This window comes from Mesocricetus auratus, unplaced genomic scaffold (genome assembly GCF_017639785.1).
Source record: "Mesocricetus auratus isolate SY011 unplaced genomic scaffold, BCM_Maur_2.0 Super-Scaffold_4256, whole genome shotgun sequence".
NCBI classification, from domain to species: Eukaryota; Metazoa; Chordata; class Mammalia; order Rodentia; family Cricetidae; genus Mesocricetus; species Mesocricetus auratus.
Genome location: NW_024429182.1, coordinates 478,582 through 539,529, shown reverse-complemented (window position 1 = coordinate 539,529; position 60,948 = coordinate 478,582). Strand labels below are relative to the sequence as shown.

Here is a 60,948-nt window from a genome sequence, read left to right as displayed (position 1 = left end):
AGCCAACTGGGACACAGTCCAGCAGAGGGCATCTCTCCATGGTTTCGGATATGAGCTCTTCATTTAATGGCTGGTACTGGGACTGTGGGCTTGGTATGTGTCAGGTACAGCAGGCTGAAAGAAGATCATAATTAGCTTATAGGCACATTACCAATTGGGGCTGGGTAATTCTTAGTCATGGAGAAATGCCCTGTGCACTGTGGGTTATTTAATACCATCCCTGGCCTCTTTACACTGGATGCCAGAAACATCTCCCCACACTATTTAGTCATTAAAACTACTAACAGCTCCAGACATTGCTAAATGTGTATAAAATCATCCCCACCCTCCACTGAGAACCAATGGATTAGACAAAGCTATCCATGACTTAATCCTACATCATCTGTTCTACCTGTGGCCATCAATATGTGGGAGAAAACCTCAGGACTTGGGCTGTGGAATTTGACTTTGTGGTCAAGGATGAATTTACTGCTGAAACAGTATTCTAGTTCTCTTCTGCTATCACAGAGGGAAAATGCCCCCAGAGGGATAGAAGACAGGACTCCAGCGCGTTAGAAAGAAGTCAGGTAAAAGCCATCTATCTGTCTGGCTTCTTTTCATTTCCCTGTGTACCTGAAAGTTGGGAAATGAGAAGGACCATGGACCACAAGTTCTGAAACACAGAGCTCAAGGCCAGTATGGCACTTAAGGCTACCTGCTTTTGAGTGAGTCCCATTTTTCTCTTCTAGGTTGGACATTGTGTTTCCCTTCCAAGTTTTGCCCGTTCAGTGAAAATCCTAGAAATGATCAAAGAATAAATTAGGATTCACCAACTTCACAGGGCTGAATTCCCGATTGGGAAACAGATTTAGATAAGAGAGTCAGTTGACTGTCAGCTCCCAGCCAGGCTGAGAAGAGGCAACCAGTAAATCTCACCGTAGTACAGGAAGTGGGCAGTTACTGCCCTCATCTGACACAGGGAAATATTGACCAGCACTATCACCAGACCCTTCTAGACTAGGTAATTTGTGAGCATAAGACTGTGGCTACTGCTTCCTTGGGGGCACACTAAGACAAGAAGTATTGAGTCTTACTAACCGAGCTATCCCCTAGCCTCAGGTTCATTCTAATATTGGCTAGAATATAAATAAAAGAGGACCTATTTCAAGGCCTGTGTCTGCACAGGGCTGCATCTAAAGAAACCCGAGTACAAATTCCTTAAAATGTCCTTGGAAAGAAACTGCTACACACCTCAAGAGGAAGCCACAATAGAGCCGTACCCCTTGTTTGCTGTGACGCTGTGACAGAATGTCTTACAGAAACAAGGGAGGAAGGATTTTATTTTGGCTCACAGCTTGAGTGGGAATAGCCGATCCTGGTGAGAAAGGTGTGCAGAATAACCAGCTCCTGGGATGAGGGTGGGCACCTGCGGGCAGAAAGCCTTGGGCTGGAGGCAGAGTGGGTCTAGAAGCCTCAAGCCCCACTGATACATCCTTATGTCTGCCAGCTAGGCCCCATGTCATAAAGGTTCCACCACCTCTCAAAACAACATCATTATCCTCCCCCTCTCCCATCTCACCCCCAGAGCCTCTGTCTCCTGTGCTCTTTGGTTGTGCGGGAGCCAACAGTGTAGCCAAATCCCAGCCAACTGCTGTGGCTGCTAAAAACAGATGTGGCGGCTTGAATAAAAAAAAAAAAAAAAAAAGACTACTGTCAGAGGCTTAAACATCAAAGTTCTTGGGATTTGCTTTCTAGGGCTCCCCTAGCCTTGCCCCTGTGCCTTCCAGTCTCCCCTCTGCTGTGTAAAGCGTGGTCACAAGCAGGTCTCCGAGTGGCCAGTAATCTTCCAGCCTGAGAAAGGAAGCAAGACAAGAAAGTCTCACTCATGTCCATTTAGGCTATTTCTCCCAGTTTTTGCTAGGGCTTGGGAGGCAAGTGGATGAAGAGGCATTTTTTATTACATTTATTTGTTTGTGTAAATGTATGCACCCGCATATGACACGGTACTCATGTGGAGGTCAGAGGATAACCTAGGAGAATCAGTTCTCTCCTTCCATCATGTAAGTTCTGGGGATCAAACTCAGATGGTTCCTTTACCACCTGAGCCACTTTGCCAATCCCTGAAAAGACTGTTGATCCTGTGGTAATAGCAACAAAACCTGGACAAAATAAAAACCAAACACTTTTTTCTTTTCTGGTTTTTCAAGACAGGATTTCTCTGCGACTTTGGAGGCTCTCCTGGAACTAGCTCTTGTAGACCAGGCTGGTCTCTAACTCAAAGAGATCCGCCTGCCTTTACCACCTGAGTGCTGGGATTAAAGGGGTGCACCACCACCACCACCGCCCGACTAAAACCAGACACTTCTATGGGTCATGAAAACCGTAAAGGGTGTAAGGAAGCCCTGATTAAATGAATTCTGGAAGGAAACAAGCCCTCTACAGGAGAGCAGAGGACCAGGGTCAGCTTCTGTATCTGAAAAAAAAATTATAGGGAACTGGTCTAGGAATGAGGGATGTGGTTCAGGGAGAGAGCCTCCAGGGATGAGGCGGAATAAACGTAGACGTAGACTGTGTATCCATCAGCATCCATCAGAGATACACAGTTAATTCCCAGGGTTCAGGACCCAGGGATATTTCTCATGACTTTGGCGTAACATAGTCTGGCGATCCAGTTGAATTGTCAACTCTGATCATTGCCTGTGTGACTGGTGAGGCTGGGAGTCACTAGAGAGCAGTTGGGGACGAAAACAAACAAGAACAAGGGTGAACTGAGAGACACAGGGACAACGGGAAAGCACAGTGAAGGATTATAAGTATGGCTCAGTTGACAGAGTGCCTGGCTGGCATGCAGGAAGCCCTGAGTTCAACCCTCAAAACTACATAAACCTGTCATGATGACACAATCCTATAATCCCAGTATGCCACGTCCGCTAAGCAGCCTGTGTCCGAGAATGTGCGGAGGGTGTCGGGGATTGACGACACAGAGACTCGTTCAACGGTGTAAAGAAAACTTTAAGCAGGCCCCAAAAAGGCTCAAGAAATCTTCCCAAGAAAGGCCTCCCTCCAGAAAGGCTTCTGCTCTCTCTCTACCCCTAGCTGGTTCTGCTCTGACACCTGAAACTGGTCTGGGCGTGTCAGAAGAGGCGGTTAGTCTTTGGACTAGGTCGAGGTCAGGGCAGTTCCCGTGGGCCAGCCCTTTTCAGGAACTTGTTGCCCCAGGCATTGTATTATTTTTAGTAAACATGTTTTTAGTAAACATTGTCTTACAGCTGCCTACTCCCAGGCTGATGGGGAAGTGGGTCTCTGCTCAAGGTCTGGTGTCCCCACACCAGTAGGCAAGAGGAGGAAGAGGCAAGGAGATCAGAGATTCAAGATCACCTTCAGGTACCTAGTGAGTTAGGGGCCAATCGGAACCCTATGAGACCCTGTCTGAAAATGATAGGAGGAGGAGGAAAAGGAGGGAGAAGATGAGAAGCCCCACACTCATTACAAAGTGTTGGGGGGGGTGACACACCAGAACTCACATATGCCAGTCTTTCTAAACTTGTTGGTGATCTACAGAAAAAGCTGTCACCCTGGGCCCACGTAGGACAAGAAGGAGGGAAACAGAACATGATGTTGGCCTGTAGCTTGGAAAAGATAAAAGGAACGGCAGAGGAGCCAGGGGAACTCTGGAGGCAGGATCAGTGGCTGCCCACACCGGTTAGTATTTCTGGCACATCGCTGACCTTCAGAATGTAAAACAAGCTACCTGCAACTCTGCTTCTATTGTTTTCAAGGTTTATGAACAATGTCTCATGTGGCCTAAACTGGCCCAGAAGCGTGAGAAAGAGAATTCTGGGAAACGGAGCTCCAGTTCAGCCAGACAATAGAAATACGGAGCTACCAGCGATGGTGTGGGCTGGAAGGATGCACGAGATCTGGAAGAACCCAAAAGGGTAAAAAAGAAACTACTCGGACCAACTATTCTCATGATGCCAAGTTAGGAAGTGAGAACGTAAGGGCAAGTGTGCATACTAATTACCCACCTCTACTCAACTTCAAGGAGGATGGACTGGGAAATGCAAAGTAAACTTCAGTCCAATCTCTCCAACTCTAACGCTGACGACAAGATGGAGGAGGCACACGCTTGGGATGTGATTATCACTGACAAATTGCATCCAAGGGAGACTGCAGCGCAGCCACACTATAGGGAGGATCTCAGTGATCAGCTGCAGGACGGAGGAGTGTGTGCTCTGAAAAGTGAACAAAACAAACATCACGCATCAGTTTCCATAATTAAATGCAGTGGAGCAGGCAAAGACATTAACAAAAAGTGAAGAAAGTCAGCAGCAATCAAAAGAAGCACATCTCAGGTAACCTAACCATTAGACATTAATGGGTAAGAAATTTAAATCAGCATTAAATATATGCTAAGTATTGCTATAGGTCAAGACTGATAATGATGGCTGGACACCTAAATATAGACTTGAAGAATTAAATAGAAATTCTAGAACTGAAAGTAGTAACAATATGAATCATCCCCATCCATCTAACAGGTTTTCAATTTTGTAATGGTAGAAAATCATATCCATATGGTACTCCTGTACTCATTAAATTACATAAACTAATCAATACTATATTATAAGATAAGCCTCATGTTGGATGGGGTTTTTGTTTGGTTTTTTTTTTTGGTGTTTGGTTTTTTTAAATGTATTTTTAAGGGATGAGTGCTCTGTCTGCATGTATGCCTGCACACCAGAAGATGGCACTAGATCCCATTATAGATGGTTATGAGCTGCCACGTGGTTGCTGGGAATTGAACTTGGGACCTCTAAAAGAGCAGTGCTCTTAACTGCTGAGCCATCTCTCCAGTCCCATATTGGATGGTTTTACCCAACCATAGGAAAATGGAAGTATTCTGAACACATTTAAAGTAGGTGAGGTAAAGCTGTGATATTCAGTAAGGTGATTAAAGGCATTTTTTCCTTATGACCTTAACTTATGATAGTTGATCAGGATATAACCCCATCCTAAGCAGAGGAACATCTGGATATGGTTGGGTGCATAATAGTAACTATAGCAGTAGCACAAAAGGTAGGAGAAAAAGCTTTTGTTCATGAATTTAATACTATGACAAAGTATAGATACATAGTTGATCCTTGGAGAATACAAAACAAAAGTATTAAGAGATGTAACTGAAAGCCACATAAAACATATTATCCAAAAGAAGACACAAAAGCATAAACCACAGAAAACCGACTCGATGGGGCTAGGGAAATAGCTCAGTTGGTACAGTGCTTGCCCAGCACATGTAAAGTCATGGGTTCAATCCCCAGACATAAACCAGATGCGATGGTGCACACCTCTACTCTCAGTATGTGGAAGGTGGAGGCAGGAGGACGGTTAAGTTCAAGTTCATGCTCAGTTACATAGTGAGTTCAAGGCTATCCTGGGCTACATAAGACTCTGACCCAAAAGAAAAAAAAGTTAGCTAGTTAATAACTTGCATTCATCAAAATTAAAACTTTCCATCCCCTTGGGAAACATTCCTAGGCAAGTCACGGACTAGAAGAAAATATATAGAGAATACACAGCTAATAAAAGATTTGTACCTAGGCTAGGTATAGTACTGCACACCTTTAATACCCTAGGACTTGGAAGGCAGAAGCAGGCAGAACTCTGTAAGTTCAAGACCAGCTTGATCTACAATGAGCTACAGTTCAGCCAAGGCAAAACAACAACAAAAATGTTTTGTTTTAAAGACTTGTATCTAGAATATAAAAAGAATTTGTAACTCAAGCACAAGATAACAAATTTTAAAGGAAAAATAAAAGATTTGAACAGATATTTTGTGTTGGGAGAAATATGTTCAACATTGTTATCATGGGAAAAGCCATGCTCTGGATCCACAGAATCTACATTGAAATAGGTAAAATTAAAAATTATTGGGTCTGGAGAGATAGCATAGTAATAAAGATCATCCGTTGCTCTTACAGAGGACCCAGGTTCAGTTCCCAGGATCCATATGATGACTCACAACCAACCATAGCTCCAGTTTCAGGGGACCCAATGCCCTCTTCAGAGCTCCTCAGACACCAAGTACGTATGTGATGCACAAAGCATACATGCAGACAAAATACTCATACACACAAATACAATTTAATTAAAAAAATAAGTTAAAATGATTGATAAGCCGGGTGGTGGTGGCGCACGCCTTTAATCCCAGCACTCGGGAGGCAGAGGCAGGCAGATCTCTGTGAGTTCGAGGCCAGCCTGGTCTCTACAGAGTGAGTTCCAGGACAGCCTCCAAAACAATACAGAGAAACCCTGTCTCAAAAAACAAACAAACAAAAAAAAACAAACAAAAATGATTGATAACACTGTTTTGGTGATAAAGTGGAATAATTAGGACTCTCATTCATTAATGGAAGGGACATAAAATGGTATAATCATTTTTGGAAATATGAAAGTTTCTTGTAAAGTTAAGCATGCAACCTAGTAATATAGGTTCTATACTTTTTATACAAATGAAGTTTTTATATAAATAAAGTGAAAGTACATAGATGTTCCCAGACACTTTATTCATAATAACCCCAAACTGAAACACTTGGTGTTGATGTACTATTAACCATCTCACAAACAGATACACAAATTGTGGGTGTGAGCCGGGCGTTGGTGGCGCACGCCTTTAATCCCAGCACTTGGGAGGCAGAGGCAGGCGGATCTCTGTGAGTTCAAGACCAGCCTGGACTACCAAGCGAGTTCCAGGACAGCCTCCAAAGCCACAGAGAAACCCTGTCTCGAAAAACCAAAAACAAACAAACAAACAAACAAAAAAAACCAAATTGTGGGTGTGTTCCTACAAAGAAATTTTATTCAGTTTTTTAAAAAAGCAAAAGACGGGGCCAGTGAGGTGGCTATCACATAAACCTGACCACCTCAGTTTGATTCCACGCAGAGGTGGACAAAGAGAATCGACTCCACAAAATTGACCACTAGCCTCTGTAAGTACACCATGGCATGTGCACACGCACCCAGGTGTCTACATACTCATACACACTATAAATTATTGATAACGTGTGTGTGTGTGCGTGTGTGTGCGTGTGTGCGCGCGCGTGTGTGTGTGTGTGTCTATGTGTAAGCATGGAGGGACTAGAGGTTGACATCAGGCATTTTTCCTCTATTGCTTTCTACCTTACTTTTTTGAGACAGAGTCTCAGGTCACTGATTTGGCTAGACTGCCCCAGGGATCAGCTTGTCTCCAGAGCCCTCAGCACTGAGGTTGCAGATGAATACCACCGTGCCCAGTTTTTATGAGGATGCTGCAGACCCAACTCAAATCCGAATGTTTGCACAATAAGAACTTTACTAAATGAGCCATCTCTCCAGCCCCCTGATACAACCCTTCTGTGGATAAAACCCAAAATCACAATGCTGAATGAAAACTAATTATACAGGCAGTATAACTCTATTCTTTTGAAACCATACAAGACTAATTGTAAAGGCAGATTTGTGGCAGGATAGGCACAGAAATAGAGAGGAAGGACGAGGATTGCCTGCAAAGGACATATGAAGGAATTCTTGAGAAAATGGATGTGCTTGTGTCTTGCTTGTGGTAGAGTTCATACACATGCATGTGAAAATTCTTTGTACTCTACCTAAGAAGTGGATAGAGTTTTTTTTAAATATCAGCAATCCACTTTTACAGTGTGCAAATCAGACACGTAAGAATATGAATAGGCAATAAGCATACAAAAGGGTTTCATGTGATTAGTCAACAGGCAACTGGGAAATGCAAATGAAAACTGTAATATATACCAGCAAAATGCCCACTAGAAAGGCTAAAATTAAAAATATGTATAATAGTAAACATTACTGAGGATATGGAGCAACTTCACCCTCCTATGCTGCTGGAAGGAACTGTAAAGTAAAATGACTTTGAGAGACTCTTTGGCAATTTCTTATCAAGTATACCCTTACCCACCAACCCAACAATTCCATTCCTTAGAGAAATAAAAAACACTCTACAAGAAGATTTATTCAACAATCACCACAGCAGCCTTATTCCTAGTATTCCTAAACCAGAAACACCAATTGCCTGTCAACAGGAGAATAGATAAAATATGATATATCACTGCAAGGAGCCATCACTTGGCAATAAAAAGGAATAAACAATAGTTTCAAGCAACAACATGAACGAATCTCACAGTGTGTTGAATGAAAGATACTAAAGGCATATATAGATGTGCTATAAAATTCCATTTCTATCTATTTTAAGAACAGGCTCTAGAAGCTAAGGCACATGGTTTATAAGTTTGAGATCAGCCTGGGCTGCACAGATGATCCTATCTCAAAAGCAGGGTCAGCAAAACTAACAGGTGCTAATGGTTGGTTCAGGCTTAGGAAGATTTAGAGGGTAACCTGGCATAGGGCAAGGGAAAGGATGCATCAGAAAGGAAGATGTAAGGAATGTTCCTGGATGCTAAAAAAATCCCTTGTCTCAAGTAGAGTGTGTACATTTGTCAAATTCCCTTGGATCATACAACTAAACTCTGTATGTAAATTATGTGCTTGACCCTACATCTATAGCATTCAACCAATTTGGATCAAAAATACTATATGAGAAAACTGGAGGTAGAGATCTATGGTAGGGCACCTGCCTAGTGTGCATAAATCCCTTGATTTAACCCCCGGAACCACATCAAACAAAAGTACAAAATATTTTTCATCTCTTGAACATGCACAGACATTTTTCTTGTTATTATTCCATAAATAATACAGCACAAAAACGATTTCTCTAACATCTTCATTGCACAAGGTAGGATGAGTAATTGGGAAATGAGTTCAAGTCTGCAGGGAGTATTTGTATTGTTTATATGTGATTGTGACAATATGTATCCTTTATACGTGATTGTGACACCAGTAGATTTCAGACTCTTGAATTTCTATGAATTTTTCCATCTGTGGGGAGGGGGAGCCTTAAAACCATGTCATACATAGTTGTTTTTAATAATAAAAGAAAAGAAAACAAAGGAGGTTAGATCGGACACTTGAGCTTGGATCTCAAGCCAGAATTCAGTCATGTGACCACAGTGGGTACAAGAGAGACCAAAAAAACACTTCATTCTAAACAACGTTGTACCTTTTTAAAATTTGGAAGTATTTTTACTGTAGAAACAGTAGAGACTTGATGCAGAAGGACAATTAAAACTGTCTGCCATGCAGGATGTTGGTGGCACACACCTTTAATCCCAGCACTAGGGAGACAGAGGCAGGCAGATCTCTGTGAGTTCGAGGCCAGCCTGGTCTACAGAGTGAGTGCCAGGATAGGCTCCAAAGCTACACAGAGAAACCTTGTCTCAAACAAATAAATAAACAAACAAACGAAAGTCTGTCATTGCCTGCTTCTGAAGGAGTTAGGCTCAGGAAACACTTAAACTCTTAGTATCCAATAGCTCTTTCTAGTTTTCCCTGCCGGTGCTACTTGCTGTAGTTTTTAGGGCTGGGTTTTCCTTACTGCAATGAGGGAAGGCCACTATTTCAGCAGTGACCATAACATTGAGAACCTGCCAAGAACATACAAATAGAAAGGGGCGTAAGGAAAGGAGGGTAGCCGGGCTAGGGGAGAAAATGAAACAGCTCTTAAAGTGAGAATGAGGGTGAAAACCTGCATAGAACACATGTGTGACACCTGCCAACTTCCCGCTGGAAGGAACCACAAGCCTTTGTGTACAAGGATCCACTTGACTTCCCTTTAGGTGTACAAGGGACTTCCTTGCATCTAGCCAGTAGCAACAGATACAACAACTGCACTGTTCTCTTAAAACCCTGGGTCCCTGTAAAGATGGTCCTGGAGATGCCTGAGATTCACCTCACTAGATAATCTCACATCAACCCTTCTACCAGGCTATAATCTTCTTGCAGAGGATCTTATTCCCTTGGCAGGAAGCAAAGAGGCCCTTCTTTTCCCATAAGAGCTGGACATAAATTTCATGGCTGTCACTAATTCCACACCTTGCATTTGTTTCCTCCCTCTCCATCACAAGCAGTCAGACAATAAACATTTATGGAGTTTCTGCTTTGCTTGGCTCTGAGGTCGAAGCTGGGAAAGCAGAGAAATCTAGGACTACAGCTTGGGCTAAGAGTACACACACACACACACAGAGTGTCTTCCACCTCCTGCCTTCATCCCCTTGGCACTGATGTCAGACAGCACCATACCCAAGAACCCCAAAATTTGAGATTCTGGGGATGAACCTGTCTACCTCTCCAATCTGTCCCTCTCCAACTCCCCCACTCTGGCCCTGCTGCCAGCCTGCTCTCGCTCCAGCCAGACACAACCTCTTTCCCAATATAGACAGATGAGAGATGAGCAGGGTCTGCTTGATGAAATTGGTCCATGGGCTGCCTCCAAGATCTGGCTGCAAGGAGAATGGACTGGAAATTGCACAGCCATTATCTTGGCTGACAACCCCCTCCCCATCTTCTCACTATAATGAATTGCATGGAGAGCTCAGCTGTCATGAAAGCTTTTGAATTCCAGCTCTCCTATCCTCCCGGACATCCTTAGAGGTTATCTCAGCAAGGCAGGTGGAAGAGGAAAGAGAAAAGCTTAACCCTATAAGAATAATTATGATGTATTATTAGCAATTGATGGCAATCCAGTGCAGAATTTTCAATATAGATGCTACTGCCTGCAATTTTTCTCTGTCATATTACACACACACAAAGGCTACATTTAATGACTCCAAAGTTCAGAACAGTTTTTCAAAACTAAATTTACTTCCTTAGAAGCAGCATTTTAATACAGGGAGTTTAAATGAAATAGAGATACAGTTTGAATACTGAAGATACTTTCCAGAGTAGGGGAAAATGTTATGATTAGTATGTTTTTATGAAAAGACCACTGGTTGACATGGTTATTGAGTTATATGGTCATACTATGGGTACTATATAGAAATCAGAGGGGCCCTCAAAATGCCAGAACATCTTCCCATTTGGATCTAATCACTAGCTTGCAGGAAGGATGTTCATCATATTGTCCTCAGCCCCTGGCACCATGCTGGGTACAAGCAGAGGTCTGATAAATGGTTTCTGACTGGAAGGAGTGGACGCATGGGTCATTGGACGTCTCAATGGGTGTAGTGACTTATTTTAAAGTGTTGAGATACCAATCCTGTTACAAAGAGGCTGCAAAGGTTGGTATGCAAGTGCAAAATAGTAATGAGTATTTGTCTGCAGTATGTTTTGTATGGCTAAAAACTACCAGTATCTGTGTATATAAATTTTTTTGCATGTGTGCAAATTCAAATGTATGTGTGTGTGATGCCTGTGAAGCCAGAGTAAAACCTTATGTTCTCCTCAGAAATGCTATCCAACTCCTTTGAGAGAGGGTCTCTCATTGGGACCTAGGAATTACAGATTAGGCTAACCTGACAGGCCAGCAACCCTCAGAGATTCTCCTGTCTCCACTTCCTCAGCACTGGGAGTATGTACACCACCACACTTGGGTTCTTATACAAGTTTCAGGAAATCAGATTTTGAGTCCTCGTGCTTAGGTCACAAGTACTTTACCAACTGAGCTGACCCCCAGATCCCTGAAGAGATCATGTCTAATTCTTCCTCTGGAGGATGGGGACAATTTCTTTCCAAATGAGAGAGAGGTGGGAATTCTTCTGGACTACTCTATACATACGGATGCACCGAGCTATGTAGAGTCCATGTAGATGTCACAGTACATGGACTCACCCTTTTGGAAAGCACTGTGGATATATTTATCCAAATCCAGAGAAGTGTCTCCAGTCTCTGCTGGATGATGCCACCCCCTGGAAAGGAAACTAGAGCAGGAACTCCAGGGAAACAAACAGCTTCCTTGTTAAGATATCCCTTACCAAACCTCAAAGCTGTAAATACCCTTCATCACGTACAATATTGACCATGCTGGCGAAACTTTAAAAAGTTTTGAAGCCATTACACAATTCACTGTAGAGCAGCAGTTCTCAACCTGTGGGTTGTGACCCTTTAGGGAATTGAATGACCCTTTCACAGGGGTCACATACCAGATATCCTGCCTGTCAGATATTTACATTAGGATTCATAATAGTAGCAAAATTACAGTTATGAAGTAGCAACAAAAATATTTTTTTATGGCTGAGTGAGTACAACATGAGGAACTATGTCAAAGTGTCTTAGGAAGGTTGAGAACCATTGCTGTAGTGTTTGCAGAAACAGAGAAAAAGACAATGTTGGCATGGGGTCCCCCTGACAACATGAGGACTAAAAGGAAACCTGTAGAAATGAAAAACAGGAAAGTAAAAGTTCAAGGAACTTTAAAAAATGTTCATGCTACAGCTGACCCAAATTCCTGGGAGCTCATAGATTCTAGAGCTGTATGGGACTGAACTAGGCTCTCTGCACATGGATGACAGTTGTATAACTTGATCTGTTTGAGAGGTCCCTAGCAGTGGGACCAGGACCTGTCCTAGGTGCATGAGCTGGCTTTTTGAAGCCCATTCCCTATGATGGAATGCTTTTCTCAGCCTCCATACAGGGGGGAGGGGTTTGGTCCTGCCCCAACTTAATGTGCCAGGCTTTGTTGAGTCTCTATGAGAGGCCTAACCCTTTCTGATGAGTGAATGTGGGGTGGATTGGGGATAGGTGGGGGAGGGGGAGTGGAAGGAGGGGAGAGAAGGGGAACTGTGTTGGTATGTAAAATGGAAAAAAAATTTTAATGTTCATGCTAGAGCCAGGTGGTGGTGGTATACGCCTTTGGTCCCAGCACTAGGGAGGCAGAGGCAGGCAGATCTCTCTGTGGGTTGGAGACCAGCCTAGTCTACAAGAGCTAGTTCCAGGACAGGGTCCAAAACTACATAGGGAAACCCTTTCTCAAGAGAGAGAGAAAAAAAAAGGTTAATTCTAGTGCCATGCTACTTTTACAGGGTAAGATGGCTTGCCTACCAAGTGTCTTCTAGCAGAGCACAGGAAAGCACATGGGAAACCTCATCTTTACTCAAAAAAGGAAAGTGTCCTCAGTACATCAGTGTTTAACATGCTGAAGTTAATACTGAAGTAAAAGTGTCTAAAACAAATGAAGAAATCATTGGAGAGACCAATCGCTTAGTGGGAAACTCTGAGCCTCTTCCAGCCTCACAACAGGTGGGATATTTCATATCATATAAATGGTTTTAAGTCTTTGTATGTATGGGGATCGATATATTCACACAGTATGCAAATAAGCACATCTGTGCATACACAGGAGCCAGAGTAGGGTGAAAAGAGCCCAGCTTTATCACTCTCCCTCGAAACAGGATCTCTCACTGAACCTGGAGTCAGGCTGGTGACCAGCAAACTTCAGTGATACTAGACTTTTATCTCCACAAACACACCTGTGTTACATACTGGGCTTACAGGAATGCATGCAGTCATGCCTGGCTTTTAATGCAGATGCTTAATATCTTAACTCAGGTGAGCCATCTCTCCAGCCCAATCATAAACTCTTTAAAGAGTTGTGATGAGGCAAACAGGTAACCTGTGCTGCTGATTGGAAGCAGAGGAATCCTGACAAATGTGTTCTAGCAAAGACAAGGAAGGGAAGCAGAAATGTCGAAAACTTGTACCCAGTTTCAGACGCTTACTAGGGCATTTACAGTTGGATTACAGCAACAAATTCTGGTGCTTCCCATGTAGTCCTTAAATGAGGAGCTGACTTCGGACTTCTTCTGCTATTAATGCCCTTGCTGGTGGTCTTTCTTTCCCCTATACATGTTTAGATTTTATTTAAAACAGAATCTCATTAAGTTGTTCAGGCTGGCCTCAACTGCCTTATCCTCCTGCCTTAGCCTCTTGAGTAGCTGGAATTATAGGCACACACACCACCAGGCCCAGCCTGCCCGTGAATTTCACAGACAGAGAAACACCCTAAATTGAGGACTGTGGATTCATAAGGGGCTCAATACCGTCCTTTTCAGTTAACCAGGATTCTGGACGTTGAAGTTGAGAGGGTAAACATGATGATGTCTCAGGGCATTAACATCTGGCTGAGGCAAGACATGTTTAGCCTGGCCTTCTGAGAGATCTACCCCTAAATCTACAGAAAAGCTCAATATCTAAATGATACCTCTGGGCTTTATTCTTGCTATCTACACAGGATTTGCCAGAACTGATAGGTACCTCAGGAGTAGACAACAAGGGCCTAAGTGGGTTGAAGGCCTCTCTTAGGAATGTTCTAGAGCATGTTAGCCGAAGGTCCCTCGAAAGATTGTAGTACGTTTAGGTTCATTGGTTCTAGAAAGCTTGGGGGAGCAGATGGAAGCAGAATGTCATAACAGCACAGGCATACTAACAAGGCAGTGAGCTGCGGGTAACTATAAGGCTAATAAGTTCCCTGTTATGCAGACAAAAGATGTGGGACAGCAGACAAGAGAAGGTCAGAAAGTTATTTGTGTTCTCATGAGAGCTGCAGGGTTCACTGCTGGAACTGTGCACAGTGCTCAGTAGCTCTCACTTTTGGGGGGGCGTGGTTTCCAGGCAGGGATTCTCTGTTCTCACTTTTAAAGGCCCCTGTGCTGTTCAGACAAGATGAATATGTCATCTTAGTTGGGGCTACCCTAGAAAAAAAAGAGTCTGAGGAAATGACATATAGTTTTAGACTGAGAGTGTAAGACAGAGGAGTCACCCCAAACCTGATGTAGACAAGGGCTACATCAAGCCAGTTAGCACTGCAGGCAAGAAGGTTAATTCCCTAGGGAAAGCTCTCAGAGGCAAACACAAAGAATCACCCATCGGAGGCATGAGGGAGCAAGGATCACTGGTTGAGGGCCATGTGAATGGGGGCGTTTATTCCAGGTGTTTCCATCACTAGTAGGCAAGCAAAATAGTTTCAATGCCAGCTCTCATGGGAGAGCAGCTGGGTGAGGGAATGTAAGCAGATCACTAACATCGCCACATTTAAAGATCATTTGCTTCATTGACACAAACTCCTAAGGAGCCCTACCAAGATTCCCTCCAGCTCTATTTACACTTTCCCTCACTAATAAGGAATCATTTAAGGCAACCCTCATATCCCTTCTCGAGGAGCAAAGGTTCTCCCTGCAATGAGCCAGCAATAACATTCCTGAAACTTCTCTGTGTGTGTGTGTGTGTCTTCTATACACACACACACACACACACACACACACACACACACACATCATTCCCACTGAACTACAAGCAGCAAGCAGCCACCCTACTCCTTCCATGCACAATGATGGTTCTTTACTCAAGCAAAACTGCAAAGCCATCCAGGGAACTTTAGGAAAAAATTCCATGAAGGACCTTTCAAACCCCAGAGAGATTTGAGTTAATACATTCTAGAGTTCAAATAATCAGGTGAGTCCTCTTTATCCTTCTACCAAAAGAAATGTCCATTGTGTCATCGCTCTTGGGTGGACCAAGGCCACATGCATTTATCATAAAGTTCAAGGCTGAAGTTCAATATAAAGATAAAAGCCAAACCAAGGCTCCCCAGGAGACAAGGGGCTCTGTTTTCACAAGTCTGAAGGAGAGAATAGTACCTCTCAGCAAATAGTGCTTCTAATTTGATCCCACAAAGATTTCTGCAAAAAGGAAACCAGCAAGGTGTCAGGAAGATGTGGAGTATGTGGGTATCTATACAGAATTTTTATCATGGCCACATTCTTCAGGATCTCAGCCATCAATTATTTGTGACAGGCAGTCAATTGTGTATCTTTCAAGAACTTCCCATTATGTATCTTCCCTGGATTATGGTAGGCAAGATTGTTTATTTTTCTCCTCCCCTTTAAGGTTACCCATCACTTACTGCCCAACATCCCCATGGAATGTCCTGAAATGATAGGTTTTCTAAGGCTGTGAGAGAAATCACTTTGTGATTCCCTACTTGCTATTCACAAAAAGGCACCAGGGCCAGCTCGACTAGAAGAAAGTAACCTGCGTGTATTGAAGCAGATGTTCATCTGCAGTCCTCAGAGAACGAAAACATCTGGAAGCAACAACACCCTGCTTTTGTTCAGAAGAGAGGCAAGTCTCTGCCGTGAAAATAATTTTTCCTTAAAGCTAGCCTGAAATAATTGCGTATTTGTTGAGGATTGACGGAAGAGACTTTCATGAATTTTGTTATCTTTTGACAGTGGCAAATAAGTAGGCAGAGAAATGTATTCTCTCTCTCTTGTGGCTTTTAACAGAAAAAAAAATCACAGAAAATTGTGCCAAAGAGCATGGCAATATTTCCATACTTTTCTGCACTTACAGGGATAAAATGGGCATTAAGGGTAAAAAGGCTGTTATAAAAACAGTGGTTCTATTTCCGGGTCTCTCCCTTGCCAAAGCCTCAATGCCCAGTCCCCAAAAGTGGAAGAATGCCAAACCTGAGTTTCTATCATATGCCTTGCAAACAATTGGGTTTATTCTTAACAGGGTCTCACTGCATTTTGGCATTACACAGCATGTAATTAGCCATTAGACGACTTAGGAAGGACTGACCCCAATTTGTTGGGCCAGTGCCCACTGAATGATTTCATGCTGCTCTTCTAGAGCCATACTATGATGACTTGGTTGCATTGTGGAGTCCAGAGGGGGAGAGAGGCTAACGAGCTCCCAGCTTGGGGACCTAGGATGACAAATGTGGTATTAATTAGAAACCTTTAACTAACCTACAGCCTCCGAGGAAGTTCAAGGCCTTATTGCCAATGCAAATCCAATCCCTGTCCATCTCACTTCAGCTTCTCTCAAGTCTTCTGTGCCTTCAAATAAGAGGCAGCAATGTCTCTCCCTTTCTGTAATATAAGGAGACAGGTCTGAGAGTTAATTAGTCAGTCAATAAACATATTAATTTCCTACCATATGGCCAGGGAGCTGATGCTGGGTGACAAGGTTGATGATTGGGGTAACAATCTGTGTTTGAAGCATTTGTTGCATATACCCATACCTCCATCTCCCTGGGATGGTTTCTCTTCATTGTTAGCTTGTTGGGATTTAGAATCACCGTGGCAACACAATCTCTGGATTTGCCTATGAGTATGCTTCCTGAAAGGTTTGACCTGAATGTAAGTGGCACCATTCCCTGGGCTGGGGTCTCAGAGTGGAAGGAACTAGCTGAACACCAGCATTCATACCTCTGCTTCCTGACTGCAGATTCAATGTGAGCAGCTCCCAAACATATCTGCCTTCTCCTCTGTGTCGGACCCTCAGACTGGACTGAAATAAACCCTTCCTTCCTTAAGTTGCTTTTTGTCAGGTATTTTGCCAAGTAATGAGAAAAGTAATAACTAATATACTTCTCCTCCATGAAGGTAGTCAGTACTGGATGGCTAACATGTCAAAGGAAGCCAGCAGGTCCAGACTACCTGAAGAAAAGCTGTAACTGCATATATTCTCTTATTAGTTGATGAATAAAATGCTGATTGGCCAGTAGCCAGGCAGGAAGTATAGGAGGGACTACCAGATGAGGAGAATTCTGGGTAGAGGGAAGAGAGAAGCCACCAGAGAGAAGCCATATAGTGGTTGGGAGGATAGGATGCTGGACGTTCTCCGCTAATACCATGTAGAAATACATAGATTAGTAGTTATGGGTTAATAATTAAGAGAGAGCTAGCCAATAAGAAGCCTGACCCATCGACCAAACAGTTTCTAATTAATACATGTCTCTGTGTGTTTATTTGGGGCAAAGTGGCTGTGGGACCAGGTGGGACAGAAACTGTGTCTACACTGGGAGGAAAAGGAAAGTTCTATGGGTTCTAGATGGAAGCCCACAGCAGCCTGACAAGTGAAGGAGCCCTAGAGAAGCCACCGTGAAGACCTTCTACAGGCCCAGGGCTGGCTGGGGCCCTGGGATGCCCAGAGACAAGCACAGGGCATCTACAAAAGCTACAGAACCCTCATCAGCCCAATGCTCCTGTGATATGCACTTGGCCTAAGCTACAGGAAGGAATATTAGTCAAACAGCAGTTCTCAAAAGCCCACGGAATTAGACAACAGAGCCAGCACATCTCTAGAGAGGGACTGGGCACTTGTGCTCCTCCAGGCTCATAAGCAGCAGTCATGCCCTTAGTTGTTGGTCCTGAATGATGGCCCAGGGATGTTCACCTTCCAACAGCATTGCTGCTACCTCCTACACCAAGGGTCAAAGCTGAAGCAATCATGTCATGCCTCTGGGGTCTCTCTTGGCCCATAGCCACCATGGCTTAGAAAAACAGACCATAAGCCTGGCAGAACCAAGATGGAACCGGATCTTTTCTGGATCCCAGCACCCCTCACCCGTCTTTCCATGTGTATAGGTAACTTCTCAGTGTTTTCACTCTCATGTGTTGTTTATTGGTTTGGTTTTTGAGGCAGACTTTCATTATGTAGGCCCAGCTAGCCCAGAACTCATTCTGTGAACCAAGCTGGCCTTCAACTTGCATGACGCCTTGGCTTCCCAAGTGTCCCTGCCAATTTGGTCCCCCTCGAAGAGCTGCAACAGCTAGAGTTTGAGTCATGACAATCTAAATGTCTCCTTCCCAGGCCCCGATCACTTAGTGATGGGGGAAGTCCTTCTGTGTGTATGTTTCTTATTGGATGGTAAATAAAAGAGAAGCAAGATAGGTGGGACTAGGAGTCGAGGAGGATTCTGGGAACACAGAGGCACAGTCAGTCACCATGTAGGGCGCAAGAGAAGTAAGAGGTCTGGACCCTTTCTCCAGTAAGAGAAGACCACGTGGAAATGCTCAGATTAGCAGTTATGGGTTAATAATTAAGTCATAGCTAGCCAACAAGAAACCATAGAAAACAGCCAACAGCTTCATAATTAATATAGTGTCTCGTGTGTTCATTTGGGACTAACGCAGCTCTAGGACCAGATTGGCAGGGAGAAATCATGTTACAACTCAGTACTACCCTAGTTCCAGAATTCCTTGCAAAATAAAACTGAGCCATATAACTTGTCTTAGTTAGGATTACTATTACTGTGATAAAACACTATGATCAAAAGCAAGTTGAGAGGAAAAGGTTTATTTGGTTTACATTTCCACATCACTGTTCATCATCCAAGAATGTCAAGACAGGAACTCAGAGCCTGGACCTGGAAGCAAGAGCTGATAAAGAGGCCATAGAGGGGTGCTGCTTACTGGCTTCCTCCCCGTGTCTTGCACAGCCTGCTTTCTTATAGAACTCAAGACCACCAACCCAGGGATGGCACCACCCACAACGGGCTGGGTCCTCCCCCATCAATCACTAATTAAGAAAGTGCCCTTCAGCTGGATCTTATGGAGGCATCTTCTCAATTGGAGGCTCCCTACTTTTCAGATAACTCTAGCTTGTGTCAAGTTGGCATAAAACTATCCTGCACAGCTTTTATCCTGTAATATAAAGAGAAAGATGCTAGTCACCATGAAAGAATAAAAGTTAATATCTCAGTAAGCCGTTAAACTATAAGATGACTAAAGAAAAGCACAGTGCCAAACATCAGCAGGAAGAGAGAATTGGCCTGGGAATGCAGGACTGATCTGAGTGGCCCTGGGTAGATAAATGACCTAACAGCTTAAGAATGGACTCCATCATCATTCCTAACTCCTACAATCAGGGTTTTCAATTGTAGTTCTCTCTTCACAAAAAGACAGGAGGGAACAAATAGCTCTTAACCTTTCAAAAGCAATTTGTCAAAACATTTCAAAGACCTTCTAACCTTCATGGAACACATCTATAGGGATGGGTTTAAAAAACACAACAAAAAGGAAAATAACAGATTGTAGTACCCACTCTATCAGAGGCTATTAAAAATGACTTACAGGTTTGTTTCCTTGTTTAATTTTCAAAAGCTAAGAGACAAATACTACTCCCATTCTATAGGTGGCAAGTAAGGCACTAAGACTTCAAACATTTTTATACAGTACTAGAGGTGGGATAAAAACCCAGAGTCCATGTCCTTAGCCAATCCCTAATGTTGCTTCCCACAGAACTCCACAAAATACTACTCATAGAAAACACACTCTCCGCCCATCAATGAGAATAAATGGTATATAAATGTGAGGATAAACTATGCCAGCTGGGAAATGCCTATGAAGAATGATACAGATAAAGATTTTGTGGTAATAACACACTGTAGAAAGTGGCAAGGAGGAAAGGGTATCTACAATGAGTCCAGATGACCTATAAAACCCATCAAGTTTACACTAATATTTTTTAAATTACAAAAATTATTTTTATAAATGTCAAATTACAAAAATACCAGGAGTTGGAGAGAAGGTTTAAATGTAAGCAGAAGGAGCCAGGCCATTCAGGGGAGAGGGGCTCAAGGTGACCAAAAAAGAAGTCAGGCCATTCAGGGGAGAGGGGCTCAAGGTGACCAAAAAAGAAGTCAGCACTGCTGTTCAAGCGGTCAACAGAGGCCAACGGCCCAGAAGACACCAGGAGGCAGCTCTGACTGCAGACAAGACAGGGTTAGGAAGGATCCCAGAACCACGCAGGTAGGACAATCACCAGGGCTTTCTGGAAAGTGCCACACAGAACTGGGTGAACACAGACACAGCAGGAGGGGAGAAGCAGGCTCTTTGAACAGAACCTGGCTTCTTGAAAGTCACGGGTGCATGTGTATGTATGTGTGTGGGTACAACATGAGAGGTAAACCCTCAGCATCCGTGACTAGGAGCTGACACTGCTGGAGCAACACAGATGGGGTGTCATGTAGCAAAGGTTGATGACTTAAAGGGAACAAGCAAACCCCAAGAACTGGAGAAGATACAAGGGTTGTTACATTCGACCTTATTCAGTCATTACTTGGCCATTTCAGGGACAAAATTCTAGGTCACCACTAGGACTACCTGTCCTCCCTCAACTTTTGTGGAGCAGTTTAGGGTTAATTAACCCTTAAGTCATTATATTTCAGGCTTTTTCTTTTAGGGCCACTAACCAGCTCCCAAATCATGACACAGAGACTTATTATTAGTTTTTGAATGCTCGGCCTAGCTTTGGCATGTTTCTGCCTGGCTCTTTTAACTTAAATTAACCTGTTTCTCTTCATCTACCTCTTGCCTTGGGGTTTGTTACTTACCTTTCTTAGTTCTGTATATCTTACTTCACTGCTTTCTCTATGTCCGGCTGGCCTCTGCCTGGCTTCTTTCCCAGGCATGTCCATGGTTCTCTCATTTTTCCCTTTTTTCTCTTCAGACTAGATTTCTCCTCCTACTAATTCTCTCTGCCAGCCAGCCCTGCCTAGCCTTTCTCTGCCTAGCTATTGACCGTTCAGCTCTTTATTAGACCAATCAGGTACCTTAGGCAGGCAAGGTGAAACAGATGCAACACATGTTTACATAATTAAACAGATGCAGCGCAAACAAATGTAACACATCCTTCCATTGTTAAACAAATGCAGCATAAACACAAGTAACACACCTTTACACAGTTAAAACAATATTTCCATAGCATAAACAAATGTAACACATACTTGCCCAGTAAAATAATAACCCACAACAGTCATATGTAATCAAACTCTCTCCAGGGTTCACAAAGGACATGAATTAATGCCCTCTAGTGTTCCATCCTTTCTCCCTGACATAGCAACAGCGGTATTGGCATTTGAAATGGCACTTAATGATGTAAGGTCAGCAACATGTATTGCTTGTATTAGGGGCATTATGGTTCACACTTAGCCCTGCCCCTGTGCCGTGGCCTTCCTTCCTTGGGTAGCTACTCCAGAACATAAGGGTCCACTTCCTTTCCTTCCTATTCCCATCCCTGAGATGGAGGCTGCTTCCCACTGTGCTCTCTGACCTGAAAAGGGTTTGGAAAGAATACAGAGATCCTTACTCCCCAGAGCCATCTATAAGGTCCAGCACCATGGACCTGTGTGCTCTGTCCTCAGCCCTCATTCTCAAGATATTGGAGCTAGTAGGAACTTGGAGGACCACACAGCTGTAGGGAAAATAAAGCCCAGAGAAGATGATAGACTTGACCCACAATAGACAGTAGGCAGGATCCTGGGCTTCCTGAGACCCAAGTCATTGATCGAGGTACATTCCTCACCCCGGAACCTCCTTTAACTAAACCTAAAATCCTGGAAAGATGACTTTTTCAAATTCCCCAAATGATAAATGGGTGTTTAATGGTGAACTCTCACACAGAAAAATACAAAGAACTGTGGGAGCACTTCTCTGCCCTTCTTATCAGATCCAAGAGAAAAGACCCAGGCAAGGGAGACCATGCCCCATGCTTCCCTCTTTCGGCTTCCATCTGCTTGAAGCCACGCCGAAAGGGGTGTGGCCACCGTTACAGGCATGACCACTACATGATGGTTCTAAAAAAAAAACCACACTGGGTGGTGTCCAAAGTCTCTTCACACCCTGTTCCCATCCTTTTCTTCCTGATCCTTGGCAAACACTTGAGGTTGGATGAGGGGTCACCAGCCAGGAATATAGTTACAGGGTGAGAAGGGAGCAACTGACAAAAGGGAGCCCTTCTGGCTTGTAGAAGAACTCCCCCTCTCCCTCCCCTCCTTGTCATTACTGTAGACAAAGCCTGGAAGAGTCACAGTCAGTCCCTTCTTTCCAGCCAAACAGTCCCTAAATACTTGCCACCAGCACAACTCCAGGGGGTGCCATTCACACCAGATTCAAGTAAAGGCTATCCAGGCTGTGTGTTGTGTAGCTATGTGGCCAGATGTGGCCTCCAGGTCTTTGACATCAGAGGGCAGGCCCCAGAGCTTTTGACTTTGGAGCAGGAAATCAGGAGAGGGATGTGTAGATAGCCCAGACAGGTGGTAAGACCAGAGGCCTGCAGTTCAGAGCACAGTGAGCACAATTTGGAGCCAGCTGTTTGAGTCCTGTCGAGACTGTCTTGGCTGCTAATGAAGACAATGCTAGGAAGAGGGCTCATAGCGCTGGCTGAGGATGAAGGGGAAAAATCAGTTCAGACAGCTTGCTTTAGATTTAATTGTTCCATTTCAAAGATCCCTCTGGTTGCTAGGCTAGAGACCAGGTGGGTAGACCTGGCTGGGGTGGGAGGGTGGGGAAGATGTGATAGAACAGGCCTTGATTGGATTATCACATCTCCGAGTACTCAGGGCAGCAAACAACAGATCCTATGTCCCTGCATCACTGCTCCTGGCCCATACAGAAAACCTTCAGTTAATTTAATGACAGTCTGCAGCCCAGAAACCCCAGAGTGAGGCTGTGGCTGAATGTCTGGCTCAATACTAATTTCCATTAGCAGGGGCCCTAAGAAGGGGCAAAAGACAGAGGGGGATTCAATCTGGCATTACGGGGTTCAGCGGAGGCTTCCTCATGGCTAACAGATAAGGAATATCACCTTTCTTCACTCACCAGATAGGGTCTTCCCTCATAAATGGAGCATTGAGGGAGTTGTTACAGTCTCGTTTTTCTCACAATTACTACAGTGAGGACACACACTTAAATTGGTAATTCCTGGGGTCTATTTTTCTGAGGTAGAGTCTCATGCCCCCAGGCTGACCTTGAACTCCCTATATATCTGAGGATGACATAGAACTGATCCTCCTTCTCCACCTTGAGAGTGCTAGGATTATAGGTCTACGCCTCATACTCTGTTTGTCTCTTCCCTTCTCCCCTCCCCTCAACTCTACTCTCTATTTTAAGAGACTAGAAAGAAAAACTTCACATGGATGGAGATCAGTCCTCCCCCTTGATTCCAAAGTCTCACTCTCCATAAGATATTGCCCGGCATCTAATCTGGCTGCCCATTGCCCCTTCCTATCAGGCCTACGTGTAGTCATAGAACCCAGAAGCCAGGAGCAGAGGGTACTTGTCCATCCCATCTCACTCTCTCTACTGAGCCTGACAACGCTGTGCTAAGCTGGTGTCATTTCCCACTCTGGGCCTCCAGAACTCCCTCCCTCCCTTGAGGAATGAAAGTTTCACAAAATTCTCAGACCACATTAGATCCCCCCTTAAAATATCCCTTAGGAATTATTTTTTCTTTTTTGAAGAACTCACAGGTGAGACCACTCCACAAAAGCCATTCCTGCTATCTGAAGCAGAAACTGCAGCTGAAAACATTGTACGTGAAATTTTGTGATGTCCCATCTCAAAAGGCAAATGAAATTAGACTCCCACACTGCCCACCTTGCTCTCCAACTACATCCCTCGCTTCCTTCCTTGAATACACAGGTCTCATTGGCTCAACTGTCCCCACTCCTCTGTCTCACAGGTCCACTAGGTTTTCATCAGTATTCCTGTTAGTCACCACCACCCAACCATCCCCACATTGCTCCCCACATTACCATCCCATCACTCAGTCACCCCACCACCCCCCACCAAAATTGCTCAAGCGAGGATCGTCCACTGATGACCTCCAGGTCACTAAATGCCAAAGGCATTCGGCAGTCTTTACCTTTGCTGATCTTTTAGTGGCTTTTGGCATAGTTGGCTCTCTTCTGCTTCCTGGGAGTCTGCCTGGCCAGATTTGATGGCTGACTTCCTTGTGCCTTCCTCACACACCACGCTCACCCATTTTATATTTTCCCCCCAACACCACTGATCCGTGGATTCATCTGCCTCTTCCAAGACCTTTAATCACGTCACCTGCATTCTACATGCCGATGACTCACAACGCCATATAACTGCCCAGGCTCTCTCCAATGATAGATCCTTGTGTTGAAGGCATGTGTTTATACAGTGTAATGTGGTACCTCAAATTCAGCTTTCCACCAGGAAAGCCTGCCCCTCCTCCTGCAGGTTCTCATCTAATGAGTACTCACCAGTCTTCAGTCATCCAAAAAAGCAGGCCTCTAGATTCCTGCCTTCTTCAACGCCAACACACCATCTTGTCAGATGCTGAGCCAATCTTCCACCCTTCCTTTTTCTCCAAGCCCCCCACCCACGCTGCCCCATCATAGTCTTGCTCAAATTCAAGAAGATTGTATAAGGTGTAGTCTTTCCACCAGCCGCTTGGGTCCCGCTGCTGTCTCAGTCCCCAAATAACACACAAGACATTATATTAATTATGAAGCTGTTGGCTGTTTGCTATGTTTCTCATTGGCTAACTCTGACTTAATTATTAACCCATAACTGCTAATCTGAGTATTTCCACATGGTGTTCTCTTACCAGAGAAAGGGTCTAGACATCTTACTCCTCCAGTGTCCTACATCGTGACTCACTGTGCCTCTGTCTCCCAGAATCCTCTTCAACTCTTAGTCCTACCTATCTTGCTCCCCTATTGGCCAACAGTGCTTTATTCAACACAGCTGTCCAAAGCCTCCCAAGTAGAGTCTAGTTTTGTCTGCAATCTCAAGGCTCTTACCAGTCCCTCTACCCTCTCCATCCTGCTCTTCATCTTGACCTCAAACTAAGTCTGAACTTTATTTCTCTTACTGTATCTTCTTGTGCTCTCTGCCTAATTCCTTCTAATCGTTTAAGTCGACTGACATGTGTCTTTCCCTGGGGAACCATCTTCCCCTTAACTAATCCCAGAACCTGAGTCAGATCTCCCTCCCATAGCCCATAAAATACTGGTGCCTCATTAAATTCTCTCAATATTCCCTTTTGAGGACCTCAAAAATGTGCAGAAGCTTACAATCAGCAAAATGAAACATACCCCTGTTTACACAGAGCCTACAGTCAGCAGGAAACAGACACTGAAATAGCAAAGACCACGCACCTGTAAGCTCAGCAAGAGGCCCAAAAGTTTGAATCCAGCCTGGGCTACACAGGAGTTTAAAGCCAATGTGTGCTATACAGTGAGGTCCTGTTTGAAAGAAAGAGAGGGGGAAGGGATGAAAGGAGGAAGGAAGGAAGGGATGGAGAAAGGGAGAAAAGGAGGGATAAAGGAAAAAACAAGAGACAAGATAAGAGAGAAGGAAGAGAAAAAGAAAGGGAAGGACAGAGGGAGAAGGGTATGAGGAAGGCCAAAGAGAAAGAAAGAAGAAGAGTGAGGACAGGAAGATGGAGAAGGAAGAAGAGGAGGAAGAGCTGGGGAGAAAGGAGGCAATAGAGAATGAAAGAAAATAAAGCCACAAAGACCATAAATGTGTCAGCTTATAATGTGCTGGCCAGTGATGTGATACCTTCTGTGCTGGTTTGAAAGAAAATGGCCCCCAAAGGGACTGGAACTATTAGGAGGTGTGGCCTTGTTGGAGGAAGTGTGTCACTGTGGAGGCGGGCTTTGAGGGCTCATAATAAGATCAAGCTATGCCTAGTGAGACAGCCCACTTCCTGTTGTTTTCTGATCAAATGTAGCCAGCACCATGTCTGCCTGTACACCACCATGCCCCCCATGGTGATAATGGACTAAATCCCTGAAAATGTAAGCCACACCAGTTAAATTTCTTTTCCCTTATAAGAGTTGCCATTAATCAGGTGATGGTGGTGGTGGTAATGGTGCATGCCCTTAATCCTAGCACTAGGGAGGCAAAGGTAGGTGAATTTCTGTGAGTTCCAGGCCAACCTGATATCCAAAGCGAGTTTGAGAAACCCTGTCTCAAAAAGAAAAAAAAAAGAGTTGCTATGGTAATGGTATCTCTTCCCAGCAATAGAAACCCTAACTAAGACACCTCTCCCCAGCCTGTTGGGGCCCATTTCTGTTACCCAGTGTTCTCTAACAGAGATCCTAGTGATAACAACCGTCTAGAACATTGTGTCAGAAGGAAACAATTTGCTTTATCTGAATACTTGTTTCTTTCCATTAGGCAAAGACACTAAAACCCTGTCATATTATCTTTTTCTTTTGCTTGCCAGCCAGGCCAGAGCCAAATCATAAGCAATTGATTTCTAGCTTCGAGTACATCTCCTTTTTTCCATGTACTTACCTTTTTCCCTTTATTTTCTGTGTCTCTGTATCCCTAACACATAATCTTTGTTGTAACTTCATGCCTGTGCTAATAGAAGCAGATGGCCTGCACGGTCTACCAGACCCTAGCAAGAGTCAGTACTCTTATCCTGCCTGTAGTCTTCTCACCACACTGAAAGCTGAAGCCTCCTCCTGCCCCACCCATGACCAGTGGCAGAGTCCAAAGACATAAGCACTATGTCTGGCCAAGATGCTCCTGGGTTAGGTCAGCCATGGCTGCATCCCACTGTTACTACATAGCAGTTGTGCTAATTAAAAGACCAGCCTTCCCATGCCTTAAAGAGCAGAGTAAGAAAAGGAAACTCCTGGAAAAGACAGGCCAGTTGGGCAAAGAATCAGAGCAGGGAGCCACACAACATATTTGATCTTTCTTTCCTTTATCACACTCCCAGCAGAAGGATGAGGCAACTGGCATCCAGAAGGTACTAAAGAAGCCTCTTAATGCCTTCCAGGATTGGTCTCACCACAGAGGATCATACTAAAGAGGCCACAGGTAAAGTTCAGAGAATTGCTCTAACTAGCACTCTGTCTGACACTACATGATCTGCTTACACAGTGTGCTTTTCTACATCCCGGTACCTCAATGGGAAAAGGCAGACAGGCATTTGGTGGGTACATTCTGGGAACTTCTAGAGTATACAGCTATCATTAAGCAGTTGTTGATCTCAATTAGATAATGGTGGTATCTTACTAGAGTCCCTTAAAAGTAAATGATGCCTTACAATATACTACAGTATGTTTGTGATTCTATAAACCAGTACTCATAGTGGCCCTGGGATATTGGCAGGGTAGACACCATCCCACTCTTACAGACAAGGAAATCAAGGTACAAGGAGGCCAAGTGACTTGACCAAAATGGAAACTTGAGACTTCTTTCCAAGAGTAGAGACAGTATCTGGTTTGTGCCCTTGCAATGCATGTATCCCTGCCCTGTGCCAAAGTGGCTTATGCTCATAAGCATTTAGAGACACAGTACTCTCACACTCATGTATTTGAGTGATTGGTCACCACTCCACACTCCTTGCACTAGCCTTACTGTGGCTGCTGGTAGCCAAAGCTGCCACATCCCAAAACACACCAATAGTGGAATGCACTCTCCAACCTTGGCATCACTAGCCTGATCATTACCATATATGCATGTGTCATCCACAGTTTTTGGGTGAAAAGTCACCCTCAAGAAGTCCCATCCCATTTGCAACTGAAGGCAGAGGTAAAGCCACACATCACAAGAGTTGGCAGACACTGTACAGACCTTCAATGGCACCATTTGGTGCCTGCTCCCGGATGACAAAAAGCTTTGTCAGCACCCATATGAGCAACAGCACTAGGTATTGCCCTATACTTTGTACATTTTCATAGTAATAACCTTACTCCCCTAACGCATCCCTGGTGTCTTATTCAGTGTTCTTTTGCTATTAAAAAACATCGTAACTACAAAGCTGAGCGTTGGTGGCTCACGCCTTTAATCCCAGCACTGGAGAGGCAGAGGCAGTCAGATCTCTGTGAGTTCGAGACCAGCCTGGTCTACAAGAGTTAGTTCCAGGACAGCCTCCAAAGTCACAGAGAAATCCTGTCTTGAAAAAAACCAAAACAAACAAACAAAAAAACATTATAACTACAGCAACACTTGCAAAAGGAAGCATTTAATTGGGGGCTTGCTTGCAGTTTCAAGGGATCAGTCCATTATCATCATAGCAGGGAGCATGGTGGCATGCATGACACTGGAGAGCTACATTTTGATCTGAAGGCAGAGAGAAAAAGAGAGAAAGACTGGGCCTGGTGTGGGTATTTGAAACCTCAAAGCTCATCCCTAGGTGTAATTGGACTTTGTTGTCAGCCTTTCTTTTGGGACCACCAGCTCCCAAATAATGTCACAGAGACTTATTATTAATTAGGAAAGCTCAGCCTTTAGCTTAGGCTTGCTCCCAACTAGCCCTTACAACTTGAATTAACCTGCTTCTATTAATCTATGTGCACCATGCGACTTTTTGCCTCTCCTCCACTCTGTAGGTCCAACTCCCTCCGTGTGTCACAGGCATCTCCTGTCACCCAGATTCTATCCCTCTCCCTGGAAGTCCTGCCTATGCTCTCCTGCCTAGCTACTGACCATTCAGCTCTTTATTAAACCAATCAGAAGGCACCTTAGGCACACATCTTTACAGTGTAAAAAAGATTGTCTCACAACACCTAGTGACTAACACTCATCAAGCAGTTTCACTCCCTGGTACTAACCAATCAAATACAGGAGCCCATGGGGCCATTCTTATTCAAGTCACCACATTCCATGCCTTGGCCCCCACAGTCTTATAGTCACATCACGATGCACAATGCATTTGGTTCAATTTCAAGAGTTCAACCCAAAGTCTTTCATAGTCTCACAGTCTCAAATCTTTTTAAAAGTCCAAAGTCTCTTCTGAGACTCTTGGTAATCTCTTAACTGTAACTCCCTATAAAATCAAAAGCAAAAAAGAAGATCACAAACTTCCAACACACAATGGCACAGAATATACATTACCTTTCCAAAATGAAGGAAGAGAAGCATAATGAGAAAATATTGGACCAAAGTAGGACTGAAATCCAGCATGGCAAACTCCAAATTCTGCATCGCCATGTTGGATGTCAAAGGGCTCTTCAGAGCTCCAACTCTGTGGTAGTTTATATAAGAATGGCCCCTATAAGCTCCTACATTTGAATACTTGGTCACCTGGGAGTAGAACTGTTTGAAAGGATTAAAAGGATTAGGAGATGTGGCCTTGTTGAAGGAAGTATGTAACTGGGGGCAAGCTTTGAGTTTTCAAAAGCCCAAGCCAGGCCCTGTCTCTCTGTCTCTGTCTCTCTGTGTCTCTGTCTGTCTGTCTGTCTGTCTGTCTCTCTCTCTCTCTCTCTCTCTCTCTCTCTCCACCTCCTGGCTCTCCACTACTGTTCCAGTGCCTTCATGCCACCATGCTTCCTGCTATGATAATGGACTGATCCTCTAAAACTGTAAGCAAGCTCTGTAGGGAAAGAGCGTTTGGGCATGGTCACAGGTACATAGAAGGTACGGAGGGATAAAAGAGCTGAGGGGAGACGAGCTCTCTCTTGGGGTTCTGGTCGGGTCTTGGGGAGCAGCAGAATGCTGACCTTAGGTTCTCGGCTTCTCATATAAGTTACTGCTCTGCTCCCTAATAAAATATCATATGACATCCCTATCCTGTCTAGGCTAATCTTCCTCAATAAAGCTCCCAATTAAATGCTTTCCTGTACAATAGTTGCCTTGGTCACAGTGTTTTTTCACAGCAACAGAGCACTGACTAAGACAGAGATTTGTACCAGGAACTAAGATATTGTTGTGACATGCTTGACCATGCTACTTGTTGGAGGGATGTGGGCTCATGGACTTGGGGCTAGGAGAGCAGTTGAACTCTTTAAGTAGGGTTTTATAGGCCATAGTAGTAGGAGCAGAGAAGATAGTAGTTCTGAGAGAAATGGAAATTATGACAGCCTGGCTCAAGAGGATACAAGAGGGGAAGAATATTAGCAGTCAGTGTAGAGGCTGTTTTGTAATATTTTAGCAAGGAATGTGACTGTTTTTCACCCTTGTCCTAAAAGTCTGCCTGAGGCTAAACTGAAGTTTTGGATTAATGGCATTGGCAGAGGAAGTTCAAGACTGCCTAGTATTGACTGGGTCCTGTAGTTACTACTTACACAATGTACAGTGTGAAGAGTAAAAGAACACCAGGAAAGATGACTTTGGAGCCAAGTCCTGTGCTCAAGGAGATAAAAAATGTAAAGAAAAGCCTGATGCTAAATGGAATAAAGGTAGTGATAATATCATGGTAAGACTGTGATGACACATTGTGTCTGAAGATAAGAGTGCAAAGCTAGTCAGCTACACAGGCCAGGCAGTGGTGACACATAGCTTTAATCCCAGCACTTAGGAGACAGAGGCAGATGGATCTCTGTGAGTTCAAGACCACCCTGGGCTACAAGAGAGTGAATCAGTCTAAAAGGGAATTAGAGCTCATGCCTTTAATTTCAGCACTAGAGAGAACATAAGGAGCTCAGTGCCGTCTTGGAGAGGAGTTGAGGATTTTGATGGAGAGAATTGCAGTCTAGGCAGTCTGAGGAGCAGTGCAGTCTAGAGATGCAATCAGAGAACATAATCACTCCTTCAGTCTGAGCATTGGTAGAGGTGAGAACTCTCTAGTGGCTGGCTGCTTTGCTTTTCTGATCTTCACCTTGAACCCCAATATCTGTCTCTGGTTTTTTATTATTCCTGTTACACAAGACCCTACTCAGTTACACTTCCAACTTATGTAAAGGAATTAAATAAAAGCTTGAACTGTCAAGGAAACCATCAACAACAGATAGCTGATGCCAATGTAATTGAATGAGGAGACCAAGTTGCTGCCTCATCAAGCAGCAGAAGGGGGCAGCTTCAGCCATGCAGTTCTGGCTTTAGAGTCAGGAATAAGAAAAAGATTGTGTAATTTCTCTCCATGGCTAATGAAAGTCACCGATGCCAAGTGTATGTGTCAGGAGTGTCCTTGCATGGAGGCCCAGAGAAGCCATTGTGTGAAGCTGTGAAGGTGAAGCCTAGATTGTGTTGAAGACCCCAAGACACTGGAAATGCCAGAGTTTTGAGGTACCTTCCGAGAAGAGATACGTGGAGCACAGGATCTATGTAACAGTGATCCCAGTAATTTCCACTTCCTGGTGACTACACATTGAAAGATAAGAGTCTATGAAAGCCATTCTTATTTAAACGGCCGCACCTGGCCACAGTACTCTCACTAAAAACTGTAGATTGGATGGGACCATAATGAGATGAGGCCGCTATAGGAGGCAAACTCCATAGCAGCCTTTTCACTCCACTCCATCCTGGAAGGTTGAGAACATGTGTACCGTATATATTTGACAGCCCACTCTCCGTCAGCTAGTAAAACCATTTGCTGTTCCTTTGGGAAAACCATCTTTCCCCATTTTAGTTGTGCTTTGTTTGGCCATTATGAATACTTCCACTTGTTTAACACAAGGCGAGACACGTGACAGAGACTAACCAACCAGAACACTCGTATCTTCCATTATCACCATCGGATCTGAGAAAGTCACATGGCTTAGTCTGGGCCAATCAAGACTTACCCAAGACTTTGGTATATTTTTTTACTAGTTGTGTTCCCATGACAAGAATAAACACCAGGAGACCTTGGAACTGATGGAGTCATCTTATCTACCGGTCATCCACAGGATAATGCCAACACACCAGAATACTGGGCCTCGAGGACAGAAGAGAAACACAGCCCTGCCAATCTCATCTGAGCCCCTGGATCCAGCTACACATAAATAGCGTCACTTGCTAGCTAACCCCGCTCTTAGCTTGAACTTTGTCTGAGAGGTGTTTCTGTCACTTTCAAGTGAAAGCATTGGGATTCTAATGCTTTGTGCTTTCCATGGCTAATGTGTGAGACCAGTTGTATGTGTGTCCTGATTTTCTACCTCTACCTGTACCAGCACCCTATGTCATGTGACTACTTTAGAACTCCCCCCCCCCAATGCTTACTGCCCTTTGATTTTTGAGCTGAATCTTGTAATATACTTTGGCCAATACAATGAAGCAAAGCAAAAACGTGTTTGGTCAGTCCCTCCAGTGAGGTAGGCTCATGAAATACTAAAAGTAAACAACTCAAAAGTCTCAGGAAGTTCCTAAAACTAACAATATTCACAAGGCTCCTCCCCAAGGTTACAGATGAGGCAGTAAACAGCTGGAGAAAGGAGACTTACCAGTCCAGATGCCTGTAAGTGACTCTCCAATATGTCAAACTGACTGAAGGTCAGGTAGAATGCTCCAGAGTTATAACTGCCACTCAGGCTGGGGTAAGTTTTTCAGTGTTCTAGCTACCTTTGGGTCATCTATACCACTCCCTGTAAGTAAGGTAAGTAAGTGCTCACCCATAATCCTATAAGTAGCCCCAATAAATTCATTGGTTCACCAAGTTAGACTTTGGTGGAATTTTTACATAGGTCTCTTGTTGATTACCTATATGGGGTGATCAGGTGTCTGTTCATGTCTCTCTAGAAAAGTTCACACAAAAGGTCTTTAAAAGCATGCCTCATTTCTCAGAGTAGAAGGATATGCCCTGGCTGGCCCACTGGTCCTAGAGAAAAACTTGATCCCAGCTATGCCCAGCCTAGATCAGCCAACTAAGAGTCATAGAACCAAAACAAGCACTTATGTTTGAATTTGTCATGACCTTTTTTGTGACTTAATTGGCTGATGGGATATATCTGTCACTCCTACACCTGGTCTCCTTGAAGGTAGGGAGTGGTTTGTGTGTGCTATCTCTCAGTACCTAGAACAGATCCTGGAGCAGGGATGCAGTGAATGAGGGACAGAAAGAGGGGGAAAAAAGGGAGTGGAAGGTTAGCCATCTTTTGTGTCTTGTAACCAGGTTTGAAGATCTGATCTCAGCAAAAGGGGGACATACATAGTTCTGTTTATAGAACATCATATACACTTTGGAAATTCTAGGCTGATTTCTAAGAACCTATACCATATGCCATTGTCCAGTAACCATGAGTCTCAAAATGCTTACATATCAGCCTACAGTCTGGGAGAGGTCATGAAGCCACCTTTGTCAATTCTGCTGCCTGTCAGGCAGGCAGGCAGGCCCAGGCTGGTGCCTAATTGGGTTTACAGTACCACAGCAAACGCACTGCAAAAACCCTGGCAATCACACTCAGATCATACTCCCCAGTCACCAGCAGAAGGCATTTTACAGGGTTTCATTACAATTGGAAAAAGTATTAAAAGGCTTATTTCTTGATTAATGACTTTCTCTGCTCAAGAAATATAACCCTATCTCTAACTCCAAATAACCAGAAACAAAATTAAATTTCTATCATGATATCATGCAGGGCATGAGTTACACCATGTCTAAAAGCCTTTGTTTCTTTACATTATTTTATCCAATTCAAAGACACAAGAGACTCTGAGACCAAACACCGGAACTGTTTTGCCATAAGTATAAACAGAGGTGAAAGGGAATCTTCTTGGCTTTTCTAAGGCCCTCTTGAATTTACACTGTTTTCTTTTTCTTTTTCTTTTCTTTTCAAAGGTTTAGCTGCAAAAAGACCAAAGCCCATACCATCATCAGAGTCCTTGGATTATTCCTTTTTTGCTTCCCCTTCGTTCTCCTTAGCTGGGGCAGCAGCAGTGGAGGGGGCAGAGCTGCCTACTGGTGCAGCTCCACCTACCCCTACATTGCAGATGAGACTCCCAATGTTGACATTGGCCAGGGCCTTTGCAAACAAGCCAGACCAGAAAGGTTCAACATTGACACTAGCTACTACAATGAGGGCACTGATCTTATCATCTATGAGCATCACCTTGTAGGATGAGGGCAGAGTAGATGCAGGTGAGCTCCAAGATGGAGGTCATGTTGCAGCCTGCTGGCACTGTGCTAGTTGCTGGATGAAGTGAAGACCTCAGTGTGGCCTTAGCTTCTGAGCACCTTGGTGGTGACTGAGAACAGTCACTTTCCTTTAGGTAAAGACACAGAGGGGTCTGTATATAACTTCTAAAGTACTCATCTCTTTGGATACTCTTGGGAGAAATTAACAGGCATCAACACATCAGAAACAAAAGCTTCTAGCAACTTGATTCCATTAACTTCCTTTTCTGCATCTATTATCATGGGCAAATTCTAAGGACCATGGTGGACTTTTAAGATTGTAAGGAGAGAGCGGGTGTTGGTGGCACACGCCTTTAATCCCAGCACTCGGGAGGCAGAGGCAGGCGGATCTCTGTAAGTTCAAGACCAGCCTGGACTACCAAGGGAGTTCCAGGACAGCCTCCAAAGCCACAGAGAAACCTTGTCTCGAAAAAACAAAAAAACAAAACAAAAAAAAAGATTGTAAGGAGAGGCTGGGGAGATGGCTTGCTTAGTGGGTAAATTTCTGGCCATACAAACATAGAGCCTGATCATTTTGATCCCCAGCAACCATACCTGGAAAGAAAGGAAGGAAGGAAGGAAGGAAGGAAGGAAGGAAGGAAGGAAGGAAGGAAGGAAGGAAGGAAGGAAGGATGGAAGGAAGGAAGGAGGGAGGGAAGGAAGAAAGGAGAGAGGGAAGGAGGGGAAGGAAGGAAAGAAGGAAGAAAGGAAGGAACGAACAAACGAATGAATGAACAAACAAAGTCCAGCCACAGCACCCATGCCTGTAATCCCAGTGCTGGGCAGGTGGAGACAGGAGAATCCCTGTGGCTTGTTGGTCAACCAGTCTAGCCAAATCAGTAAGGTCCAGGTTCAGGGAATAGACTCTATCTCAAAAAATAAAGCAGAAAATAATTTAGAAAGATATCCAACATTGACCTTTAGCCTCTATACAAAGGTATGTAGGTTCACACACACACACATACACACACACACACACAAAATAGAAAAAAAAAAGCCAGGTGTTGGTGTCACATGCCTTTAATCCCAGCACTCAGGAGGCAGAGGCAGATGGATCTCTGTAAGTTGGTGGCCAGCCTGGTCTACAGATCAAGTTCCAGGACAGCCTGCAAAACAATACAAAGAAACCCTGTCTCAAAAAAAAAAAGAAAAAAGAAAAAAAATCTGGAAAAGGAACTTAAAGAACTCTTAAGAGGAAGTCCATAGCCAAACAGAGAAAGTGATGCCTCAGATAGATGTGGAGTCTTCCTCAAACCAGCCACAAGTCACAAGTTGGAGTCAGGTGACTAGTTGTTCTATAGACTAAGGTAGCCTCGAATTCAAAGATCCACCTGCCTCTGCCTCTGCCTCTGCCTCCAAAGTGTTAGAATCAGAGGTGTGCATCACCACCACTCAGCCTCAGTGAATATTTCTAAAATAAACATTTACTGAGCACTTCTGCTGGTGAGGCATCAAGAAGAATTTGTACAAGGACAATGTTCCTTCTACATTTATTCCAGATGCCTTCCACACAAAGAGAGGAAAACTTACACAGGGGTTTCTTAAGCTCTCTTGCAGCTAGACTTCAAGATGTGATTCAGCTTCTGTGGTCACTCAGACCTTGGTTCAAAACTAAGGTATATGAAGAGAGAAGTACATTCTCTACACTCTGACTTGAAAGATGTTAGATAGAGAGCAAGGCTATGCTGGAATGGATCCTGGCAGAGATGGATATACACTCTAGAGATCACGGCTGGTACAGTAGCTTTTTCAGTCAATAACCCTCTGGCCATGGAGGGACTACTGTTGGATGGCCCACTTCCAGTTGCTGTGGGAGTCAGTGTTGAAGGTAGTCTCAAGTCTGTCTTCAGCCATGCCAACCATGGATACCTATGCTTCCTAGTAAACCACACATGTTTAAGCAAAATATTTTCTTTCCCTGTAGTTACAAGCCATAATTAGTCTTAAGGAGACATGAATTACTGAAATTATGGGGCTGGAGAGATGGGAGAGCAGATAAGACCATTTGCTGTTCTTCTGGGGTCCTAAGTTCAATTCCCAGAACCCACATGGAAGTTCACAACCATCTATAATTGTAGTCTGTCAGGACCCACAAAGATGGCTCCACTTCATCTTGACTTAAGGTCAGAGAGCTCAAAACTGTCCTTAGTCTTCCAAGGTTAAAGTCACAAGAACTAAAGGTCTAAGGCGTGGCTATCGTAGGATGTTTTGATCTTGGTCATGGATGTCTTATCTAAATAACAACAAACTTGGTCTGAGGTATGGTTACTCTTGACCCTCAAGGCCAGATAACAGGAAATTGAGTCTAAGGTGTGGTTTTCAAATGTTTGGAGGATTAAGGAAAGAAAGTCTGTTTGTTCCTTATACATGATAAAGAAATCTTTTGCCATGTCCTCCCCCCTTTTGGTTGAATATTGAAGAATAAACTTGGGGCATCCAGTATTCACTGGCTTGCCCTCCCGCCTTTACCCTGTATCTCTGTCTTTTTGTTAGCTCCTTTACCTGCGTTTCTCAATCCACACTTCCCCTCTCAGGTATAGACCAGGCAAGTCAGATGGATCCCACTGAAGCCCCACAAAGAGGGACTACAATAGATTGGCGCCACTGCAGATGGCCATGACAGTAGTCCCAAGAGATCTGATGAATTATTGAAAGTATCCATTAGGATTCAAATGTTTCCTTAATCTAGACCGTCTTTCCGCAGGAGTTCAAGTTAGATGTGATGTAAACCCAAGAGGCTCCTGCCTTCCCTCAGAAAGTATAAATAGACTGTGTTAATATTTGATAGATCATATTCATTTCAATGTTATTTTCAGAAGATTTTCAAGATGATGAGACTCGAAACTGAGCTTTGGACAAGGAAGCAACTTGGAGACATCAACTCAAAATCCATTCATCATAGTGAATGGCCATTTCCAGTAGACAGAAAAGTGTGGTCCCAGTGTTTCAGGACATAGATGTAGGGGCCATGTGCACATCCTCTATGCTTTGCTCCTATTTTACTTATACATCTGTATCTCTTGCAACTCTTCCTAGTATCTGATTCTCCTGGCTGGGGCTGGATCTTAGGAGGCCTTGATGCCTAGGCTCGTTTGGTAGGTCCTCTACCTATCCCAAGGCTTATTGACTTGATATTGAAGGTTCTAGTCTAGCTAGAAGAACACAGGTAAGTGGGCAGTGAACCAAGGAGCAAGAGCTGGGGAGCACACACCAAGGTGGCACACAGAACATTTTTCATGAGGCTCTTAGCTGTTCTCATCCAGGTGCCTTTCCAAAAGTGTCATGAGCTAATAAGGTGAGACAGTTCAGGGCTAACAGCCAAGAAGAAAAACAGCAGGTACAATGGTGAGGAGAGAAAACACATGCTCATGAAGACACAGAAGAAAACAGCCAATCAGTATGTGGAAAGAAAGGTTTATAGAGGAGGGAACTCAAAGCCCCTTGAGCACACTTTCAGAAGACAATAGGAGTCACTGAATAAAGATGTACAATGTGTGCCCTGGTAAGAAATGTGCCTCCTTATAGAAATGCCATGCACTGTATATAGAATGGATGGCTGAGATACCTGTGATAAACTCAGGATAAAGAAGCTTTGGGTTAGGAGAGTTAGGTGATTGAAGAGAAGTAGAGAAGTACACTGGAATGAAGGCTACGGGAGAACTGCAAGGGGAGAAACACTCCAAGACAGCCTGCATAGGAAGATAGAAGAAATATACTCAGTGCGATCAAAGGCAAAGTAGACATCAGAGAAGACATAAAAATGAAAATCTTGTAAAACAAAAAATAAAAAAAAACTTTTAAAAAGCAAAGTATCAGGAAACTGTGAGACATTAAGCAACTAAGTCTATGTGTAATGGAACCCCTGAAGAGAAGAGAAAGGAGGGTGTGATGGTTTGAATAACTATGCCCCCCCCATAGACTCATGTTTGAATACTTGGCCTACAGAGAATGGCACTCTTATGAGGTGTGACCTTGTTTAGAGGAATTAGGCCACTGTGGAGGCAGGTTTTGAGGTCTCCTATAGGCTCAAGGTATGCCCGGTACCCAGATTCCTTCTGCCTATGGATCCAGATATAGAACTCTCAACTCCTTTTCATGTATACTATGTCTGCCCACATGTCACCATGTCCCACCATGAAGATAATGGACATCTTAAGCCAACCCCAATTAAATGGTCTCCTATATAAGAGTTGCTGTGGTCATAGTGTTTTTTCACAGGAATAGAAACCCAAATTACCACAGGGGAAGGGAAAGACATAGTTGAAGAAATCTTGGATAAAACTTCTCCAAATTTAATGAAAACTTTAACTCATAGACCCAAAAGGCTTTAGCACAATAAAACCTAAGAAACATAAAGAAAATAGCTCCCAGGTACATTACAGTCAAATTGTTCAAAATCAATTATAATGAAAAAAGTCTTACAGGCAGCCAGATTTTAAAATGACATACTACATACAAAAGAACAAAGAGGAAAATTACAGCATATTTCTCCTCAGAAACAATATGAAAGAAAGTGAGGTGACCTTTTTATTGTTGTTTGAGACCTATAACCAGCTTAGTCTTAAACTCACTATATAGGGGAGGATGACTTTGAACTTCTGATCCTCCTGCCTCCTCCTCTCAAGAGGAGACTATAGACATGCATAATACTTCTCCAAGCAAAGAACATTGCCAGGAATAAATAAAATAATTTCATAATGAGGAACAAGTCTACTCTGAGGACAGAACAATTCCAAATGTTTCTGCCCCAAGCAGCAGAATGTCAAACACAGGAAGGAAAAAAAAATCTATAAATCAAGTGAGATATTGTAATAATCTCTTTTTACTGCTACAAACAGAAACATCACACAGTAATTATACAGCCATCATTGAGATGACCCATCAGAGCCAGGGGCTCTGTGTGGAGGATTTAAACCAATACAAAGGTCATATTTGACGTTATAGTCTTATGAATAAAAGTGACTGTTTCTTGCTGTAGATCCTTCTAGTAGCTCATTCCTTTCTGTAACAAACTTGGGATTTATTTCCCACAGTTCAACTCTATCTGATCATTTTATAAACTGGGCACAATTTCTCCCCTACATTTGGAGTTTACTGATTACATTTCTTAGTTATGTGTGAAACCTGTTTCCCACTATCAGGTCCTTGTTCTCCTCCTCTCCTATGTAATTACAGAGATCTGCCTTCCTGCAATTATCCTGATTGACAGGCAATTAGTCAATGTTTAGGACCCAGGCAAAAGCATCCCATCTAAGACATTCCCAGATATCCAACCACATAGAATTACTACACGCCCGAAGCTGTTGATTCATAGCTGCCCAAGTGGATAGAACAAATAAATAAATAAACAAACAAATAAATAAATAACCATGCCCTGGTTTTACCTCACTGGCAGATAGAGAAGAACCTATACTAACCCTGCACTAAAAGATTCTCAAACTTTTTGCATTAACCTTCAACTCAAGATTTTAGCTCAGAGATTTACTGCTTGTGTCTCCCCTGAAAAGATAACGACAAAGGTAATCAGCCCACTTGCTCATCCTCAGGAAAAAGTAAACTTTCCTGCCACCACAGAGCACTGGAAGGTGCCTGCCAGGTTCTATTTCTGTGCAAATTAAACTTGGATGCTCTCCTTGACTTACAGCCCTAAGCAATTGATGCTAAAAGCTTCTCTTAGCAGGAAACGATAGAGAAAGCAGGAAAGCAAACCCAAAGTTGCTTGCTTGCATTCCTCTGTTGTTTACTAGGTTGCCTGGTTACCTGATACTTCCCTATGCATATTGGGAGAAAAGCAGCTGCTGAGTAAAAAGACAAAATTTGCCTTACTCGTGATTTTTACTGAATATAAACTTTTAGCTTTTTATCTAACCACTTAGAAATGTAGTGTAGCACACTAGTCTCTCTTTCTAGAATTCTCTGATGATTTAATCGCTTAACTAACCTTCTCCCTTAAGGACTTCACAGGATGTTCACTAGCCACTCCCACCTTTAATCCCAGCACTTGGGAGGCAGAGGCAGGTGGATCTCTGTGAGTTCAAGGCTAGCCTGGTCTACAGAACAAGTTCCATGACAACCTCCAAAGCCACAGGGAAACCCTGTCTCGAAAAAATTTTAAAAAAATGATCAAATAATACATATGCTGGCTTTATATCATAAGTGAGATTTGATAATGGTTTGATATCCAAGAATGGCTTAATTTAAATCAGTCAATTTTGTACACAATATTAATAAACTATAAAGAGAAACCAGTTATCTCAACAGATTCAGGAAAGGTATTTGACAAAAATTTAGCATCTATCTCTTGTTTTTAAAAGGATTCCCAGGGCTGGAGAGATGGCTCAGTAGTTACGAGCATTTACTGCTCTTTCAGAGTACTAGAGTTCCACACCTAGCACTCACAACATCAGGTGGCTCACAAACACATGTAATCCAGCTCCAGAGGATCTGATGCCTTCTTCTGGCCTCTGTAGGTATCCCATACATGTGCACAAACCCACGCACATGTGCACAAACCCACACACATACATACACATAGTTTTTAAATGCATTTTAAAAATAATTACCCAGTAAGAAAGGGACCAACCCTACACTTACAAGGGATCTACAAAGAAACACCCTAGAGCTACCAAATTTCATAATTAAAACTAAAAGCATGAGCATGGTGGTACATACTTGTTATCCCAGCACTTGAAGCCTAAGGCAGAAAAATTGTGACTTCAGGGACAGTCAAAAATACATAGCAAGAGCCTCTCTCAATTGATGATGACGATTGATGATGATGATGATGATGGTGATAAAGATAAAAGAAAGCTGACCATGGTGGCACATGCCTTTTATCCCAGCATTCAGGAGCCAGAGGCAGGCAGATCTCTATGCATTCAAAGATAGCATGGTCTACAAAGGCAGTTCTAGGCCAGTCAGGGCTTCTTAGTGAGACCCTCTCTCAAACAAAACAAAATAATCATCATCATCTGAAATTCTTTCCCCATAAAATCAGGAATAAGACAAATGCTCATCACTTCTCAATATGGTAGGATGTAGTGGTTTGAATGACAATGGTCACACAGGCTCATATATTTGAACACTTGGTACCCAGTTGGTGACTGGGAAGGATTAGTAGGTGTGGCCTTGTTGGAGGAGGTTTGGAGATTTCAAAAGACTTGTGTGATTCTCAGTGCTCTCTCTCTCTCTCTCTCTCTCTCTCTCTCTCTCTCTCTCTCTCTCTCTCTCTCTCTTTCTCTCTCTGTCTCTCTGTTTCATGGTTATGAATCAAGATGTGAGCTCTCAGATGTTCCTCTGCTCCATGATGGGCTCTCTCTGAAACCATAAACCAAACTAAACACTTTCTAAGTTGCCGTGGTGATGGTGTCTTATCACAGCAATAGAAAAGTAACTAAGACAGGGCAGTATTTTGAAAAAGTAGGAAAAGTTGGAAAAGACTTCAATGACCAAGACAGTGTTATATTGTCATCAAAAGAAGTAAATATATAAATGAAACAATAGAGAGATGAAAAGAAGACCTAACGACTGAAGAGAGAAAATGAAAAAATAAACACTGTTGCAGAATATTGTTTAACTGTGCAAAGATGAGTTATATCTGTTTATGTTGAAGAATATTTGTCTAACTATGTAAAGATGTGTTGTATTTGTTTAAATATGTAAAGATGTGTTGTTATTTTACTTTTCCTGTCTAAGGCATCTGATGGGTCTAATAAAAAGCTGAACAGCCAATAGTGAGGGGAGAGGTATAGACAGAACTATAAGCCTAAGCCAGAAGGTGCTATTAAAGCTGTCAAGAGAGAAACATCACTAGTGGTCCAGTGGTAGACCCTACATGCTATACTACCAATCTGCTAAGCAAGATGTACCTACTAGTATATAAGTGGTATGACCATTACAGTGTATCTGCTTTCTGCATGGGCCTGGTCATATAAATCTGGTCAAAATCCTGTGAGTGTACAGGTTATAGACCTTAGAGGGAAACCTACTATTGTTCTTTTGCTAAATGGATGTGTTGTCAACCTGCCTTCTAAACATTTGTTTACAGCCATAGATTAGTGCTGCTTTCAACTTTGGTTTCAAAGCTTCTTTTGCAGTGGGCAGCAGTCAATGCCTCAGAGACCCACACATAGTAAGAGTGCATTGAATAAGTGACTGTTGAGCGCTAGTCCAAAGAGGGCCACATATCAACTCCTCCACCTGCCCCACACCACAACAAGGCACAGGAAAAACAGGGTGGAAAGAATGTAGGAGCCAAGATATAGGGAATAGTGCTATGAAATGCTGTCTTCCAGAAATCACAGGGCCATTCCACTCATAACAGCTATGCTTGATTACACAAGATCAAGCCCATCACAACTACAGCATGGAAAGAAGAATTATGAGGTTCCACACCCTAGCTAAGGGATTATTGGCAACTGATAGCTGCTAGGGGAGAGGAAGTAATTTTTCTTCAGGGGTGTGGCTGCTGGAAAGTTGTCCATACTTTGGTGAGTGGCCCAACACTCATGCATATGTAGACAGTACTAACTGGATGTGCCCCCCCATGCTGAAAAAAAAAGAAAAAGAGGAAGAGGACATGAAGGTAGGAGGGGAAGTTATTTGGTGGGGGGGGGGGAGCTCCAGGAAGAGTAAGAGGAGGATTCCAGCTTATCAACATACATTTATATACATAAAGACTTTCAAACATTTTTAAAGAGTCTGCAGACACTAAATTGCACCCAGAGACCTCTCCTCACATTAATAATACTCTAAGAAAGAAAAAACTTCATTCAGATTTACACAGATGGCTATGAAAGACCTGATTGGCCCCACCCAGTAGAGCCTTGGGGAGACTCACCATGGGTATATATGAAGGAGAGAGGGGGACAAATGAGCTACATAGCACCTGTGTTTTCCAAGCTGCTTCACTCCCAGAGACCTGTAGACTGTCTATGTCATGCAATCACAAATAAGGAGCCTGTTCCATAAATATTTGGGTAGATACATTATTTCCGATAGGGAAAAGGATGGCTATTCCACCGTACTTCTAAACACGTGTTTTCAGGGCAATCCTCCTTCCCCACCTTCCCCGTCCAGATGACTTAATTCAGACCTATCTGAGATCAGGATCCAGAGCATTCATCCCATGTCTCTCTGCCTCATGCAAGGTAAGTTTCCTCCATCTCTGTGCTTTCATTGGGGATCTGGGCACAGCACAGGACAGTGTCATTCCCCAATGACACCCATCAGCTGCTGTACCAGTAACTTGTGTGTTAGTCACTTACTCTGAGAGCCCTCCAGCCAATGTTACACATACTGCCTCATTTGATGCTTGTTTGCACATCTCTGGGGTACTCTTTGTATCCTCACTGCTTATAGGGAAACTGACTCTCAGAACAGGTAGATAGCTTCCCTAGGCCACAAGACTTAACAGAAGCTCAAATGAGAAATCACACTCAGATCCCCAAATCCAGAGGCCAGGCCTTTGTCTATATGAATTTCAGACCAGGTACTGAAGGTACCTTTAAAAGGCTACCTGCAGAAGACGGGGGAAGTGGGGGGGTAGCCACAGTAATCATAGAGGGGAGAATGGCCTGCTCAGAACTGCTCAACTCCAAAACAATGTTGTATTGGGCTCTGTCTCAATTGGACCTTGTGGTTTTTCCACAACTTTTTATTTCTGTCTCTGGCAATTAGGGCTTTTCACAGGAAATGAGAGTTCCAAGGAACTCCCAGTATAGAAACAGGGACAGTCCTGTCACACTTGGGATGGTTGGCCTCCCCAGTTTCTATCCTAATTCTGATACGGCTGCAAGGAGAGGCAGAAGGAGCCAGACTCAGACAAGACATATTCCCAAGTGGTTCTCAAAAGAGTGACACGAAGCCATCGTTTGTTACCTACTATTTGCCATCATATGGTGTGAACTGAGCCGCCTCTGGCCCCTCCTGCAAAAGCATGGGAGGGAGCTAGATTTAAAAAAAAAAAAAGAAAAGGCTGGTTGATCATTTGAAGCAATTCATAATTAATTCATGCTCCTTAAAATGTGCCTCTAAGTCAGCCTCATTCATCATACGGTTAATGAAAGGACTGGTTTTAAGAACATCTTTGATCACTACAAACATGATGAAGTCTTCTTCCTCTCGCCCTACTCTAGGAATGATCAATGTGTCTCCCCCACAGCTGAACACCTTCAGGTCTCCCTGTAAACGTGCACACTGAGGTCCTGTGTTTAATTAGTCTCCTTCTTTGGTTGGAATAGTTGTGTCCCTGCTCTGGGTTTCATTCATGAGGTCACTTACTTTGAAAATAAGCAGGCTTTTTATTGACTCACTCACTTAATGGCAGAACCATGTGGTTCACTCAGAACAGAGCAAGAATGCAGAAGGCCTGACCCAGAAGGAAAAAGCCAACAGGTTGGTTTCAGGCAGCCAACTGGCTTTTAATTGACCATTTACCAGGTATTAGGAACTGGCTGAGGTGCTGGGGATGGAGGGTGAGGCGGTCACAGGGACAAGCAAGAGACACAGGTGTGCGGAATTTCTCTTGACCAAGGCACTATTTCTCAGGTATCACTAATGAGAAGCTGGGGACTGAGAAGCAGTAGGTAGTTTCACATCAGCTTCATTACTCTGAGGACTGTCTAACAATGGGAAGAGGAGGTGAGTTTTGGATACCTGCTAAGCCTGTGGCTTAGGTGAATCACTGAAATCCCCTAAGGAAAATGGAAGAGAAAGAGCCTGGTCCCAGTATAAACTACAACAATGGTTCCTGTGCATGATGGTAGTAAAAGGTCATTCAAATGCCATCCTGAAGAACCTGGGTGATGAAGGCTACTTCAGTAATATAAAGGGTCCAACCCAAGAAAACCTAAAGAGCCCAACATCTGAACACCTAGCATCTCGAGATACCTGATCTAATGTCCTGCTAGTAATAGTTTCATTACTCACCTGAACATCTGCTAACGAGGTGGCTAACTATTGGGGCTCCCATTTGGGACACACATTTATCATCTGATTAGGAAGTGATGATCTACTTTTAGGTAAAACATACATTCTCCAAACAAGGATAGACAGTTATAAATAACTTGGAAAACTCTAGCCGATGCCCAAAACATCATGATTTAGGTTGAAAGAAAAAGCCTTTCTGATCACTGTCCTTTTGTCTCTGCCAGCACATTTTTCATGCTTAGTTGCTGTCATCCCAGATAAGTGATCGCATTGGCTGTATCCCATCTCCTCACAAGCTAAGGTTGGGTGGAGAAACATTACAATCAGAGAGATAAAATCAATACCCAAGAGACATGCTTGGGTGGCCCTACTCCCCAGTTCTGTCGTCTTAGACACATGTGGCCTCTCTCATGAGTCGTCAGCCCCATTACATACCTGGAACCTTCATGAATGCCCACGTTTCTGGCATCTTTAATAGAGGTCTGTCTCTACTACAACTTGGGTTTTACCTTTGAAGCTTCCCGCACAGCCCACGTAGGAGCTCCATGCAGGAAGTTCAATCCTGCTGGTGTCCAAAGCTTTTTGGAACCTTGGTGCATTCCTACTAAATCAGCATGGTTTAGACAATGCCAGGTTCTGCCGCCAGCTTGAGACGTAGCCTGACCCCTTTGGATCACAGCTGTAGTAGCCTCTGGATGTCTTGTCTCTGAACCTGGAAACTTCCCTGGGTGACTGTTTTGTAGGGGGGAACCCCTATGGTAGCATTTTTTTCAATTCAGGTTCTCTCCTTTAGAATAAATTTGCATTGCTATGTTGGAGCCTTAGATGGGTGCTTTCAGGGCATCTTTCCTACAATCCCAGTGCAAAATACAAGGTTTCTCTCCTTAATGGCACCAAACTCTTCTACAGTTGCAGATACCTTTGCCAGCACCCTATTTTTGCTGCCCTTAACTTTATCCACAGTTTTTCCTTTCCCAAACACACAGTTTTCAAATGTTCTTGCTTTGAATTCTAATTATAAATGCAATTAAAAAAACAGTAAGGGATAACCATGCCACAGCTGGAATGTTATGCTATCTTGAAATTTCTTCTGCCAAAGTACAGATGCCCGGGGTTTAGGGCAACACATGAGGCCATGTTGCTGCCTGAGGGTCATGCTGCCACCAGGACAATACAGATCAGGGTGGCCTACACTGCCACCAGGGACCATGTTGACGTCTGGGCTCAAGCTGTGCCAGGGGTGGAGATTGGGGGGAATGTCTGCATCTGTGGCCCTACCGCAGCTAGGGTCTGTGCTGAGGTCTATGTCTCCTGCTACTGCTGAAGGCCTGAGACTGTCCAGGGTCTGGGTCACCACCTGGGGTCATGATGGATACAGGGACCATGCTGCTGCTGGGCCCATGCCAATCTGAAAGGCCTGTGCTATTCAGAGTCATGGTGACATCTGGGCTCAGGCTGCTGCTGATGGCTGTGTCTAGGTCCACGGTCTTGCTGCATCTGGGGTTTGTGTTGATGTCCATTGCTGGTGTTACCACAGGGGTCCACGCAAGCCTTGTGTTGAACTACATGGGCGTACTGAGCTGGCTCCACCCCTCACTGCCTTGGGGAGAGAAATCCCCCAACAGAGAGCTGACCCTGCCCCTAAAATAAAGGACCCCCAATAACCCTGGCACAGGAAAGCTGGCCCTACCCCTAATAAGAAAGATATCCCCCAACACTTGGGAAAGCTGGCCCCACCCCTTACCACCGTTGTGGAAGAGCTGGCTCCACCCCTCACCTGAAGTGGGAGGTTCCAGCAGCCTGATCAGAGCCTGGTCAGAACAACCCAGGTACCATCCAGACACACAGCAGGGCTTTGAGTGGGCACTCTCCAACATCTACGACCTGCTGGAAAATGTGAAGGGACTGATCCTATGGAACCATAGCCACAGGCTCTCCATGACCGGAGCAACTGCAGGATATCCAAGAGGAGTTTGGGTGAAGGTCCAGTATTGACAGCATACCAGAAGCCAGAGAGGCCTTGAACCTGACCAACAACGCATTACATTACACAATGAACGTTTGCAAGTAAAACTGTGTGGACAAAATGGTATCCTACATAATACATACATAGCAGCTCTCAGTGCCACCAAGATGAATGAAGAGATGATAGAGAGGCAGAAAAGATGGAGGAATAAAGCATTGTTTGTTTGTTTTGTTAATTGACAGTCTTATTTGCATTTTTATTTTATTTTTGTCTTATTTTTTATTTCTTTTTTAGCTTTCCTTTAACACTACAAGGATGAAGGGTGGACATGGAGGAACTGGGAAATGAGTGGGATTGGGGTGCACGATATGAAAATTCCCAGATAATCAATTTTCTAAAAAAAATATGTTAATAATAACAAAAAGAAATTTCTTCTGCCAAACATCTTGGCTCAGTCTTTAGCACCTCATCCCATCACACACAGGTCCAACAAAAATATTATCTCTACTAAATGTCATCAAACAAGCCCAGTAAGACAGAGAACTTTAACCAAAGGCCACTCTGCTTCTAAGAACACAACAGTAAAATCTGTTGGCTATGCCTCCAATATAAGCAAGGGCAAAGTGGGGAACCTGAATTTCCACTGCATGAAACTGTATCCAGATGTCCCGACATTCTTGCTCAGACACTACACAGAAGGCTAAGCAGGAAGCCAGGAACTTCATTCTGTCCCTGCCAGGTGATAATGAACACAGATCCTCACCCCCACAATGTCAGTGAAGGCCAGACAGGGAGCCAAATCCGCTACCTAGCAGTAGTGAGGAGTCCTTCATCTCATGTATCAGCAGGTGTCAAATGGGAAGCTCAACTTCTTCCCCCACCTGGCAGGATCAAAGCAGCCTTTCCTGCCACATCTGTGCAAAAGAAATCCAAGCAAACCAAAATGCTGAAGACACAGTCCTCATAAGGTGACGGGGAAGACAGAACATCTCACCAAAGAAATAAATATACAAAGAAAAGCCAAACAAAAGTTTTGAAACTAGGGCCGGTGAGATGACCCAATGGCTAAAGGCACTTGCTTGCTACCAAGCTTCATGGCCAGAGTTTAATCCCCAGAACAACTCCACAAAATTGTCTTCTGACTGCCACACTCATGCCATGGCATGCATGCCTGTGTATTTGCACATGAACACAGTTATTTGACACTGTTATTGAACTTTTAAAAATATATGTGAGACAAAAAGCTCGGTGGATAGGCTCCTAGCAAAACAGAGGAAGCAGAGAAATAATCAGAAGACTTCTGCATAACAGACTGATAGAAACTATCCAACCTGAACAATAGAAAGAAATTCTTTAAGTAAGTCTATTTCTGATGCCATGATAAAAGATCTGACATTCATAAGATCAGAGTCCAAAGGGCAAAGAGTGTTGTTGGTTGTGTTTTACTCTTTACTCTTAGAGGGGGCTGCCACCCAGCTCCCAAATAAACAGCATGGATGTTTATTTAATGCCTGGCTTTAACTGAGCTTGTTTCTAGCCAGCTTTTCTTAAATTATCCCGTCTACTTTTTTTGCATCTGGGCTTTTATCCTTCTCTATTCTATTACGTCTTTCTCAGTGGCTGGCTGTGTAGCTGGGTGACTGGCCCCTGGAGTCCTCTCTCCTTTTTATCTGACTCCTCCATCCTTTCTTCCAAGATTTCTCCTATTTACTCTCTCTGCCTGCCAGCCTCGCCTATCCTTTCTCCTGCCTGGCTATTGACCATTCAGCTCTTTATCAGACCAATCAGGTATTTCAGACGGGCAAATTAACACAGTTTCACAGAGTTAAACAAATTCAACATAAAATAATACTACACATCTTTGCATTATTAAATGAACGTCCCACAGCATAAACAAATGTAACACATCTACAACAAAAGAGAAAGAGAATGGGTCTGAAAATTATAAGGAGAAACAATGGCTGAAAGTTTCTGAGTTTAAAAAAAAATGCATAGACCTTCAACTTTAAAAAGCTGAGTGAAGGCCTAGAGGGATAATGTTAGGAGAATAAGACCACTATCACAATTTTGAGCCAACTTTAAAGAAGCAGTAATTAAATACTAACCAGGAGGATGGGCTCTGGCCAGGACCATCCCAGGGTTCCCAGGAAATGGCTATGAGTCATGCTTTGCAGAGGCCGGAAAAGACAAAGCCCATAATTCACATTTCCCATCAGATCAAATCAATGGCAAGCACACATCCTGATGTATTTCCTGCCCACATACATTGTACCTGCATGTGATCGAGCACAGCCAGTGCATGTGGGTCAAATGAACTTGTTTAGGGGAGTGAAAACTTGTGGCTTATTATCTCCTATAAGCAACAGCTCCCAGCTTTCAGGAAGTATCTGTCCTTGGGCAAGGGACTTACAGGTCAGAGGCATATTTGTTTCATGGGTCTCTTAGGCACAGTAATTAAAACTTAAATCATAACTTTGGCTCTCACAATAGCTCAGCAGTTAAGAGTAGATATCAGTTAAGTTCTCAACAAACACATGAGCCAGTTCATAACCATAACTCTGGTTCCAGGAGATCTTAGGCCTCCTCAGATACCTACACATAGGCACATAAACTCACTCTGGGGCACACACAGAGAAATAAATCTTTTGTATCTTTGTTTTTGTTTCGTTGAGATAGGGTTTCTCTACATAATCCTGGCAGTCCTGGAACTAACAATGTAGACCAGGCTGTCCTGGAACTCACAGAAATAGACTGCCTCTGTCTTCCCAGTGCTGGGTTTAAAAGTGTGTGTCACCATGCCCTGCTCAAATTAAAAAAAAACCTTTTTTGAAGTTGAGTGAACTCTGAATATAACAAAATCAAGCCCCATGACTATTATGCTGGATAGTTTTATGTCATCTTGACACAAAGTCATTTGAGAGGAGGGAACCTCAATGAAGAAAATGCCTCCATAAGATCATAAGATCAAATTATGGGCAAGCCTATAGGACATTTTCTTAATTAATGATTAATGGGGGAGGACCCAGTCCATTGTAGGTGGTGCCATCCGTGGGCTGGTGGTCCTGGGTTCTATAAGAAAGCACACTGAGCAAGCCATGGGGAACAAACCAGTAAGTAAGCAGCACCCCTCCATGGCCTCTGCATCAGCTCCTGCCTCCAGGTTCCTGTCCTGTTTGAATCACTGTCCTGACTTCCTTGAATGATGAACAGCAACATGGAAATGTATGCCAAATAAACCCTTTCCTCTCCAAACGGCTTTGGCAATGGTGTTTCATCTGAGCAGTAGAAATCCTAAGACAAATACACATCATAACTGAATATGAATACATGTCATAATTAAACTTATAAAATTAACAAGAAAACCTTAAAAACATTTAGTCAGAGGAAAATGCCATCTTATCTTTAAGGAAAACAATTCGAATGATAGTGGATTTCTTGTTGAAAACTGAGAGGACTAGACAGAAACAGCACATTATTTTCTAAGTGGAAAGGGGGGGAGGGAAGGAGGCAGGGAGGGAAGGAGGGAAGGAGGGAGGAAGGGAGGAAGGAAGGGAAGGAGGGAGGAAGGGAGCAAGGGAGGGAGAGAGGGAGGGAGGGAAGGAGGGAGGGAGGGAAGGAGGAGGGAGGGAGGGAGGGAGGGAGGGAAAGAGAGACAGCAGGAAGGAAAGAAAGGCTGATAGTAGGCACAGAGGGAAGGAGGAAGGAAGGAAAATTGTTAATCTAGAATCCTATACCTAGCAAAATATCCTTCAAGAACAGAAGATCCGAGCATGGTAGTCCATTTCCGTAATCTCAATACAAAGGAAACTGAGGCACAAGGGACTGCAAAGTCAAAACCAATTTGAATTACACAGCAAAATCATGGTTAAAAAGAGAAAGGAGGATTGGGGGGGCACACAAGAAATCAAGACAGTCTCATATACAGAGAAACTAAGAGAATGTTTCCCACCCTAAATGAATGATTAAAAGATGAAAAGGAAGGAGGAAAGGATGGAAAGAAGGAAGAAAGGAAGGAAGGAAGAGAGGGAGGGAGGAAGGAAGGAAGGAGAATAAAACAAAACCTTGGACTAGAGGAAAGAGAGAAGAGTTAATAAGCAAAAATATGAATAAAGACAACAGATTTTATATCTTTTCATACCATGTTACATAAGCACATCAAAGGATGCTCAACATCATTAGTTTCTATGGAAATAAATGCTAATTTGAAATGAACTATTACTATGAACGTATCAAGTGGCTTAAATTAAAAAAATAGCAGAACTCTAAATGCTTGAAAGGATGCAGGAGAAAAATACACAGTGCCACTGTACACGGAGATTCATAACAGCTCTAATCACGACAGCTCTAAGTTGGGAACAACTCAGACAGTCTTCTATCAATGAACGTTAAACACACTGTGACGCCTCGTCTAGAGTACCAACTAGTAATAAAAAGGATCATGCTGCAAACGTGTGCCATAGCTGCATAAATCTCCAGAGGCTTATTCTAAGTGAAAAGGGCCAGCCCCCCCCCGAAATTGCAACTATTCAGTATCTCTCTCTCTAACAAAAACACAAACAGAAAACAGGTTCACATTTGTTAGGAGTCGGTTACACTGCAGTAACAATGGGGGCAGGGAGTAGAAGGGAAGCAAATGTGACTTTAAAAGGGCAAAATGAAGGATCTTTGAAGCGATGGAACTATTTTGCTACCTTGATCCATAATGTTAATATCTGGTTGTGATGTGTGGTCTGTGGGGTGTGTGTGTGTGTGTGTGTGTGTGTGTGTGTGTGTGTGTGTGTGTGTGAGTGTGAGTGTGTGTGTGTATGTGTGTGTGAGTGAATGGTCTGTGTGTGTAATATATAGCTACGATGCACAAAGCTTAAGTAACTACTCCATTCATGAATTTTACACCATTCGCTTGAGTCCCTACTGCATACTAGGCCTTTGTGCACAGTATTTCAAGTTCCCACAACACTGGCAAGCATGTTTGCATCCATCCTTGGGTGGGAAACCGAAGCCAGCTGTGTCCATTACTTTCCTGGTGCTGTGATAAAAAACACTATCATCAGAGCAATTTTATAGAAGGAAAGGTTTATTTGACTTATGGTTCCAAAATGATAAAAGCCCATGAAGGGGTAGCAGAGGCATGGCAACAAGCAGCAGGTATGGGGACAAAAGAGGAAACCGGGAGCTCACATCTTGAATTGTAAGCATGAAGCAGGGAGAACAAACTCAAATGCTGAGGCTAAACTCTCAAAGCCCACTTCTTCCAACAAGGCCACACTTCCTAAACCTCCCCAAACAGTACAAACATCCAAGATCTGGGGGGCATTTCTCATTCAGCTACAACTGAGCTACTTTTCCAAGATCCCACTGGAAACTCAATTGTTTTGCCTGAGTTCTCCCTCCCTGTCCTTTGTGTCACACGGCTCTTCATTATTGCCTGACCTGCATCTTTGACATTGCCTGGGTTTCAATTTGCTGTCCCTAATTGGAATCAAATATTTCTGACTTGGGAAATAAATACTGTTAAGCAGTGGCTTGTGCACAGAATAAATGAATGCCTGTTGCTAAGGAGACATCAAGGAGGAGATGGAAGAACAGGAAGCGGATTCCAGCCTCACTGGCCCCATGAGTCACAGCAAGGGCTGAATCACAGCAAAGGCTGAGTAGGTACAGAGAGAATCATCCAGAACCTAGGATGAGTACCTCCCTCCCCCAACCCTCAGCTCATTGCAGGCCCTTGGGTCAGGTGCACTGCTCGGGGCAGTTAGCGGGACTCATCTGTTGTAGAATATTGTTTTACAATGTGTTACATTTGTTTATGCTGTGGAGCATTTGTTTAATGATGCAAAGATGTGTTGCCTTATTTTACGTTGTGTTTGTGTAACTGTATGAAGCTGTGTTACTTTGCCTGTCTATAACATCTGATAGGTCTAATAAAGGGCTAAATGGCCGATAACTGGGCAGAGAAATGGGAGGTGGGGCTGGCAGGCAGACAGAATAAATAGAAGGAGAAATCTGGGAGAGGAGATCTAGGAGCAAGGAGAGAGGAAGACTCCAGCGGTCAGTCACCCAGCTATACAGCAAGCCACAGAGTAAGAAGTAAAGAAAGACATACGGAAATAGAGAAAAGTAAAAGCCCAGAGGCAAAAGGTGGACAGGATAATTTAAGAAAAGCTGGCTAGAAATAAGCCAAGCTAAGACCCAGAATTCATAAGAAAGAATAAGACTCTATGTGTGTGGTTTAGTTGGGAGCTGGGTAGTGAAGTCCCAAAAGAGCATAAGAGCAAAACAGCAAAAAATACAACAGTCATCAAGTTACAATAATTGGTCACTATTGTGCATTGAATAATACTGTCCAAAAAAAAGAAACCTGCCACCTATACTGTGTATTCAACACAGTTGGTAGAATGGTCACCAAGCTTGCATGAAGTCCTGGGTCCAATGCATAAGACCGAGCATTGTGGAGCACAACTTTAATCCCAGCACTTCGGAGGTGAAAGCAGGATCAGAATCAGAAGTTAGGATCATTCCTGGCTGCACAGTGAGTTCAAAGCCAACCTGAGATACCTAAAAAAAAAAAAAAAAAAAAAAAAAACAACTTGTCTCCAGAATAAGTAAATAAATCATTTCGCCAAGAAATTGCAAAGATTTGTGTGGCCTTGTTTGGAAACAGAGTCCCAAGTGTGTGCAGTGAAGTAAAGGTTAAGGTCATGTTTGTATGGATTACAAATCCAACAAATGTTCTTGTGAGAGTGGACACATGGAGACACACGGGAGGTTAGGTGAGGATTCCAGCAACCACAGAGGGATCCAGGAGCCTGGCATGGAACCTTCTCCCTCTCCTTGAAACTCCAGAGGAGCCCACCTTGATTGCAGATGCCTGACCTGCAGCAATGTGGGAGATTACAACTCTGTGGTGTTAAGGTACCTATTTGTGGTAAATTTATCCATCAGTCCCGGGAAACAAAACAGCAATGAAATTGAATTTTTAATCACGCTGGGAAAAAAAAAAAAGCCAACAGAATCTACTTGTGTGCCAGGTGAGGTCTCTGTGTTGCCAATCAGTCAGGCGGAGCCAAAAGGCACTTCCTGTCACACATTCTCTTCCAAAACTATGATGGTGTCACTTCCCCAACAACTTCCCACAACTTGAGCCTCTCTTCTGAGCCCCAAACTGCACCTGCAAAGTCAGCTATGGATCTTCACTGGCAAGCCCTGCAGGCAGTTCCAACTCAAAGTTTCCACAGATGGCTGCTCTCCAATTCATGTTACCATGACCTTGAACCACTAGTGTGATAAAGCTTGTCAGCCCAGGCATCCAGAATCAATTACTAAATATGCCAGGATATCTCCTGCTGATGGCTAAATTTAAGCTCCTTGAAATAGTCACAAGAGGAGCATTTATACCAATGAAATCAGCGATTCCAACCAACGAGAGGCTCATGTTTTGAAGTCAATGAACCAGCACAGAAAACCCCCAAAGATTTTGTTCACAGACCCTTAGCAAATGCCACATCAGCTTCCACACCCTCCATGCTAGCTCCGCCTAGACCAAGTATCCTACCTGCCCATTCCTCTCCCTCCCTACTGTGCAGACTCTAATTGGAGCCTCGTCCTTCCTGCATTTGAGTTTCCATGCATAGTTCTAGCCTCAGACAAGAATGCTGTTAACATCTGAACATCTTTGCTTTGCATTTAGAGCACTGTTAGTCAAGCTCCTTCCTTTCCACTGAAAATAACAAGAACTCAGTTCACACGAGGAACCTCTAATGAAATGAGGCTGAGAGTATATCTAGATCAGGGCTCTGGCTCATTGGCTCAGCCTCTCTGCCAGGTTTCATTTTCAGATGGGTTCTATTCTCACTGGATGCAGAATGGTCAGCAGTGACTTCTTTCATCTCCAGACTCAGAAGGAAAGAAGACAGAGCCAAGCCAGAAGCAAAGGACAGAGCACAGGGCACAGGGCTGGGCTACTTGGGGAGCCATCCTGGATAGACCACGAAAGCCTGTGCCCAGGACCCAGGTTTAGAGAACTGACAAGAGTTAGGATCTTTAGACAACCCCAAAGACCTACAGCTCATGGCAAGATGAGCCTGGGGATGCAGCAGAGGTGGTTAGGGAACAGGCAAGCCAGCAATAGGAGGTAAGGGGGACAGCTGGTAAGGGATGGCACTTCTGGGCCTCAAGTTCACATTGGACAAAGGCTTAGAGACAGGATCAGAATCCAATTGGCTGAAAGCAATGGAGAATTATGAGAATGGCAACAACACTCTCCAAGCCCTCGGGGCACATGGAAACCTGAGCAAAGAGTTTATTCACTTCACCTCATTTGATTCTCACAACACTGATGATTCAGTATTATATCACTTTCCTGGGAGGACATAAAGAAATGTCTGTTCAGGGATGACCCAGCAGATAAAGTTATTGCCTTCTAAGTGTGAGGACCAGAGTTGGGGTCCCAGAACCCACATAAAAGCTGGACAGGTATGGCAGCCATCTGTAATCCAAACATTTTAGGAGGCCAGAGCAAGCTGGCTAGCTAGACTAGCCTGAATTGGTGAGTTCCATGCCTCAACAGATAAAGTGGATAAAGAGAGATCAAGGGAGACACCTGACATGAACTTCAGGCCTCCATGTACACCTACACACATGTGCAGCCATACACATGTAAACATGTATGAATATACACACAAAAACAAAACCAGAAATGACCATTTGCCCCAGAAAAGGCACCAACAGGCCAAAGATAGAATTCAAGTCCAACTTGATTGAACCAATGAATTTACTGTCGCTCCTTAGAGGAACATGGGTGACTCAAAAGCTATACCAGCAAGAAGTACCCTGGGCAACTTAAGGCAGCTACACCACCAAAGGGTTCCACCCTAGTCAACTGTCTACTTCTTATATAAGCTAAGGGAGGGAAGGAGCCTAGCAAAGATCAGAGGAGGTTCTGGAACCCCATGAGCTTTCTTCCCCTCCATACACACTGAAGAATGTTAATAAATACAATCTGAGAGTCTCCTACAGGTCACCTCATGATCTGATTTAAGACAGAAATGATCTCATCCAACACAAAGGATCAGGTACCCAAGTCAGTTACAGCTGTCCTTCACAATACACAGAGGAAGTGGGGTGGCCTCCTCTACAGCAGGGCAAGAACCTAAGTCCAAGCTCCCAGAGTCTTCCCTAACCTCTGCACTTTCTGACCTAGAATGGAGCCGGATTTACCAAGCCCCCAAATTTTAAGTAATTCTCCTGAACCCACCTACTGCTCCCACTTGGGTCTCTGCCTGCAGATGAGTGTTCTAGAGACGATAAATCTGATTTAATACACAGTCATTCAAGATCAACTGAGGGTCCCCTCCTCCAAGAAGACTGTCAACCTCCACAGTGAAAGTCCTCCTGTATTCCCCATGTTGCTAAGGAACTTCATTTCTGCCTCTCCTCAGATTTCTATCCCATCTCCTGGTTCCAGGGTAACAACTGTCCTAGTCTTTCTCCCCACAGCTGAGTTATCAGAGGACTGACAATCAGGTGGTTTAGAGTCCCCCAACACTTGGCCCTGGCAGCATATGTTAAATTCTTTCTTGATGAACTGAATGTGTGTTGGTATCCGGCAACCTGGATCCAGGAGAACAGTCAAAGGAAACCATTTTCTGCCATGGCCATATCAGAGTGATGTTAGTAGAGTTTCAAGAGTGAGGCTGCCGTCAGCCTGGGCTGCAACTCACATGACCCCAGTATGTGGCCCCAGACTGATGATCACAGTCCCAGACTAAAGTCTGTGCTCTTTCTGTGGACCAGATACAAGAGTACCTGGGGGTATTTGGCTCCTCCACGGGAAAGGTGGTCCATAGAACTCTTTCAATAGGAAAGACCTAAAGACTTGCCCTACTAGAGGTGTTACCTCTTTGAACTTGACTTTGCTCCTGCCTCCAGGATATCAGAGTCACAATTACACCAAGACTTAACAGGACTAGTCAACCACACATGTCAGTACATACGCCTCACGGCCCCATAACACTCAGGCTGGAGCTTGACAGCAGAAGCAAAAGAATTGCCTCCCTAACCTTATAGGTCCCTCCTTCACAGAGCTGCTGACTGAGCAGGGATATACTGGAATTTCAGAGAAGCAGCAAAAAAAAGTTCAGTAGAAGTGTGCCCTGTGCAATATTTGGGACATACTTACAACTAAAATGTTTAATGGAGCTTAGTTGCCATTTCATTCGATAAATATAGTCATGCTAACTTGAGCCAGATCTTAGGATGCTGAAGCTCAGGATCGCTGAACTGCTTCCAGGAAGGGTCCTTAGAGTTGACAGAAGGGAGATAAGAGTAACCATGACACAAAATCATCTGGTCTATGTGGGGTTCACAACTAAATATCCAAACCATGGCATAAAACGTCTGCTTCATCACTTCAATGCTATTCACACACAAAAAAAATATTTTCCAAGCTTGAATGTAATAACTTGAATAAGGCCCATTAGTACACTTAAATTAATTCTGTGTTCCGCATAATAACACATTCCTCTTCCCAGGGGAAATATTTGGCCACTTACATCAATCTCCTACTTGAACGCTCCAGAGACCGACTGTGTGGCAGTTATTGATTTTTGATGAACAACAATGTTTACCCCCTCTCTCTCCCCTTGGTAACCACTTCTTTGTTTTCAGTCCATATTTAATTGTTCGACAATTTTTGATGTTTGAGTCATTATTACTATTATTATTATTATTTATTCCTTCCCAAAGATATGAATAAAGAATGTTTATTCTCCAAAGGCCGTAAACAGAGCTTGTGGGCCTGGTTTCTATGGCAACCCCACTTGATGCAGCAAAAGCTAGATTATCTCTAATCACAGACATGAAGTTTAAATTGCACATTCTGAACAAACAGTGCTCTGTTGACCTTTTATTGAAAAATGGAATACCAGGTGATTAACATAATGTATTATATAAAAAGGAAAACTGCGTATTGGTGGGCATTATGTACAGGTGATTAGCTGCACTGCTAGTCTTTAACAAACTGCTTGCCAGGATGGAGAGCTTGTGAATTTAAGATTTACTATCTATCATTTTCAAATTCAGTAAAGTCTGCAGCAATAATTGCCCTGAACAGTTTGCAAATACAATGCATGGCTGTTTACCTTACTCATTCAATCAAGTCTTCTAGCAGGGGAGCAAGGAAGGAGAAGCAAATTTTACCCATTGTGCATACAAAAGTAATAATTGTTGGCTCCAATAGCTATTCTGAAACAATCTCTGCCTCTTCATGCCCTCACATATAATTCCTGGTGAAGCCTAGGATCTGCAACCCAATCTTCAATGGCACAGTACAATGTGGTTCTGGCTGATTAACCAGAGGTAGAATCTAGGCAGGGCCCATCCACTAGATCCTGGAGTCAAGTTCTAGGATCTTGTCAGGTACCAAATGAAGAGGTAGAAAGTCTGGGATTAAAGGCATGGTGGCATACACCTTTAATCCCAGCACTGGGGAAGCAGAGGCAGGGGGGGTCTCTGTGAGTCCGAGGCTAGGCTGGCCTCCAGAGCAAGTTCCAGGATAGCCAGAGCTACACAGAGAAACCCTGTCTGGAAAAAAAGGAAAGAAAAGGACAAAAGAAAATAAAAGAAATAAAAAGGAAAAAAGAAAGTCTGAGCTATAGAATAAGTCACCCTAGCTTTGCCCCTAATCTTTTTAAGACCTTGGGCAAATCCCTCAACCTCTCCCAGACCCTGCCTGTTTTCTTAGCCACTTTATGGAGTTAGAATAACAATATTGTTTCATGGGATCATTGTCAGGGCAAAAGGAGGTGTTCCCAAGAGCTAGGAGGTCAGCCCACAGTGACCTTCATTACTGCCTTCATTACTCAAAGGTTAGGACCTGTTGGATTCACGAGATTCTCTGAACAGCTGTTGCACGAGTTCTAATCGGTCTTTCTAGTGCTATGTGGAGCATCTAACAGAATCTGCTTATTTCCTTGACCATAGTTACTGGAGTATCAACGTCATAGGAATACAACACACTGAATACAAGTTCAAGCAGCTGGAAAGGGGAACCAGTGCTCTTGACTCTGACTTCGGGTATGTTATTGTCTCTGAAACATAAAGTACATAACACTTGACCCTTAGAACAACCAATGCCAAGGCAATTACGCTCATAAGCCCCAATTCACAAAGCAAAGAAACTGAGGCTAAGGGCCACCAAGAGGTGGCTACTGGGGTGTCATGGAGTTTGTCAAAACATTCATGGTGTCACAATGCCTTCTCAAGGGTTCTTCACCGGATCCCTGTTTTCTGTCACCTTATTGGTTCATAGGACCAGTGCGTGACAAAAGGCCACCTCCTCCACTCTGGCCTCCCCACTGCTACCCACAATTTTCTGATGGACAGGCTTTACCTGCTCAGGACCCTATGTACCCAGAAGTACCTGGACCATAAGATGTAACAGGGTTCAGATAGCCTGGGTTCCTTGACCCTGGCCATATTCCAGCCTATAAGAATATTAAGACTATATCAGGCAGGGTTCCATGCTATCCCCAGGCAGCTGCCTGACCCCTAAGTCATACAATATTTGTCGAGGCAGCTACTGTTTCCTGCTTGTAAAAGGTCCAAACCTGCCCTTGGAACTGAGAATGCGAAGACAGACCACACAGTCCATCCTGCCAGATCCTTTCTCTGCCTCAGCAGACACTCGTCCCACAAACTGTGTTCCTCCTCCTCCCACCCAATAGGAAACATCCTTCATGCACACATTTTAAAAAATTCTCCTTCCTAATGACCCTAAAGCCAGACAGCCCCCAGGCCACTAGGCTACATGATATTATTATCCCCATTTCTCAGAGGAGACACTAGGCTCAGGAGGTCAGCTGACTGGCTCAAGGACCCACCAAGCTAATAAAGAATTATCCCAGGTCTGAACCTACCTGGACTCACCCCAACCTGACTCCAGTTTTCTTTTTCCACCTAGAGTTAAAGCACAGTGACAGCTGATATGCTTGAAGTCAGTGAGTTCAAGATGTACAAACTCCCAATTTACCAGGCTGCCAAGAGCACAGTTACTTCTTTGCAGGCTGGTTCTCTGTAAAAGCCTGGGTACTTACTTGCTGTGACAATTATTATCCTTGGGAACACAACTGCAAAGAGAACGCAGATCTGCAAATAGTGTCACTTCCAGGGCAGTCATAGGACGGAGAGTGCTTGACAGAAATTTTTCAAATGCCAAGCTGTGATGGTGCTGGTATCAGAGACCCTGCTCCCTACCCCAAGCTGAGCTCTCCACTCCGATTACCATGCCACCCATGTCTCAATAGAGACGTCCGTAACATTCCAACTTATCAGAAGTTACTAACTACAGCCACCACCACCACCACCACCACCCCAGCTCCTGTGAATGAATGAAGATGCACAACTCTAGGGAGAAAGTGTGAACCACACCTGGCTTTGACCCAGTTTCTTCAAGCACATACCAGATGTGCACAGCCTGGGCCCAAACGGGCTGCAACCAAAACGGAACTGAGTTAAGAGACAGTTAGGAATTCATTACTGGTGATCTCCTAGACAGAGGCTGCAACAAATAAACCAGAGAAGCCCATGGCAAAGTAACAGGCTAATATGCTATGCTGCAACCTAGGGTGTATCTCCCTTTTGTGCACCTTAGGCCATGGGCTCTATCATCTGTTAGTCTGGCTTGATAAGCTCATGTGTCTGGGATCTCTGACATGGTCTGGTAAGTGTATGTTTTTGAACTCCTCCTGATTTAATTTGGTAAGCCCACAGATGGTGATTTTTTTTATAAAAAGTCAACTGTCAATCTGTGCAAGCTGATGTTACATACAAACTGGAGTAACTCAAAGCAAAAGTGGGGG

The 60,948-nt window shown here is 43.7% G+C and overlaps 1 protein-coding gene and 1 long non-coding RNA gene across 3 annotated transcripts; both read right to left on the bottom strand.

Annotated features, from left to right (window-relative positions):
- Window positions 1-1,299: 1,299 nt before the first annotated feature.
- LOC110343766 lies at window positions 1,300-16,849 on the bottom strand. Of its 2 annotated transcripts, XR_005875885.1 has the most exons (4): window positions 16,629-16,849; window positions 4,008-4,214; window positions 1,559-1,658; window positions 1,300-1,405 (listed from the first exon to the last, which is right to left on the bottom strand). It is a non-coding gene; the product is annotated as an uncharacterized LOC110343766 (long non-coding RNA). The 2 variants fall into 2 exon arrangements; XR_005875884.1 differs by having other exon boundaries at window positions 1,300-1,658.
- Window positions 16,850-33,910: 17,061 nt separating this feature from the next.
- On the bottom strand, window positions 33,911-34,129 carry LOC110343767 (60S acidic ribosomal protein P1-like). Its single transcript, XM_040732101.1, has one exon. The coding sequence runs from the start codon at window positions 34,127-34,129 to the stop codon at window positions 33,911-33,913; it is 219 nt and encodes a 72-aa protein (XP_040588035.1).
- Window positions 34,130-60,948: the final 26,819 nt, after the last annotated feature.

Bases quoted from the DNA above. Each gene is read 5' to 3' on its own strand.
- LOC110343767 (XM_040732101.1), bottom strand. From the start codon at position 34,129: ATGCTCATAGATGATAAGATCAGTGCCCTCATTGTAGTAGCTAGTGTC.